Raw genomic sequence first — 72,089 nt, forward strand, 5'->3', positions numbered from 1 at the left:
CCAAAATATAAGAAAGAATATAATATTAATAATATTATTATTTTCTAAAAAAAACAAGGTGTTACAAAGTCTAACATTTTGGGGTTCTGAGAAAAATTCAAGATATAGTTGATCAAAGTGTTTCCAAGCTTTCCCAACTGAAGGATGACATGACACACCTTCTTCCCTACAATTTTCATAGTGCCACCTCATGTGTTTTGTTGATCTCACAGAAGCATATAGTCTTTGTAGTATAGGGATCAACGACAAGTAATGCAATCTCTTGTGAGGAACATATTTAGAGTTCTTCTTACATGAATGAGGTTCTTTATATTGAGGCTTTTGGCAAAATTTTCATTCTATCAAGGTACTGTCGCATTTGTAATACAACATACAACCATCAATGCAACAATCTACTTTTATACTTGATAAACTGAGTCCTGCTACAAGTTTCTTCGTTTCCTTAAAATTAGAAGGAATGACATTCTTTGGGTGACTCAACTCTTTCATAAACTTCATTACATCATTGAAACAAGCCTGAGACATGTGTTTAGATTTTAAACTCGACATTGTAAGAGCAACAGACAACTCTAATGTACTTTTACATCTTGGCCACAATGGTTTTTTTGCTGAATTCAACATTTCGTAAAATTTGGAAGCTTCCACGCATGTTTGGAGGCTCCTCTTCATTTTGTTGCTCATGATTAAGGCATGCAACATCAAAAACCATATTGCGATGTCTATTATAACATCTTCATGAACCCATTGTTGACTAATATAAGGAACTAAATGCATATCAACATCAATGTCTGTATGAGGTATTCTCTCTCCATGGGATGTCCAATACCAATATTTAGGGGTAAATCCTTTTTCAAGAATGTGAACATTTACTTCATCTGGGGTTAAAAATGCCTCATTTTTACATAGCTTACACAGACACCTTATTTTTCCTTTACTTGAATAGTTTTCTTGTCGACAAGCAAAAGTTATAAACTCCTCAAGGCCATTTAAAAATTAGATTGTATATCCCCTTTAACTAGGAAGAAGCCTATTATACATCCATAATGATTGTTTATACATTTTCAGCTCGACTACAAATTGACATGAATCAAACAACAAAATCTCAATTTAAATTGACACAAGACAAAAAATAATCCCAAACTATCCCACGTGGGCTATTTAAGAAATACAAATAATTAATATTGATCTAATTAAAAGCAACTAAACATACATTAAAAGTAATTAAATTAAAATAAAAATGTCTAAAAAACTTTCGGCCATAAATATCTCTTAAAAATGTTATCACTTAATAGACTAAAGAATTTTAGAGAATAGTTAAATTGAAGGTAAAAATTATAAACTAAAGAATAGATAGATATAGTTTTTAACAAATCAATGCATAACCAAAAATAGGACACCATTGTGATTTTACACATCACCTTAAAGCTTCTATACTATTTAGTAACTATTAAACCAGTCAAATACATCCCTTAGCACTAAGTTCAGCAACTCCTGAAGCTATAATATTTTAAATTACAAATTTTAGTTGTATAATATCTTTAAACTCCTGAAGATATCATTTTTTAAACTGCTTAATTTAGAAATAGCTTTTGGCTGAAAAACTTCTTTTGAATGCAAATAAAGTTAATCAAAACATGCTATGAGACTGAATATCAGAAATCCAGTTCCAACATAACAAAAGCATGTATACTCCAAGGATTAATACATTCAAGACAATTTTTCCCCACTAGAAAGAGAAGAAAAAAAAAACAGAAAAAGATATCAGAAATCCAGTTCCTGCAAATAGTTATATTCATGTTTAATGTGGAATATCATTTTTCATTGTTTTAAAAAGATTCAACAATCTGATAAAAGTAATAGATTTTTTTTTTTTCTTAATGTATTTATTTGTTGGTGAGTTTTTTTATTGATTAACAGTCTTTGGATTATATGATTGAACACTGATATTTTTTATGGTTTACGTATCTGTTAGAATGGAATTGTAAGAAGACCTCCTTATAACTATTATAAAATATATCCTCTAGCGCATTGAGATATAATTAATTTTCTCCTTTATGAAAAGTATAATTGAAACTACGATTGATATATAATTTTTATTAAGATTATAATTTTCATATTATTTATCAATAATTTTGTATCTTTCTGTGCAACGCTATAAAGATAGGTATCACTAGTACAAAAATAGGATTTTACGTCACCCCATTTACGTCAGAACTCTCAAAATACGACGTTATAAATACGCGGTGGCATTATCGTAAATAAAGCTAACTAATTTACGTCGGACAAGAGGGGGTCTGACGTAAATTATACAATCTACGTCGGACACAATTACGCTCCGACGTAGATTGCATAATTTACATCGGACCCCCCTTGTCCGACGTAAATAATCCACGAGACCGCGCGCCCCTTAAAATCCTGTCACTAGCTGAACATTTTGGAAATTTCAAAAACTTCTTCTCCCGCGCGTTGAAATCTAAAGGATACTTCTTCCTACTCCTTCCTTTCCAGATTGCAAGTTCAGAAACATTTTGGAGATTTCAAAAACTTCTTCTCCCGCGCGTTGAAACCTAAAGGATACTTCTTCCTACTCCTTCCTTTCCAGATTGCAAGTTCAGGAAATTTGCAATCCTACTTCTTCCTTCCTTATAATTTTTCTGACATTTCAGTCTCCATTCATACGGCAAATGGGTGAGGAAGCAAAACAGGTGATATAACCTTTCTGTTGACATTGTGATTTCCTAGTGAAACTTTTTTTCTTGCTGATATGTGTGTTCCTTTTCTTGCTGAAGCCAAGCCTGAGGAGAACAGAGAAGAGAAGCCGGAGGAAAAACCAGCAGAGGAAAAGCCAGAAGAAAAGCCAAGTCCGGGTTGCAGAACGGGCCATTCTGAACGGGCCGTTCTCCAAGCAGAACGGGTCGTTCTGCTTGCAATTGTTTTTCCTTTTTTTTTTAAATTTTTTTACAATTTTTTATGTCGGACTTGTTATGTGCGATGTAAATTTACGTTGATTTTTTACCACTGACATAAATTTACGTCTCTCACTTCTACGTCGGGAGATTTTCCGATATAAAATACCTAAAATAAGCAACGTAGAATGTATATTCTGTACTAGTGTATATTAATCTTGAAAAATATAGTAATTAATAATTATAAATATATATATTGATAGGGACGAATTACCTAATATTGTTTGCAAAGATATTCATGTAAAAGATGTCTAATCAATCTACAATTTGAACACAACAAAAAAAAAACATATTTATGATATATAATATTTTTTTAATTAAGCAATATATAATATTGTTTTATTCACTTGATTTAAATATATTATTATGAGATAAATGGTTGAATTACTTATCTTTTCGATAATAAAATATATTAAATTAATTTTTTTTATAAATTATTAATATGATATCTATTTAATATTTATTAATAAATAATATATTTTCCCTGCATTGCACGGGTGTAAAATCTAGTACTCATACATACATGAACAAATTATGAATAATTCCAAATTTGTATCTAACCTAAAGAAAGTAAACAAACGAGAACTTTCCACTCAAAATAACAAGCCAAAACAACATATACCTGAGAAAAGGAGGGAGGTATCATAATAATCAGTGCATCAATGCACAACTTCAGCTTGCATATAAAATTAATTACAGAGCACACACAATTTTTAAGTCATCAATCTTTAAAACAATATATCTATATATATATATATATATATATATATATATATATATATATATATATATATATATATATATATATATATATATATATATATATATATTATGTTTTTCATCCGTTCTACAGTTTCTCACGCGTTCAACAATCCCACGAGCGGGTTGCTAGTTACACATAAAGGTAATTTGGTTGAACACATGCATGCAGAATCACATATATAAACATCAAAAAGAATACAACTTGTTTGTTTTTTCCATATTCACTTAAGTACATATATAAACATCGAAAATGAATGCTCAAACTAAACATTCCCCTACATGTAAGATTTTTTTTTTATATACATAATCTGGAATGTAACCCCGATGATGTCCTATGCATTAATGACATAGTGTTCTTAATAAAATTCCATTTCTAGAAGAGTTTCTCAAAGTCCTTACTCTCTCGCACATGCTCACCAGTGAGATAAGTATAGAACTCGAATTGCGGAAGGCAAGGTACTTACTACTTGTTTAGTGGCCACAAAACCAAACTGGGATATCAAGAGTAACAAACCTCAATTATTCAAACTTTAGATCACTAATTAATTCACAATGTTTTCAAACATAATCCATTTTAAACCCTAAACAATGCATGTAAATGTCACAAATTTAAAGAACATGATCACATTATCTCTTTAATTAGCTTTTACCTACCTTCAGTTTTACACCTGAATATAACATCAGTATTGTCCTCCCAAAAAAGTAGAAAGGTAGAAACCTCATCCAATTCCATCAGAAATGACAAACTGTACTAATTCCATCAGAAATCAGGAAAATATGAGGCTCTTTCAACAAGAAACATAAAAATGACTCCTAAATTTAAAATTTGAGCAAATTATATATCGGTCCATGAATGTATGCTGAAAAATTACTCATGAAAAATCAGGTCAAAGTCAGAGTTTAACTATGGGAAGTTGAAAACTAAATTGCATACCTCATTGTGTAACTTTCACACTTATTAACATGATACAAAGCATTTTTTTCACTAGTTATGTCTAATATGCATTTATAAATATACATTAATTTAGACTGACATAATAAAAAAGAAGGAATAAAATATCTTTGTTGCGGAACACTTTGATTCTTTCATCATTTAGTCTCTTTGTTTTAATACATCGCAGAATTACTATAACAACCTAAGCTTGAAATCTCTAACTTCCTAAGAAATTTTCCTGATTAACCATTATGTTGGGATAAATTTCTTAAGCCAAATAGAAATTTTTCATTAATCAAAATTAAGAACCGTTGTCTCAGATTACAGAGTTAATGTTAATAACACGTACCTGTATCCATTGACGTTGATCAAAAGGTTGCAGCGGAATAGTCTTTTGGTGCAATGATCTTCCTCAGCCAAATCACTAGTTTCCTTGATGGGACTTGATGTTACTCTTTTGATGGGTTTTGATGGGGAGACATAGAGATGTGTGTGTCTGATTTGACATATTGGGGACCATGACCATCTTTATGATTTTAAACCTATTAAGGTTCCCATTAACCCCTAACGAGCCAAATCTGGTTTCCACTTATATGGGCCCATATCAGTTTTTCCTGTTGGCAGTCTAAAGGCTCACTAAAATTAGATCACTTTTATTGAGCCCAACTAAATGTAAATAACTAATATAAATACTACAAATAATATATGTAGCCCACAAAAATTATTAGAAATAAAATTTCTAACAATCTCCCACTTGGGCTTCATATTCATTTAAGTATTTATATCACAAAATCTTTAGGCGCGCAACCGTATGTTATTTACTTTTAGACTCCCCTTAAACAATCTGGTCCATCTCATACAACAACAGGGAACCACTACAGCTTTCATCACTATCTAATGTGACTAAACCATAATGATCACCACAATTGTATGCACTCAATGACAGATCAAATATGGATAAGTGGCCTGGAAATTACATGCAACGTGATCTTAGTCATGTCTATTTCCAACTGGTCCAAACTTTATTCTTTATAGAGATCCATTCAAAACGTAACATATATATATTGCACAAAAACAAGCTCAGAATAAAATTATGAACATCAACTTTATTTCTGTAGAAAATCCAAATAATACAAATATCTGGAAAAATTAAAAAATAAAGAAGACATAAAAGATAAATGAGACTCCCACTAAACTAGGGTACTATAAGGGATTACACCTATATGAGCAGTGTGCTCATGAAAGACTTTAGGCACCAAACCCTTAGTAAGTGGATCAGCTAGCATAAAATTAGTCCCTATATGTTCTATAGAAATTTGCTTATTTTAAACTATTTCCTTAAAAACCAGAAACTTTATATCAATGAATTTTGACTTGGTTGTACTCCTATTGTTATTGGAATAAAGAATTGCAGAGTTATTATCACAATAGATTTTCAATGGCCTTTCAATGCCATTAACCACACGTAAATTAGTGATAAAATTTCGCAGCCATATCCCATGGTTGGATGCCTCAAAACAAGCAATGAACTTCGCAGCCATGGTTGATGAAGCTATAATACTCTATTTAACGGACTTCCAAGAGATAGCTCCTCCAACCAACATAAAGATGTATCCAAATGTGGAGCGTTTACTGTCTTGACATCCGGCAAAATTAGAGTCTGAGTATCCAATGATCTCTAAACTGTCAGACTTCTGATAACTGAGCATATATCCTTTTGTTCTCTTCAAATAGCGCATTACACGCTTTACTGCCTTCCAATGCTGCATCCCAGGATTACTTAAGTATCTGCCCAAAACTCCCACTATAAACGCAATATCAGGACGAATACAAACTTGAGCATACATTAGACTTCCCACAGCTGAAGCATAGGAAATCTTTTGCATCTCATTTCTTTCAAGGTCATTATTAGGGCATTATTTGAGGCTAAATTTGTCTCCCTTAGCTATAGGGGTATCTCCTGATTTACTATCTTTCATGCTGAATCTATCTAAAACTTTATCGATATAGTTCTCTTGTGATAAACTTATGATACCATGAGAACGATCTCTTAGTATCTTAATACCTAATACAAAAGAGGTTTCACCAAGATCTTTCATTTCAAAATTCTTTGTTTAAAATCTCTTAGTTTCGTGCAATAAGCCTATATCGCTGCTAGCAAGCAGTATATCATCGACATATAATACCAAGAATATATATTTACTCCCACTAAACTTATGATAAACATAATCATCAACTATATTTGCCTCAAAACCATATGAGGTAATAACTTGATGGAACTTGTGATACCATTGACGGGAAGCTTGTTTGAAATCATAGACATATTTCTTTAGTTTGCATACCATGAACTTTGAGTCACCAGACACAAAATTTTCTAGTTGCATCATATAAATCGTTTCTTCAATGTCACCATTTAGAAACGCAGTTTTAACATCCATCTGATGGAGCTCTAAATCATAATGAGCTACGAGTGCCATTATTATTCTAAAAGAATCCTTTGAAGAAACCGGAGAAAAGGTTTCTTTGTAATCAATACCTTCCTTTTGAGTGAAACCTTTAGCAACTAAACGAGCCTTATATCTCTCGATATTACCTTTTGAATCCCTCTTGGTTTTAAATATCCATTTACAACCAATAGGTTTCACACCTTCAGGTAATTCAACGAGATCCCAAACATCGTTATCTTGCATAGATTTCATCTCATCCTTCATGGCATCAATCCACTTTTGAGAGCTGGAACTTTGCATAGCTTGACAGAAGTTGATTAGATCATCCTCTGTTAAACCAATGCCATCCTCATGTTCTTGAAGAAACACAATGTAATCATCTGGAATTGCACTTTTCCTTTCTCTAATGGATCTCTTTAATGACACTTCTTGAGATTGCTGAGCTTGCTCTATCTATAGGTATTTGAGGGAGAACCTCAATATTGTCTTGTGTAGGGACAATGTCAGGAATAAATCCATGATTGTCACCTATTACTGGGGTAGGTACTGGAATAGTAATAGGTACGAGGACTTGATCACTGTCAATGACAGGTTCTTCCTCAAAGACAACATTTCTTATGTTCTCTTCCTTCCCAAACTCAACATCCTCAAGGAATCTCGCATTCCTCGTCTCAAAGAATGATCTAGTAGTGGGATTGTAAAATTTATAGCCCCGAGAGCATTCAGGATAACCAACAAAATAACAGCTAACAGTCCTTGACTCCAGTTTGCTTTCATGCGGCCTATAAGGACGCGCTTCAGCTGGACAACCCCAAATGTGTAAATGTTTTAGACTTGGCCTTTTACTGTCCATAACTCATAAGGAGTTTTGTTAACTTCTTTACTTGGTACCCTATTTAGGATGTATACTGCAGTCTTAAGCGCTTCTCCCCACAATGACTCTGGTAAGGAAGAATGACTAATCATACTTCTCATCATATCCTTAAGAGTCATGTTTCTACGTTCTCCAACACCGTTCATGCTTGGTTTCCCAGGCATAGTATACTGAGGAACAATGCCACATTCCCTTTGGAAAAGCGCAAAAGGCCCTGGACGTTGTTCACCTGATCCATCATATCTACCGTAATATTCACCACCACGGTCAAATTTGACGACCTTAATTTTCTTTCCAAGTTGAAGCTCAACTTCAGCTTTAAAAGATTTGAAAACATCTAGGGATTAAGACTTCTCATGAATTAAAAATAGGTAGCCGTACCTTGAATAATCATCTATGAACGTAATGAAATATTGTTGCCCATTCCAAGATGCCGTAGGGAATGGTCCACAAATATTTGTGTGAATTAATTCCAAAACGTCCTTAGCCCTTTCGACACCTAATTTTCTAGAATTTGTTTGTTTACCCTTAATACATTCAACGCAAACCTCAAAGTCTGACAAGTCAAAGGGTTCAAGAATCTCATTTGACACAAGCCTCTGAATTCTCTATTTAGAGATATGGCCTAAACGCTTATGCCATAAGGTGGTTGAGTTCTCATTTATTTTACGCTTCGTACCACGAGAATCAATGTGAAAATTTTCTTTATTGGAACTAACTACATCTAGTAAGTATAAATTATCAATTAAAGAACCAGAACCAACAACATTTGAATTTTGATAGAGGCTAAATTTATTATTTCCAAATGAACAAGAAAAACCAAATTTGTCCAAACTAGAAATAGAAATTAAATTCTGCCTAAAAAATATGGTACAACAAAAGTCTCAAATAAATCCAAATGAAATCCAGTTTTTAACTGTAATCTAAATGTTCCAATAGCCTCCACTGTGACCTTGTTGCCATCACCCACATATATAAATCTTTCATTATCACTTGGTGGTCGGCTCCAAAGGCAACCCTGCATGGATACACTAATGTGAGTAGTAGCACCAGAATCTACCCACCAAGTATCACGTGGTACAAAAGCTAAATTAACTTCAGAACAAACAAAAGAGAGAAAATTACCTTTCTTTACACGCCAAGAGGCGTACTTGGGACACTCTTTCTTCATGTGCCCAGGCTTCTTGCAGAAGAAGCAAGTAGGTGTGTTCTCATCCTTTTTTACTTTCTTTTGCTGAGAAGTCATTTCTACAACATCTTTATTATTCTTTCTCTTCCTATTCTGAGAGCTTGACGCTAAATGAGCACTTTCAGTCTTTTCTCTTTGCTTCCTTTCCTCTTATTGTACACAGTGAGAAATCAATTCATTCAAGGTCCATTTATCTTTCTGAGTATTATAACTCACCTTGAAATATCCAAAGTGTGTAGGAAGGGAAATCAAAACTAGATGCACGAGCAAGTCATCAAACAGCTTTAACTTTAGTGCTTTTAGTTTTGACGCAAGATTAGACATTTCCATAATGTACTCCCTTATGTTTCCTTTACCTTTGTATCTCATAGAGATAAGTTTAGCAAGCAAACTGCTTGCATCAACTTTCTCATTACTGGTGAAATACTGCTCAACAGCATCAAGGAATGTCGCAACCCAAAAATTTCCGATCTTGCGACGTATGGTTTAGACATCCTTTTAAAAGTCTCCTTAATTAAGGAATGCCCGGACATCAGACTAATCCTTAATTAATGGTTTTTGAAAATAGGTTCATGGAGTCGCCACCAATATTTTACTCAAAACATTGGAAAAAGAAAAGGTTTTTTAAAGATCCAACTATGGCCTTGATAACCAGAATTGGGTTCGGGGTCGGTTACGTGTAGGGAAGGTATTAAGCACCCCTACAACGCCCTCAATTATTGGTACCCTATGATGAAGTTAACATTATAAGAATTAATAAATTAAATATTGAATCCCCTCTATTAATATTTATTTACATGCTTAAAATATAAATCATGCTTAAAATATAAATTAAGCGATTAACCCTAAAATATCTACATTATGACGTTTATTATAACAAAAAAAGAGATAAAGATAAGAAATAAAAGGAAGAGAAGAAGATTAGCTGAAATACCTCTTGAACAAGCTTTATTGAATCTTCAAATATGGAAAAGGTGCTTTGTGGCGACCTTTCACACTACAGTATGCCTCACAAATCTCAAGAAATACAATAGGAGGGAGAGAGAATATAGAGATGCGACACAAATCTCAAAAAATATAATAGAAGGGAGAGAGATAGAGAATTTTCGTGCTCAAAGGAGTCTTATTCGAAATTTCTCTGGCCGCCCTGAGAACTATGCCCGAGGCTTCAATTTATAGACATCAGATGTGGGCCGGAACGGCCCGTTCTGGATTCGGAACGGCCCGTTCCGGATCCGAACGTTATGTTCAAATTAAGCACCCTGGAACGGCCCGTTCTGAAAATGGAACGACCCATTCCGGTATTGGAACGGCCCGTTCCGATATTGGAACACCCCATTCCGGTATTGGAATGGCCCGTTCCGGTATTGCATTTTTAGGTGTTTTAGCCACGTTGGAACGGCCCGTTCTGATATTGGAACGGCCCGTTCCGATTCTGGAATAGCCCGTTCCGGGCTACTAAAACAACCTTATTTGACCTTTAGGCCTTCTGATATCCTATCTTGTTGTTTGCTTGCTTCGGGAGCTCCTTTCCTTCATGATGTAGGTCCATTTTCTTGTTTGTGTGCCCCCCGGATGAAATTGGGTGTCTACAGCTGCCCCTCTTTACTTGTCCTTTGGAATAGTAATGTGTTGCTTTTCCAAAGACAAGGAAAGACGTAGACATTTCGTCCAGGTCTTCTCTTTGTCTCTTTGTATGATGCTTCTACGTTGCTTCCCTTGGATAGGTGTATTTGCTCGTATTGTCGCCCTTTAGAGCAGTTGAGTGTTGGTTGCATACTCTATTGGGTAACAAGGCTAACGAATTGTACACCTGATCTTCAGTCTTCGAGTAGATGCTCCATTGTTCTTCTTGTGATGGTGTGTCCCTTTATTTGTAGCTTGTTTAAGAGGGATTATTTTCATAGCCTCTCCAGACCATAGTATTTTCATAGCCTCTTCAGGCCGTAGTATTCTCGTAGCCTCTTCAGGCCGTAGTATTTTCGTAGCCTTTTCAGGCCATAGTATTTTCGTAGCCTCTGCAGGCCGTAGTATTTTCGTAGCCTCTGCAGGCCGTAGAATTTTCATAGCCTCTCTAGGCCGTAGTATTTTCATAGCCTCTACAGGCCGTAGTATTTTCATAGCCTCTCCAGGCCGTAGTATTTTCATAGCCTCTGCAGGCCGTAGTATTTTCATAGCCTCTGCAGGCCGTAGTATTTTCATAGCCTCTCCAGGCCGTAGTATTTTCATAGCCTCTGCAGGCCGTAGTATTTTCATAGCCTCTCCAGGCCGTAGTATTTTCATAGCCTCTCCAGGCCGTAGTATTTTCATAGCCTCTCTAGGCCGTCTGCTGGTGCTGATGATGTGATTGCCCCTTGACGAGGATTGTTGGTAAGTGGTGCCCTTGTGTTGGTGGGCAAAGGAGTAGATGGTTGACAGAGATTTTGATGTTGCCCCTGCCATGTGAGTATTGTGATGCCTCTCCAGGCGCTTGTTGCGGAGCCCTTTTGATTCATGGATGATTAATTGTTGATTGTTGATGGATGGTTGTGGATGCCCCATGGTGAGTATGGATGCATGGATGCACATGAAAATGCAAGACAAGAATGGATTGGATTTGTTTATTATATTTATTATTTATTTATTTTTTTTATAAAATGAAGTTATACCCTTTTGTGCACGCTTGTTCCCTATGCATGCTATGCAATGATGCCTCTATGCTAATGCTTAAATGCAGATTGATTTTACTTTCAAGAAATTAATCTATGCGCATTGATCAATGACATGGATTGTTAGCCTTTTAGCCGTGTCGGATTTAGCGCTGCTTTTTGAACCTGAGGTTTGTGTAGTTCGACCTTCTCGCTTGTACCGAATATGATATATTAGCCCTTAGATCAGGTGTACCTAGACTCTGTTCTAGGACACCTCCATCTTCTCTTTGTGAGTGTTCACTGTGCATACTCCGTGTATCTCTCAAATTTAATGCCATATAGGTTAAGAGGAAAGAGAGGAAGAAGATATATACATATATTTATTTATTTTTTTTATTTTTTATTTTTTTTGCAGAAGTTTTGTTAGAAAGGATTTTGCAAAAATGGTTTTTAGAAGAATGGCTGGCCGAGGTAGGCTAGTGGTTTAGGCTGATGAACAAGCACGTTCAAAGTGAGGAAATCATTTTCTACAATAGCTCATTATTTCCTTCAAAGTTAAGCAATGACTTAGGATTGCATATTTGATTAAATGATCTTCCCGAGCCGCCTTTCAGTTTTCAGCTCGGGATGCTGCTTTGTCCTAACTTTTGCCTAGGTTACTTGAGGTGTGTTCCCTAGCGGACATTTTCTTTTTGATCCTCACTTTTGCCTAGGCTACCCTTTTCTTTGTGGGTCTCCTAGCGGACCTTGCCCTAATTTTTGCGCTGCCCCTCAGTGAGTTTCTTGTGGGGTTTTTGTCTTTGCAGCATTTGTGATCATCTTTCATTCCTTCATTAAAGGGCGATGCCCCTTGCACTGATCTCATTTGGACTTTTATTCACAAGTCATGCCAAGTTTGATTGATCTTTATGTGTTCCTTATCGGGTATTAACCCATTGTTTTTAATGACATCCCTATTTCAAATGTGCTTGCTCATTTAAGGTTTGTTGATGAGGCTTAGAGTAGATAAAAGGGAGAAGAGAAATGAAATAGAAAAGTGTATGGCATTAAAATAGAATTTTCAATTTACACGTGCCCATTTAATGTAGCTCGAGGGCCCGGGCATGCCCCGAATTCGTGATTCATACACAAAGAAGTAGAGGGAGGTTGCCCCTTAGAGAGGCCTAGGTTATCTGACTGTAAGGCTAGTCCTACACTTACTTGGATGTGGCAATTCAAAAGTTCTCTTGTAGAGGAAGGCTCTTTGGCTTCTTCTCTCATGAAAGTGTTGTCAACCCATATCCTGAGCCTTTCCTAAGAAGTAGGAATATGTAGAAGCGATGATAGAGCTTTCTATGGAGTCTTGCTTTTCAAGAGGAACATCCAAGCTGTCTCTCGATTTTCAGCTTGAACAAACATTACTCTTTTTTTTTTTTTTACTAGAATGCCCTTTGCGGGTTTTCATTCTAGCAGCTTCTTAATAAGCAATGCTTCTCTCTTATTGAAATCATCTTTCAAGAAAGCTCTATTCACTTTGCCTTGGTGTTTGAGGGATTCGCTCTCCTCGGGTTCTCTTTATTAACTTGCAACTCGTTAGGAGTGTGGATCCATCCATTCCTAGTCATTTTTCCATTCCACTTGGATTTCGCGGTTGCACGACACGACTTTATCCTCTTAGGGCAAGAATTGACGTCTTAAAGAATGTGGAGTTCTTTACCCTCAACTCTTTATGCATGGCTTGCTTCCATTACTTCCGATTAACGCACATAGGTTAATTTCCCTTTTTATTCTTATTTATTCTTTTACAAGGAGGAATATGTTCTAAATGAATGCAATGCAGAATGAAGAGAAAGTTAAGAATAATAAGTGTCAGTCTCATCGATTTGTTTATTTGTGAGTGCACAAATAGATTTCGACAGTATTAAGCGAGAATCTATATTAGATTCTAAAAAGACTTACTTCAACAAACATATCAAAGCAAGGGCCCAACCAAAATATTTTTTTTTTTTAAATTTCTTTGGACTTTTCTTTATGGCGCAGATACTATCGTATATTAGAGCATTCACTTTCCTTAACTTTCTATACATACGACAACCTAATCCTCCTTAGCTAATAAAATAAAATGAATGAAATTAATGAGCTAATCTAGAATGCATGTCATTTTTTTTTGCCTAATCTTTATCATGTTTCTATTATCTAAAAGAGAATTATGCATGGTAAAGATGAGACTACCTATATTGATTTTTATTGATTTTTTTACAAAAAGGAAACTATCTATATGATGTTAATGGAATGCTGACCTAAGAATGTACAAAGGGGTATAAAATTTTATTATTATTTTTTTTATCATCTTTATTGTTTGCTTATTATAAAATTTCAATCCATCTTATTAGAATAAAATAATACAAACAAATGCACATACATATGCTCAATCAACGTACACCCACGAATGATCATGATCAAATCCTTGGTCTGTGGTCCCTGTCAAGAAAAGTGTGTTGTATTGGACAGTTCTAATCTCACTAGTCTTTAAGGCTCCCAAGGTGCCCCCATTATAGGGACCCAGTATCTCTGTCGCTGTCACCTGGCAAACTCTAAGGTCTGTCACAGTATTTCGGGCTAGAGTAACCGGTTATCACCTTGAGTGTGATTTCCGACAAGGCTCGCAGGCTCCAAGGCCAAACTTGGGCCGGTCGTACATCAACCACTCCCTATGTTTAATACCCTCATGCCCCCGGGTGTAGGGGGAACTGTTGTGTGCAAAGGTTTGTGTACAATTTTATTTCAAACAAGTGTGCAATTTAAATAAGCAAACAAACAGACATTAAAGCCAAAAAAATAAAACAAATAAAGTAAAGGGGAAAAATATTTAAATTATTATTTTTATTTTATTAACTTCATCAATTAAATGGGTCTGACCCTCTTTAAACTTCCCCAGCGGAGTCGCCATCTGTCGCAACCCAAAAATTTCCGATCTTGCGACGTATGGTTTAGACATCCTTTTAAAAGTCTCCTTAATTAAGGAATGCCCGGACACCAGACTAATCCTTAATTAATGGTTTTTGAAAATAGGTTCATGGAGTCGCCACCAATATTTTACTCAAAACATTAGAAAAAGAAAAGGTTTTTTAAAGATCCAACTATGGCCTTGATAACCAGAATTGCGTTCGGGGGTCGGTTACGTGTAGGGAAGGTATTAAGCACCCCTACAACGCCCTCAATTGGTACCCTATGATGAAGTTAACATTATAAGAATTAATAAATTAAATATTGAATCCCCTTTATTAATATTTATTTACATGCTTAAAATATAAATCATGCTTAAAATATAAATTAAGCGATTAACCCTAAAATATCTACATTATGACGTTTATTATAACAAAAAAAGAGATAAAGATAAGAAATAAAAGGAAGAGAAGAAGATTAGCTGAAATACCTCTTGAACAAGCTTTATTGAATCTTCAAATATGGAAAATGTGCTTTGTGGCGACCTTTCACACTACAGTATGCCTCACAAATCTCAAGAAATACAATAGGAGGGAGAGAGAATATAGAGATGCGACACAAATCTCAAAAAATATAATAGAAGGGAGAGAGATAGAGAATTTTCATGCTCAAATGAGTCTTATTCAAAATTTCTCTAGCCGCCCTGAGAACTATGCCCGAGGCTTCAATTTATAGGCATCAGATGTGGGCCGGAACGGCCCGTTCTGGATTCAGAACGGCCCGTTCCGGATCCGAACGTTATGTTCAAATTAAGCACCCTAGAACGGCCCGTTCTGAAAACGGAACGGCCCGTTCCGGTATTGGAACGGCCCATTCCGGTATTGGAACGACCCGTTCCAATATTGGAACGCCCCGTTCCGGTATTGGAACGGCCCGTTCCGGTATTGCATTTTTAGGTGTTTTAGCCACGTTGGAACGACCCGTTCTGATATTGGAACGGCCCGTTCCGATTCTGGAATAGCCCGTTCCGGGCTACTAAAACAACCTTATTTGACCTTTGGGCCTTCTGATATCCTGTCTTGTTGTTTGCCTGCTTCGGGAGCTCCTTTCCTTCATGATGTAGGTCCATTTTCTTGTTTGTGTGCCCCCCGGACGAAATTGGGTGTCTACAAGGAAACCTTTAGCATTTTGGCTCTCAGAAATAGAACCCCGAAAAACTTCTGGAACAGATTGCTTCATGATCATCAAACACATTCGGTTTGAGCGTTCCCACTTTTCAACCTTATCCTCATCCGGGTTTTCCAAATTTGGAGTGGGTTTCTCAGCCAGAAGTGCAAGATCAAGATCCATGCAACCAAGAATTATCTCAACTGCTTCCTTTCAAGCCTTAAAGTTTGTCCCATTAAGCATGGGTATACAATTAATTTGAGCAGATAAGTTAACAGCACTAGCAACAACAACTGTAATAGAACATATAATTTTTTTCTAATTTAATTACATGCTCACAAAATAAAATAAATAAAACATGCATATTATTTACATAATAAACCCATTACAAGATACCGAGCACAACATTAATTCTTTGTCTTTGGACATACAAATTAACTTGTTAGTGGTACTCTCAATGCAACGATCAAATATTGACAATTAATTATGTCAAATAATAGTCTTTCTTTGGACCGACTATTATTTACATGATTGTAACTTTATAATTGTCACATATTTATCATCACAGGCATGTTATTATTTGGCCAAATTGTGTCTTCCTTTGGGATGAGCACAAATCGCATAAATAATCTCATACTAACATCTATTGTAATTTTTAATCAAATTAATTTCTATAATAGAGATTGCTTTGGCAATATATTACATCAATTTATTTAATTAAAATTTACCAGACAAATTAATTAATAAATAGAGTCTATAATCTACCAAAATGACAATATTTCTTATAGATTAATATGACCATTTATCGCTGAAATGTAAACATAATAATAATAATCATCAATTTGTGAAACGTACCAATCGTGAATTCAAGAATAAACGTTTCTCAAACATAATAAAGGTGAATATATATAGCTCTTGGATACGATTCAACGTAAATGGTCATAAAGCATAAACGGCCATAACAAATCATCGAAAAATATTTATATTGCATATCCAAAAAAAAAATTCAGCAATATATAAAAAAAAAAAAACGTTTCTATACTTTTATATATATATATATATATATATAGAAACGACACACCGTCTGTAAATTATTAATAATGAATGAATAAATAAAACAAACGGTGAAAGTAATGAAAGAATTGACTCAGGCTTCCTTTCAATTTCTTCAATGTAAAAAAAAAGAAAATAAAAAATAAAGATTGAAGAAACATGAAATAAAATAAAATCATATCGGAGTTTCATCGCACGCAAAATTGTTACATATTTAAATACATAACATTCACAGAAAATTATACAATTTCACAAAAAATTCTCTTTAATAAAAATTCAATTTTTAATCAATCTCTTTATCCATACAATCAATTAAACCTAATTGAAGCAAAAAAAAAATGACCAATGCATTCAAATACACGTATTGTCAATGAAGAAAGAAAAAGGATTGTAATAATACGCTTTAGAACCCCATAACCTAATGACAACGACGGCTTTGATACCACTTGTTGGGATAAATTTCTTAAGCCAAATAAAAATTTTCCATTAATCAAAATTAAGAACCGTTGTCTTAGATTACAGAGTTAATGTTAATAACACGTACCTGTATCCATTGACGTTGATCAAAAGGTTGCAGCGGAATAGTCTTTTGGTGCAATGATCTTCCTCAGCCAAATCACTGGATTCCTTGATGGGACTTGATGTTATTCTTCTGATAGGGAGACATAGAGACCTGTGTTTCTGATTTGGCATATTGGGGAGCATAACCATCTTTATGATTTTAAACCTATTAGGGTTCCCATTAACCCCTAACGAGCCAAATTTGGTTTCCACTTATATGGGCCCATATCAGTTTTTCCTGTTGGCAGTCTAAAGGCTCACTAAAAATTAGATTACTTTTATTGAGCTCAACTAAATGTAAATAACTAATATAAATACTACAAATAATATATGTAGCCCACAATAATTATTAGAAATAAAATTTCTAACACATTAATCATAAAATGATTTGGAAAAAAGAAAAAGAAAAAAGAAAGTGAGAAACTACACGAGAGAAATATTACTCATTAACCATAGAATCAATCTCCTTTGGATTATCAACTACATGCTCATTCAAAACATTCTTTGACTTGAAAATTAGTAAAGTAAAAATTCAACTACACTACACATGAGTAAAACAAACCAAAATCCTAGTAAAAGGAAACATATAAACCCTAGTAGAGAGAAGAATTAGGAAAACTAGAGACAAAACAAAAGAAGAGTTTGTCTTCTTATTTAACCTATGAAGATATATAGAATTCGAAATAAGGTAAATAACAAATTACAATGAAGAAGCACCAAAGAGTAAATAAATCACCACAAAATCAAAAGAAAATCAATACGGTTACAGTGAGCTTGTGTTTTTTTGGCTAGATTTACTTGAGCAAGCCACTCATGATGAAGAATCCAACTCAAGTGTGACGGAGGAACGATCTAAGAGGTGACGGAGGATGTGACACCCTCTACCCCACATACATAATTATACAATAAATAGATATAAATAAAAACCTTCATAAATAAAATCCAAGTCTCTAACCACATAAGGGTAAAGAGCTCACATTCATAAAACATAAATCATAGTCTAATGTGGAAATTACAAAAGGATAAAATTAAGGTCTTCTAATCAATTTAACAAAAGTAGCATTCTAAGTTAATCCTAACTACGTCCCGATGTGACATATCCTATCAGAGCACGCCCAACTGAAGCCTAAGCTTTATCACCAACATTCTCATGTTGATGGTCATCTACAACACAGTAGAAGACACACATAGAACAAATAGGGGAGTGAGAAACATCTCACTCAGGTTAAGGTGTAAAAATAACGGTCAGGCATCACACACACAAATCATAACAAAGCACAACACAAAATACACGTTAGTCAAGCATAACTCAAGTCATACATACATTGGTAGTACATACCTAGTCACTCATTATGCAATGATGCCATGGACTCAACTCATAAATGCATGCATGTGGCGCCAGTCACATATCACATGGTGCATTGCTGCTAACAATACATGAAGAGTAGTATAGGAGTACATGTCGGGTCACACCCTCTGCGAACTCTCACTAGAAGGACATACTACTAGGGTCTAGTCGGGATAGCTAAGCCACGCAAGATACATCCCATGCACACAACGGGCGAGACTGGGACTTACAAACTAAGCTATCCCTAATGACTAATCCCCAAGCTTTTACACAAGAAGGCCTTCCCGGCAGTGTATTCCATATCCACTACAACAAAAAAATTTATTAACAACAATTATTTAATGGAATAATTTAATTACCGCTATTTAATTATATAATAAAATTATTAATGGATAATATATAATAGCCACTAAAAATGTATTTATATTACACTAAATTTTACTATTAGTGACAATTATTTATTGGAAAAAAACTAGTCCCACATCGATTAGAGATAAGATAATTAAATAGTATATAAGTGAGTAATAACTATCACCTTATAAGTTGATTTTATAGGGTTGAGTTAGACTCCTAATTCACTATAATAAATTGGTATCAAATCATTCATTATTACCAAGTTTAATAGTGCTATAAAAAAATTAGAGAGTAACTTTCACCTTATAAATATCACATCTCTTAAGAGACAAGACAATTAAAAAAATAAATTAAAAAATATATAAATAGAAGAAAACCCTCATCTTACAAATTTCACATCGACTAGAGATAAAAAAAAGTATATAAGTTATGAATTTAGAAAAGAAAATTATAGGAATAAATTATTTAAAGTTTTACTAGCAAAAGATAAAAGTCACTAAATGGATGGAAAGGAGACAATTGAAAAAATAACTTTTAATAGCCTTTAAAATGGCTACTAGAATTGTCACTAAAAAATAAGTTTTCCCGACAATTTAGTAGGTCTTTACCAGCATTTTATATAAATGCTAGTAATAGTATTAGCGACACTGGATACACTAGTCATTATTTAAATACTGGTAAAAAAAATAATGACCATTTATAAGGCCGCTAAAGAATAAATTAATTGCCACAAAAAACTTAATTTTAGTGTAGTGATCGTACCCTTAAAACATTTATGCACATGATGCATGTCACACATTCACACTTCATTTACTCATCATTTCACTTGTCATAGTTTCTCATATATCATGTCTCATTATCACATATAATCATTTCTCGTGTCTCATTCACTTTTCACATTGTCTCATCATATTCACATAATCTCATACAAGAAACTTGTCATAGACATATACATCAAAATAGCACATAAACCATACCAAGAAATTATCCAACATCATACACATTCAATTCGTAATTCATAACATATGAAGCATGACGGTCATAAATCCAACTTCATGAGTTCATGCACTTTTTTACAACTAGCCAGTTAATATAATATTTCAATCGGTCAAAACACTCCAAATTTTATCCAAAACATGAATCCATCATCAATTTTACATATAATGCCTCAAAATTCATTCGAAGATCATATTCCTAATTTCACTTCATAGGGTTTCCCACGGAAACCCATAGAGCTCTCTAATTCATATCAAAACTTATCTATTTTCGAAATCAAACACATATTCACACCCAACAAACATCAAGGAACACAATAGAAAACTCAGAAGTCAAAACAGAAAATATTAGAAATTTGTCTGTTTCTCATAGGGTTCTCTCAAGAACCCATAGAGCACTCTAATTCATATCAAAACTTATCTAATTTTGAAATCAAACACATATTTACACTCAACATCACACAAGAAATGCAACAGAACATTCAGAGAACAAAACATAAAACTTTCATATTTTACATGTTCGTAGAAGCATGCATCAGGCAAGGGATTGGGGCCAATCCTGCTACCCAACAATTATTCCAACACCCCCGAGTGAGGTTTCTCACTCTCCCCTTACTTGGATAAGCAGAAGATGAAGCTAGAGAAGAATCTGGTTGATCTCCTTCTCTTGGTTCTCCTTGGTGTTCCAAGAGTGTGTCAAGGAGCAATGCTAGATGTTGAGTCAAATGAAGCAATTCCCAACAAGGTTTTGAATGAGACAAATATAATACATGTTGTTATTTCTAACAAGTGTGTTAGTGTTTCAAAAAAAACATAAGTACAGGCAAAATGAAAAACAGAGCATGTGCAACTTCTCACACCAAAACTAAGACAGGGTAAAAGCTACAAGGCATTAGATGAAGATATGAAACGAAGCCAATCCGAGCACAAGAAAGAAAATAATGAAGCCTTAGATGATACAAGACCACAGACGATGGATATACACAAGACAAAAGAATGTTCTAGAAGGAACTAAAGTATTCCATCTTCACAAATTGACCAGACGGAGACTTAAATTCCAGACGCAGACAAAGAATATTGAAAAACATCTGAAGTCCACTAAGTCACAATGAGGAATATTACTTATCATCCACACTCTCAGAAGAACGCATGAAGTCATCAAAAACATGAGGAGAGAGAAGAAAAATGGACTAGCGCATATCCACAAGTCAAAGCTACGTGTGTTAGAGCAAGTACACCTATTTTTCAGTAAAAGATAACGCCATTGCAGCTACAATGCCAGGAAAGGTACAAATATACCTAGGTTATGATTAAAGTCAAACACAAAAGTAAACCAACGATACAAAAGACTTCACGTAGCACAAAATCGGCAAGCAAACATTTAATGCAATATCAAATGCATTAAATATAAGATCCACGAGGTCTTGACAAACTAAACAAGAACATCAGACGATGGTTAGTCAAGCAACAAGACTAGGTCTGATCAAAAGCCAGAAGAACATTCAACAAATACTAAACGAGGCCTACTATAAGTCGAAGTCTTGAAGTATCAAATGGAAGGACAAAACAAATATCGAACAAGACTAAATCAAGACCATAGACGAAAAGCCCAATGGTCAATCAGACGAATATTAGTCGAAGCAAAGCCATATGATAGATGAAAAATGACACAAGCTCCAGATGATGACAAATCAAATATCAGACGAAGGCTGGTCAAAGAGCAGAAGAAAAGTCAACAACGCATCAGACGAAGGACAACACAAACTGAAAGATATTCCAGACAAAAATAGAGTCTGTCCATCCATAATGTTGACCAAACCAAAGGAGAGTCAAAGCATTAATGTCAAATGCTCAGACGAAGGTCAAGACTTGAGATGCATATGGAATATTAGACACAGACGAAGACTGCCATGAAAGCCTATGATGAATCAAGTCTCAAAGGACAAATCAGGCATCGTCTACGATCATATAAAAGCTCTCAATATGGTTGCGCAAGTAAAAGATGAAAAGAAGAAGGAGAAAATCAAGCGTAGAAGCAAAAGCATGCATGTGTCAGAAAAAGTACATTACTTTTTCAAATAAGGACAACACTTCTATAGCTACGCGACCGGAAAATGACAAAAAGGTTCATGGGTCTCTGCTAAACTCAGACACTGCTGTTAACAAAACAAGGAAGACTTCACGCAAGGTCTATAAACATGAAGCAACATTTAATGCAAGATCTTAAGCATTAAATGAGAAGATCGAACCAGTCATGAATGACTATATTATGCTTCAAAGGACACTTGCAACAAGCATATTTTACAAGACTATATATATATCACTACATCAAACCTTGAAAGGTTGGCTTTTGTAGAAATAAGCAAAGAGTGATACCAAGCCCACGAAGCAAAGAAACAAGAGCTAGAGCTTATAGAGTCAAACCTACAATGATGTATTTATCTCTGTAGACTAAGGAGTTCTAAGTGTAACTTAGAAACATGAACCTTAGTGAGTGTAGAAATTATTATATCCTCTCTGTGAGAGTAAACCACACACTCAATCCGTGTAAAACTAAGGTTTCATACCTTAGTGAGTGTACAAACATATGTATCCTCTCTATGAGAGTAAACCAAACACTCAAACCAAATCATGTAGTCATTATTTGTAAAGGCCTGAAGAGGCTAGGGAAAGAATACTTGTAAAGCCTGGAGAGGCTTGTCAAAGAATACTCACTATGAGCCTAAAGAGGCTGATCAAAGAATACTAGTGCTAGTGGTGAAGCTAGCGGGCCAAGAGTTGGTCGACAATACTCATTGAGAGCAAGAAGTGGCTGAACAAAAATATTATCGCTAATGGTAAAGTTAACGGGCCAGGAGTTGGCCGACAATACTCATTGAGAGCCAGAAATGGCTGAACAAAGAATACTAGCGCTAATGGTGAAGTTAGTGGGCCAGGAGTTGGTCGATAATACTCATTGAGAGCCAGAAGTGGATGAACAAAGAATATTAGCGTCGACGAGTGAAGTTGACAAACTAGGAGTGGTTGAGAATACTTGGGACCAGGAATGGTCATGACCTGGGTGGTCTACAATACTCACTGCAAGGATGATTAAAGAATACTAGGACCAATGAGTGAAGTTGGCCGACTAGGAGTGGTGGGTGGTCTATGATACTCACTACAAGCCTGAAGAGGCTGAACAAATAATACTTGTACTTCATTGAAAATCTAGTGGAACCCTTCATTTGAAGGAGACTGGACGTAGCTCAATTTGAGTGAACCAGTATAAAAATACTTGCAATATTTTTCAATGTTTCAGTCGCACTCTTATTTAGTCGATTTACTATACTAAAAACTTCGTCCAATGCTTATCGTCCATTACAACTATCTTCAGACGAAAACCACACTTGTTTAATGAACTACCTCAAAGAACGATTTTCGTTTAAGAATCATTTTTCCTATGCAGAAGATAAACTCTCAGAAACAAAGATTTTTATTGAACCAATTCTGCACAGTTTCAGTTAAGCATTCAAAGTAATATTTTTATTGGACGAAATTGTGAAAATGATTTTAAAATTCCTTTGTTTACACACACACATATCAACCCCCTTTCTATGTATTTTTTCGCTTACTTGACTAGAGTATGCTATTTATAGATGTCAGAAGTGGCTAGAACGACCTGTTTTAGATCCGGAACGGCCCGTTCTGGATCCTTTCATCATGTGTTAAATTCGCATCTAGAACGACCCGTTCTTAAACCAGAACGGCCCGTTCTGGAGTTGAATTTTAACTCATAACGACCATGTTTGGAACGATCCATTCTTAAACCAAAACGACTCGTTCCCAATTGGGGTTATAAGCCTTTTGGGTGGTTTGGAACGCCTCGTTCCAGTTTGGGAACAGTCCGTTCCCAACTAAGATTTATAGGCCTTTTTAGTAATTTAGAATGACTTGTTCTAGTTTGGGAACGACCCGTTCTAGGCTACTAAATCATTCTTATTGGACTTTGAGTCATCATATAATTTCTGAAAATTGGAGTGTTACATAGGAATGATCTAAGAGGTAATAACACAAGAGTTCATCAAGACTAATACTATGCAGTGGGTTTGTTGTGTTTCTCTACGCGATGGGTGCAGTGCGTTTCATATTGTACAAAAGGTGGGTTTAAGTTTCATACTGTACACAACACACATGTGCGATGGGTTTCTTGTGGGTGCGGGTACTTAGTTAAATTTTAATTTTTTAGTTTTAAATTAATAAAAAAAACTATAAATGAATAAATTAAATTTAATATATTTTCCTACTAAGAAATTTAACATTTCCTACAAATTTATATTCTAAACAAAATTTAAAGGAAATTCCTGCAATTTTTTCTAGAAACTTTTATTGGCAAAAAATATTCTTAAAATTAATAATTTTTGTAGTAAATTTTGTAAGAATTTTCTGCGAACTCAAAGTCACAAAAATATTTGTAACAATTTCTCATAACTTCCTTTTTGGTAGAAATTTTGTAACAATTTCATGCGAATATTTTTTTTGCATAAAATTTTGTAGGAAAATATCATATTTTTAGTAATGTGTGATAAATTAAATAGATTGGGAAATAAAGAATACAAGAAAAGCCTTACAAGTTAAATAGTAATACACTTACTATTTAAAATAGTTTTATAGAGTTATTCAATCATGATTTACTATAAATATTAAGTGTATTGATTTTTATAATAAATATTTAAAATAATATATATAAATTATAATTTTTAATCGGTTGATTGGGTAAAAAAAGTTACACTTTTTCCTATGTATTAAACTCTATTATATAATGTGACTTTGGCTAAGAAAGGTGGTTTTGAATATTATCTCAAAAGTTTGGAATTATTCGACCATCATGAATGCAAATTTGTCTACACAGCAAATTCAAAGGTTAAACAAAATAGTCACATCTGCTTAGCTTTTGTTCTAAGCACATAGATTTAAGATAAAGCTATTTTCTTTTCTATATTTATTTTTATTCTATACTCTCTCCGGCTATTAACATGTGAATTGTGAAAGAGAAAAAAGTAGCTAATGTGGAGTCCATTCACATTCGGTGGACTGAAAAATCACCAACCATGCAAATGCGAATGTAAGAAATTGTGGATATGAAAAATAACCCGTCAATGTCAATGTACAAACATTAAATGAAAGGTTGAAATTTTGTCAACCACCACCTACATTTTTACGGTGCAGCAAATTGCTTTAACGGGGCAACTCCTCCATAAAAAGAGGAAGTGAAATGATGGAAGCGGAACAAGAAACGAAAGAAATTTTCACATTCATATATAAACATTCAAAGAGAAAGAGGGAGAGAGAAATAGAGAGATCTTCTTATAGAGTTTGGTTGAGGGAAAAATTGTGAGATAATTTGGGAGAGTTATTCATGAATTAAAGATATAATATTTTGTATTTATTATTGTTACAGTGAAAGATTAAATGTTTTATGACTTATAAGATTTTTCTTTATTTAAATTGAGAAAAAATTTTGTGTTAAAAATATTTGGTGACATTATTATACCTTTTTCATTGTCTATTTTGAGTTCATCAAAGACGGAAATCAAGTTAGTATTTTTCAACATATGTATAAAGCTCTTAGAACTCTCGAGGTACTAAGGTATTGTATTTATAAGAAAATTTTCAATATATTTTGTAATTGTAGCATTGTCTCATCTTCTACATCAAAAAATAATTATTCTTCTTGTTGAAAATAAAATGTGAGAGTGGAAATGCATGTTTTAGAAAGTTTTGGCTAGGGAAAGACTTGATACTTAAGTGTATCTATTGACCTACTTCTCTTTTTTGAGAACTTCCCTATTGTACTATGTAACATCCTAGTTTTCATACTTTTTATAGAGGGTAATTTAGTAATTTTTAAAGATTTATTAAGGTGATTTAGTAGCCCAGAACGGGCCGTTCTCAAATTGAAAAGGGTCGTTCTAAACTACTAATAAAAAGACCTAATTTTGGTAGCTCAAAATGGGCCATTTTCAAATTGGAACGGGCCATTCCAAACTACCAAAATGACCTATAACCCTAGTTGAGAACGGACCGTTCCAAAGTTGGGAACGAGTCGTTCCAAATATGGACGTTGTGAGTTAAAACTCATCTCCGAAACGAGCCGTTCTGGTTTGAGAACGGGTCATTCCAGATGTGAATTTTCTACCTGATGAAAGGATCTAGAACGGATTATTCCGGATCTGAAACAGACCGTTCTAGCCACTCCTGAAATCTATAAATAGAGCACTCTGGCATTATTTCTAGACACACTCTTTGGAGACCAAGGAGAACCAAGAGAAGGAGATCAACCAGATTCTGCTCTAACTTCATCTTCTGCTTATCCAGGTAAGGGGGAGTGAGAAACCTCGCTCGGGGTGTGGGAATAATTGTTGGGTAGTAAGATTGACCCCCAATCCCTTGTCTGATGCATGCTTCTAGGAACAGGCAAAATATGATTATTTTCTGTTTTTCTTTCTAAATGTCTCATTATGTTCCTTGTGTGATGTTGAGTGTAAAGATGTATTTAATTTCAAAAATAGATAAGTTTTGATATGAATTAGAGTGCTCTGTGGGTTCTTGAGAGAACCCTATGAGAAACAGGTAAAATGTAAATATTTTCTGTTTTGCTTTCTAATTCTTCTGTTGTATTCCTTGTTGTATAAGATGTATGAATATGTGATTAATTTTGAAAACAGACAAGTTTTGATATGAATTAGAGTTCTCTGTGGATTCTTGTGGGAAACCCTATGAGGTAAAATTAGGAATATGATCTTTGGATGATTTTGAGGAAATATATGTAAAATTGATGATGGCTTCATGTTTTGGATAATTACTTGGTATGATTTATGTACTATTTTGACGTATATAACTACGAGAAGTTTCTTGTATGAGACTATGTGAATATGATGTGAGAATGTGAAAGGTAAACATATGATCTATGAGATGATATTGTGAAATGATGCGACATGAGATGTGATGAGACGTGATAAGTGAAGTGTTGAGTCAATGAAATCATGAATGTCACTACTAGAAAAATTAATATTTGTGACGAATTTTGTGACGGAAAAAATAGCATCGCTAATAGTGACGCATTTTGTGAGGGAATTTTAAGTTTTGTGACGGACAAGAATTTATTGACTTTTGTGACGGAATATATTCCGTCTCTAAAAATCCGTCACAAATTTCGTCACTGAATAAAAAAAAATATTTGTGACGGATTTTGTGACGGAAAAATTTTCGTCTCTAAAAATCCGTCACAAATTTCATCACTAAATAAAAAAAAATGTTTGTGACGGATTTCGTGACGGAATGAACTTCGTCTCTAAAAAATCCGTCACAAATTTCGTCACTAAAATGAAAAAATTTAGTGAGGGATTGTTCCCTCTCAAAATTCCGTCACAAATAGGTTAAAATATTTTGTGAAAAAATTTGTGACAAATTGTTCCCTCTCAAAATATTAAATTTTATTTATGAAACTTTTATATTTAAGAATTATGCATAATTAAAGAAAATATGTTAAATTTTTTTAAAAAAATAATAAAATTAAAAATATTTTATTTCATTAAAGGACTGAAAAAATTATGAAATTCATTTAATTAAATAAAAAATTATCAATTTTGAACATAAGAAACTAAGACATTCATTAAAAATATTTAAAAAAAACTTGTGAAATTAAAAAAAAAAGAATATTAATTTAATTTTGGCTTAATTACATTTTTGATCCCTCAAGTATTGTAATTGTGCAATTTTGATCCCTAAGATTTTAATTGGATAATTTTAGTCCCTAAATAATTGTAATTGTGCAATTTTAGTCCTTTAATTTTTAATTGAACAATTTTAGTCCCTCAAAAATCATAATTGTGCAATTTGAATCTCTCCCATTAAAAATTTAATAATTTTAAAATTTTAATATATATATATATATATATATAATAATTTAAAATTATACAATTATTTGCTTATTTAAGTTAACATATACTATAATTTTTATTAATGTAACAAATGATATATATTTATTATTACTAAATAAATAAAATTTATATATTATTAATAATTTAATATTGCTAATAAATTAATATCAATAATATTTTTAGTATATTTATAGATAAATTGATAATTTGATAAATATAACTAAGTATATATTAATATACTTTTACAAAAATATAAATATAGTAGATAAGATATGTATATTTATATTTTTGTAAAATTATATTAATATATAATAAGTTATATTTATCAAATTATTAGTTTATGTATAAATATACTAATAATATTATTGATATTAATTTATGAATAATATTATAAAAATATAATATATATATATATATATATATATATATATATTATGTATTTATTAATAATAAATATATATCATTTGTGTGACACCCTCTACCCCACATACCATAACACAAATAACAAAAATTGAATAACATAATCTTTTTCATAATTGAAATACCAAACATGTTTAATTCAAATCAAAATTCATGTATTTGTGGAATTAAATAGATATTCATACATCTCACACAACAAGGAATACAACAAAATAATCAAAAAGCAAAATATAAACTTGCATAGTTTATTTGTTTCTCTCAGGATTTTCTTAAAAACCCACAAAGTACTATAATCCATACAATAAACATCTTACTCATATAATTGTCTCTTACAATTGCATTCCCTTATGGTGTGTTTGGATGAGTAATTTTACAAATTCAAGGAATTTGAAATTCTTGGTATTTGAATTACTTTGATTTCAATTTCTATCATTGTTAAAATATTTTGTTTGGATAATTAAGTCAATTCAAATATCTCAAATTTTAAATTATTAGGTTAGATATGATAATTTGATTCCATCATGATAAAATTAATTTTAAAAATATATTTATATGTTGAGATTTTTAAAATAAATTTTATAAAAATAAATATTAGCTAATTTTTTAAATATTTAAGAATTTTAAAAATTAATTTAAGATAATATTTAATAATTTTAAAAATATTTTTGAATATCTAATAATTAAAAGAATGAAAAGAAAAGATAAAATATATAGGTGAAATAAGAAAAACAAATATGAGAAATTTCAAATTCTGCTATTTTTGGGAGAATTTGAAATTATACTATTTTAAGGAATTTCACAAATGTTTGGATTTCAAATTCTTTGTAAATTCCTCATCCAAACAAAGCATTTCACCTCAAGAAATTTGAAATTCTTCAAATAAATAAATTACCTTATATAAATTTATCATCCAAACACACCATTAGATTTTTCATAGGAATCATAGAGATACTAAAATTATACATTTATATTTAAATATAAGAAAAACAACAAAAGAAGCATGTATATTTATATTTATATTTTCCAGAACGGAGCGTTCTGCGGCCAGAACGGCCCATTCTGCAACCAGAACGGACCGTTCCGAAACCAGAACGCCCGTTCTGGGATCACATTTTAAATAAAATTAGGTATATACATACTAAATCAATTATTCATCTTTCGATATAATACTTGATTTCTTTTGGTTATGATATTTTAATATATTTTATTTAAAATATCAATTAACATATTTTTTTATTTTTTTATTTAATTTATTGTAAAATAATTAAAATATTAAATTTAGCATCATTAAAAAAATAACCATTATAAAATTTATTTTTTTTAGTTTAATTATTTATTATAATACTTTTAGTTACCGTATTAACCAAAAAATTATTTTTAATTAAAATATATTTTTGAATTTTAGTTAATTGATTATCATTCACTCACTTTATTAAAAAGTGATAAAATTTAATTAATTTTTAATTAATTTAATAAAATAAAAACTTTAAAATAAATATCTAAAATCTTTAACAATTTCTTAAATACAAATATTTAATTAATTAATTTTAATATAATAAATTTAATATCAAAATATTTACCTAGATTTGAGTTATGATTTTTATAATCTTTTGATTTAATATTGGATTTTATTTATTATAAAACATAATAAATAAAATCTTAAATCTGTAGCAATTTCTTTGATACAAATCTGTAATTAATTTTAATATATAATAAATTTAATATCAGAAAATTTATTATAATTTTAATTATGATTTATATAATATTTTGATTTAATAATAAATTTCTTTTGATTATAATATTTTAATGTATTTTATTTGACATATCAGTTAACATATTTTATTATATTTTTATTTTAATTTATTATAAAATAATTAGAATATTTATTTGACATATCAGTTAACATATTTCCCTTAAAATTACAAAATCATTTCAACAAAACTATATTACAAAATCATTTCAACAAATTTATAACAATATAAAACTACTCCACAAACCCGTGTTTTATAGCATTTACTTTAGATGAGGCTTTCTCCTTGTTGGTTTTAGTTGGAGAGTTGAGTGATTTCCAAATTTTTTTGCATCCATTGTGTTTGTATGAGGGTTTTGATGGATGTTGCGGCCAATGCGAGGGGTTATCTGATAGAGGTTATGGTTATGGTTTTTCATGATTGGAAGTGCAAGGTTTTTCTGAACTTCAGTCATGTTGTTGTAATTGTAGTAATTTTGTGTATGAAAAAGCTTATTAGTGCAGTTGTGACTATTAGGGTGGAAAGAAAATTGATTTCAAGATGGTTTGATTGGCTAGGAACTAAAATTTGTAGTCCTTTTTCTTATAAACTGATTGATGAGCCGTAATTTAGTGCTTCAATTCATATCATTAAGGCATTGATTACTTCTCACATTTAGGGTTAATTTCGTGGTTTTATCATGTTTTCTAATTGTCATTTGAATTATGGGCCTAATTGCAAAACTAATCAAATTTCTGTTTCTGGACAGTTTGACCTTCGCTCGGTTTTTTGGCCATATCTGGAGCTACAGGACTCCGAATTGAGCAATCTTGGTGGCGTTGGAAAGCTAAGAGAAAAAGATACAAATGTCTAACTAATGTGCATCTCCTAATTCGAAGCCTAAGATGGTCAAAATGGAGCCCGAAAATGACCCACGGAATCTGGAAACGTTTTGGGCCTTGTTTTGCAATGTTCAAATCAGTTTGGGCCCAATTTGACCCAAGCCTTCTAGAAGGGCAAAAGGGTAATTTCAGAAACCCTAAAAGAGGGCAGAAGGGAGCCCTCTTCACACATTCTCTGTCTCTTCACATTTTCCCCCTTAAACTACCCGCGCCTCCCTCTTCCACCTCCGTCTTCGCCGTCGCCACGTCCCGCGCTCAAGTGCGTCTCGACTCCACGGCGCTCGATAAACTCTCCTCGTCCAACACCACTCCAACCACTTCCTTCAACCACCGCATCACTGTCCCCGATTTCCTAACCCTACACATATCCCTTTTTTTCTCCTATTTTTCTCACACCCCTTTTCTTTCTTCATTCAACCGAGGGAACATGGTTGCCGCCGCTGATCTTCTCATGCCAGAAATTGGTGCTGGAAAGTTGCACGTGCTCGCCGTTGATGACAGCCACGTCGATCGCAAGGTCATTGAACGCTTGCTAAAAATCTCATCTTGCAAAGGTATGTAACTAAAGGTGGAAAATTTTGGTGTTTTCTCTTGCACTTGGATCGGGTTTTGATGGTTTTTGGAAATGGGTTTTGATAGTTTTTGGAAATGGGTTTTTGGTTTTGGCAGTGATGATGGTGGAGAGTAGGAGCATGGCTCTGTAGTATTTGGGGTTGGATGGGGATAAGAGCTCCATTGATTTTGATGTAAGCAAATTTGGCTTTTGGGTTGTTTAATAATTTGGGGTTTTTACTTGGCACTTGGAAGTGATGCTTATGTTGTTGTATGATTTCTGTGGTGACAGGGTGTGAAGGTTAATTTGATTATGACAAACTATTCTATGCCGGGGATGATTGGATATGAATTACTCAAGAAGATAAAGGTGAGAAATCAGATTTTTTATTTTTTATTTTAAATTTAATTTGTTGTGGTAGATGAATGGAAGAGAGAATGGAGAATTGTTAGTGTTTTGCTGATTTAATAGTAGTGGGTTTTCCCCCTTTTCTTCTTGATTTTTAATTTTTTTCCTTCTGTTAATCTCTGCAGGAGTCATCTGTATTTAGAGAGATTCCAGTGGTGGTTATGTCTTCTGAGAATATCTTTACCCGAATTGATAGGTAAGATCTTGATTAGAATTGTTAGTGTTTTACTATTTGGTTCTTGTGTGGTTTTAGGAAGCTGGATGCCTTTGATTTTCTGGCTGAACTCGGTGAGAACAATTATATCCCTTTTATTTTATATTTCTCTAACAATTTTAGTCGTTTTCTCTCGTTTTCTCTAACAGAATTTCATTATAGGTGTTGAAGATCTTTCTACGGCAGTATTAGTCCAAATCTGCATTATTTTATAAAAGGTTTATAGAAAATGGTGCAAGGAAAACTTTATTAATAGCCGGTCTCTTAGACATGCTTGTGACATTCACAGGTAATTTTATTATTTTTAAGTTAAATATAAAAATATTATTTATAATGTACTCTAGTCCAGACATTTATGCTTTCTCATTTCTAAAATACTATTTGCAGGCAGATTCAGGGTCATGTTCAACAAATGGGTCTGAATCCTTCATCTTGTGGAGATGATATGCTTCAATTTCGCAGATGCCTTGCTGCTTCCTTTTTCCTCAATGCAGCTGTAAAGCAACCAGAGGGGACATACAGGTATCTAATTCAACTTAGAAATTCTTGTGCTGATCCGTCTCTGTAGCTTGCTTTCTTTTCCCTCTGTTATAAGCTCAAGTTCCATTGTTAGTTTTGAATTTCTTTATTGGTATTTTGACTCACTAATTGGAATCCTTACCTGCATATATAATTTTATCATATAATGCTTTGCTATAAAAAGAGACTTTTATTTCTTAGTAACTTGACAGGGCTTTGGCAAATCACAACACATGTTTAGCTTCTTGTGACATGATCTCTCTCTCTCTGTCTCTCCAAGTTGGCAAGCAAAAGGGTTACTCATAGAAGGAAAAGAAATTCAAAATATTTCAGTCAGGAAAACACACTAAAGGTAATATCACATTTTAATTTTTATCATCGTATTATATATAATAAAAAAAAGACAAATAAAAAAAGAATTGACATTGTTATTATAGCTATACTTCTATACTGATAATAAAAAAAAATTACCACTTGATGTTCATAATTTTTTTTAACTATTTTCTTTTTAATGACTAATACAAAAATTTACTAGTGCTACATTGGGAGTTTCACATGTTCACAAATTTGCTTGATAATTCATTCGTTGTTGGTTTGTTGCTCTTATTATTCAGTACATATATAGTATTCTTTTCTGAATTTCTTCCAATTGTGGAATGCAGATTCAGATAGTGAGTCAGATAATGCTAAAGCATTAGTGTCTTTGAATCCTATAAAGGTAATCATGATACATTTGGTATCTGATGTGATGTTAAGAGAATGCAATTTTGTATTGCCTTGACTTCAGTTTGCCTATTAAAAACTGTTTCAGGAAAAAGTAGGATCTGGCTTGTCTCTAGATCAAAAGTAGGGGAATCTTGATAATTCAGAAACTGGAATTGGTGAGTACCTAAGTTGCTGGAGTTTTGTTATTGTGTTTTTGTATTATTTATTCCATATATAGTTTTGAACCCACCCAGACATGTAGTTTCGGTTGCAATAATTTATATATATTGTTCCTAGAATTTATTAAGTTTTACTTTTAGGTGTAATGTGTTGATGAAGTTATACTGTGCATTCATGTTCATAAGTAACATAGGAGGGAGTCAATATTGAACAAAGATATATTGCTGAGAAGGTTTCTGATTTACTGAAGGTATTTATAACCTTTTTATCATTCAATTTTTATAATTATTACTGTTAGAGTTTTACTATATGAGAACATATGAATATAATATGTTGGACAATAGTAATGAGTTATTATATACAGTTGATTAATTGTACAAATTAAATACGCAAGATCTTGAATCAATAATTGTTCCATTAACATACTAAAAACGCATTTTTCAATGATTGTTTGCATCTGATAGGATTATATAGCACACTTAGTTACTTGTTATTAAATTTTAGAAGACAAATGTTATTGTTTAGTCTAGAATAATAGGCTCTGGTAATCGATTACAAGACTTGGTAATCGATTACAACGGTTTAGTTTCAAGTTGTAAAGTTTAAATTAAAATTTGGAATTTTCATCTTCTGGTAATCGATTACAAGAAATGGGTAATCGATTACCAGAGAACCTTTTAATAAGTAAATTTCGAACATATGATTTTCATTGTCTAGTAATCGATTACATGTATAGGTAATCGATTACCAGACTCTTAAAAACAAATGGTTTCCTCAAATTTAGTCATCAACAGTTAGTGAGGGATTCATCCCAGTTAGTGACGGATAAAATCCGTCGCAAATTGTGACGGCATTCTGGCGTCGCAAATTGTGACGGATTCTACTTAATTAAAGTCATCACAGTTTGTGATGGATTTAATCCCTCACAAATTGCGAGGGATTTAATCTCTCGCAAATTGTGACGGATTCTACTTAATTAAAGTCATCACAGTTTGTGACGGATTTAATCCCTCACAAATTGCGAGGGATTTAATCCCTCACAAATTGCGAGGGATTTTTATTAATTTCTAAACATTTATTATTAGAAATTAGTGACGGAAATTATATTGTTTGTGATGCCTTAATTCCGTCACTAATTGTGACGAAGAAAATAATCCGTCACTAAATATTTTGTGACGCCAAATTTTGTGACGGAATCATTTCCGTCACAAATTCCGTCACTAATTGATTTGTGACGGATTTTATCAAAATTAGTGACGGATTTGTTCCCTCTCTAATTTTAATTTTTCTAGTAGTGTGTGTGACATGCACCAGTGATGTAACAAGCTAACAAGGTGTACCTTAGGGTCACCCACGACGTAACATGCTAATAAGGTGTACCTTAGGGTCACCCACAACGTAACATGATGATATGACGAGATGATATGATGAGAAATATGATCATGAGATACGTGACTGGCGCCAGATGCATGCATCTATGAGTCAAGTCCATGACATCTTTGTATGATGAATGACTGTGTATGTATTATTTGTAAAAATTGAATTTGCATCTGATTAATGAGTAGTTATGACTTTGATTGTATGATTTGTGTGTGTGTTACCAAACTGTTATTTCTACACTTGGAACCGAGTGAGATGTTTCTCACTCCCTTGTTGTTCTTTGTATGTGTTTAAAATTGTGTTGCAGGTGATCATTAGCATGATGATGTTAGTGATGAGGCTTAGGCTTCAGTTGGGCATGCTCTGATAGGATATGTCACGTCAGGGCATAGCTAGGCGTAGTTAGGATTTCATTATTATATTTTGGAAGAACTCGTGTTTTATTTTTTTCCGCATTTGATCATGTTTTAAAGTTGATGAATGTGAATTCTCTACTCTCATGTTATTGGAATTGTTGTTTTAATTCTAAAGATTTTTAACTCAATAAGACATTCTTTTTATCATTATTATATATATATATTGGGGTAGAGGGTGTCACATACTATTCAAAAACTATAGTAATTGTTCCAAAATATGGTCATTCTTAGTTCACGATTTATCCCATGTAACTCAAGATAGAGGGATTTGTCACTTATGATAAAGACATGTTCAAGCTAATTTTTGAAAATTACTCATATTGGAAGTTGATGATGGAAGACCATTTATATTGCAAGGATTTACATGAACCAATCACCCAACAAGATAAACTAGAGGGGAAGACTAATAGAGATTAAGAGCTCCACAATTAGAAAGTGATAACTATGATTTGAAAATATATTGATTGAAGCTTGTTCAAGAACATAACAATTTATAACAATGTGTATGAGTTATGGACATAGCTTGAATCCTTGATTGAAAAGAAGACGTCCATAAATAAGGCTCACATTATTAGAAGATTAGTGAAGTTTGAGTACATGAAATGTTAAAGCTTGATCAAGCATTTGAATACCTTCAAAGGTATTGTGAACCAACTAACTAAAATAAAAATGAAGATAGATGATGAATTGTAGAGTCTTCTACTCCTTAGTTCTCTAATTGAGAGTTGGGACAATCTAGTTATCACTCTCTACAATTCTGCTCCAAAAGGAAAGCCTAGCATGGATTCAATCACAAATAATTTGCTAAATGAAGAGGCAAGACAATGAGAAAAAGGCTTGAACAACCATTTCAAAAGCTAATGAAATTTAAAATAGAGGAATGAGTAAGAGTTGCAAAAAAAGAGATTGCGGAAAATTACAAGGCGAATCCAAATCTTGCACTTGACTAAGTTGTTATTATTGTGGTAAAGTAGGTCATAAGAAGTCTAAGTGTAGATTCTTGAAGAAAGACCAATAGGCTAGAATAATCCACCCTAACCAGATTGACCCAAAAAAGAAGAAGGAAGATGGGACAACCACTGTAGTGGCCTCAAAATGATGAGAAATTATTTCTTATTGGAGAAGAAAATTATTTAAATGTTGCATCTGATTATTGCATTTGGATAATTGACTCAAGGGCATCTTTTCATGTAACTCCTCGTGAAGAATTTTTCTCATCATACTAAAAAAAATAGACTTTGGTACGATGAAGATGGGAAATCATATCACAAACAAGGATGTTGGCACTAGTGAAGTAACTCTAATGACAAACTCATTTTAAGCATGCAGGTTAGATAAAGTTGGAATGATAAACCAATTTGGTGTTGGTAGATGGAAATTTAATCGAGAAAGTATGATCATTGCTTGTGAAAAGAAGGAAGGCTCATTATACTTTATGCAAGAAAAGATATACAAAAAGGAGACAAATTTCACTGAAGACACATACAAGGAATTGTGACACAAATGATTGGACCACATGAGTGAGAAGGGTTTGGAGATCCTCGCAAAAGATCATCTCCAAAACATTAAAGGGCAACCAATAGAATCTTGTTGGAATGTCTAGCACACAAACAACATAGAGTATCTTTTAAGAGACCTAGTGATTCAAGAAAAAGAAAGCACATTCTAGATCTTATTCACTCTGATGTTTGCTCAACATTGGAAAAGTCCATTGGAAGTGACCAATGCTTTATTACCTTCATAAATGATCACTTAAAAAAGTGTGTGTATCCATTAAAGACAAAAAATCAAGTTCTTCAAGCTTTTAAGGAGTTTCATTATTCTATAGAATGAGCATCCAGAAGAAAGTTGAAATGTGTGAGAACTAATAATGATGGAGAATACACAGACCAATTTGAGCCATATTGCAAAACTCGTGAGAAAAGACATGAAAAAGTACCTCCCGAAACTCCTAAGATGAATAGTGTAGCTGAAAGGATGAATAAAACAATTGTAGAGAAAGTTAGAAGAATGTTTCCCTAAGAAAAACTTCTCTAATCATTTTGGGGTAAGGTTATGAAAATTGTCGTTGATCTAATAAATTTGCTCCTTCAAGTCCTTGAGATGGAAAGCTTTTTTAACAACCCACCATGGTCTCTACACTTTACGCAATAAATGTGACTAGCAACAAACACATAAATGTAACTACCTAGGATTAACATATGTAAAAGTTTAAGAATAAAAGAAAACATATAACAAGCATATACACACACATACAATAATCTGATATTAAAGTATGAAAAAATCCTAGTTTCTAGTTAATAAACACAACTAATAACCAACTAAACCATGGTAGCTCCAAAAGTTCAACACCACCATCACCAGTATGGCCTCAACACGAATTCCACTTGTAGTTTATCATTGCCCTTCTCTCATACCAAGTATGATCATTGTAGTCCCACCATAATGAAACATGCAAAGGTAAACTAATATTTGAAAGAATAATCATAATACAAGTATAAAAGTAAATCCATTTATACTACCAACATCATCATGTAAACCACACAACACAACACCTCATGGCTCACAACTTAGCAACACAAAAATAACACCTCAACATGGCATTCCAACACCTTAAAAAGGTAAACAACTTGATCAAATCACAACAATTTTCACTTACACCAAAACCAAACCATTCAACAAATCCACATAGCATATGAACAATGCCATAATAATCACATTATATGCATAACTAAGAGATCTCTTATAAATCAAATAAGTAGTCTAAGTAATTTGACCCTACCAAACCAACAACACGATCTTTTTACACCTGTTAGATGAATAGTCAAATTGGATAAAAATCCACAACAACATGATTTCTCATATTTTACCAATTAAACTAGGAAACTCTAGTACTTCTATAAGGGTAGAATAACTTGGGTGTCAGCCTACCACAAAGTTAGCATGTATAACTAAGCCTCTTATGGGATTATCCTACCGAGTAACCTCTAAATACTACGTCCTTTCTAGTACTTAGTTAGGGATTTTGGTCCCCAACCTTGTACCTTACTCAGTTTGGTCACTTTATACGCGTTTGACTCGACCTAGCCCCCACACAGATCAATAGTGGTCACTTTATAATCAATATAGCTCAACTTGATCCTATACTGTAGTCACTTATAGATATTATGCCTTGACTTTATTCACATACCGTATCAACTAAGGTCCTAGAGGAGACTCAACTATACACTTCAATAATCAATTACTCAAGAAGGGTTTTCAACAACTGGGCTCATAGAGTACCACAACAATATCCTCATAATGAGATATTCAACTTTCTAAAACATCCTCTCCTCTAGTCTTGAGTTGATCAACACAACACATCATAATATCTTAAGCATTCTCAATACAATCACCTCAACATTGTAACAATATAATCATCAATGTACATTATCTCAGATCAATGTATAAAGAACTAGCCACATGTAACAACATATAACATGTAATAAATCCAAATAACCTATACATGCTCAACAATTAGGTAAGAAACAACACATATTCATTAAGTAATCCATGCCTGTGCCTAACATAGATAAGGCAAGGAGTTCTTATTGTTCTTATGCCTGGTGTATCCACGCTTAACCTCATTTCAAGAAAAGAGCCTCTATTTGACACATGATTGGTGTCACTAAATTGATACCCAACGTTGTCTAGGTAGAAAGATCATGTCTTGATTACGCCTGATGCCACTCAACTAGGGCTCGACGACATAAAGTCAAAGAGTTCCAAGGCTCTCACATGCAACAACATTTAACCCATATTCGACGTGACCAAGTTAGAGAGCTTTCTTTGAACTCTCGTCCGATGCTACCAACCTTACGTCCAATGTCAGTGAGGTAGAAAGCTTATAACTCATGTCATGTTCGACACCTTAAAGTTATGACCAATGTGATGAGGAATGCTACACTTGGCAAAACCCTGATTTTCACTCTCCAAACATGAAAATCAGAAAATCCAAGCATGTAGCACAACAATACATATCCATCCTTCATATACAAATCATTTGTCATCAAAATAACATCATGCAACAACAATTTGACTAGAATCAGAATTTCACTTCACATGCTTCAAAATACCAAAAACCATACACTAGTTCCATTCCAAGATTCAACCATGAAATCACAAATTTAATACAATCAAACACCAATCAAAAAAGAATCAAGTTTAGTTTTCCTTACCTCAAAATCCACTAATATTAGAGGAAGAAAAGGAAGAAGAAACCAAGTTTCCGGGAACTCTACACTAACACTATAGAATTCTTATTCATAGCTCAATTGACTTGAATCAACAACACAATTTCTCAAAATCTCTGAGGAAGGATCATTAAATCTAAGGAAGGTTTAAGGAGGAAGAGGTTCTCTCAATCTTTATAGTTCTTCTCTCTAAACTATCTCTCTAGGATTTCTTAAGAATGAACTTATGAAACTCATAACTTAAGGAAAACCTTATATGCCTTCTCCTATAGGTCAAATTGAATCTCTGGCCAGAGAAATTGCTTAGGAATTCCTAAATTCCAGAGTTTCTCAACAATTAAAATACAAAATCACCAAAACATACAATTAAACAAAATCAATAATAATTAATAAAAATGCACAGTGTTATAACTTCTAGATGAAGTATGGTCTAGACAAAAAGTCTTTTTTGGTCACTTGAGATTTTTTGACAATAAGACATTTTTTTTATATTTCAAAATAGATGAAAGAGAAAATTTTGATGCTAAAGCAAAAGAATTCCTATAAATTGGCTCAGCAAGAGAGAACATGGCTTCAAATTATGGGATCCTACAAATAAGAATATTGTTCGAAAGAATCACACATATGGCATGATGAAATTACCAGAAGGAAGAAAAACATTAAACAATAAGTAGGTGTTCAAACTCAAGATGAAAGAGAATAACCTAAACCCTAGGTGCAAAGCTCGAATTGTCACGAGGGGGTGAAATTAAGAAAAAAAATAGATTTTGAAGAAATATTCTCACTAGTGGTGAAGATGATATTCATTAGAGCAATTCTTGGTCTAGTTGCCAAATTAAATTTGGAAATAAAATAACTTGATATCAAAACAACATATTCTTGCACAGAGATTTAGAACAAATTTAGATGGAGCAACTAAGAGGTTTTGCAAAATTAAGGAAAGAACACTTAATGTGTCACTTGAAGAAAAGTCTATATGGTTTAAAACAGGTTCCAAGACAATGGTACAAGAAGTTTAATCTGTTCATGACCATACACAGTTTCAAGAAGACCTCTACAAACCATTGTGTGTTTGTGAAAAAATATGAGAATGGTGAATTCATCATACTTCTATTGTATGTTGATAATATGTTGATTGTTGGGAAAGAAAGGACAAAGATAGTTTGTATCAAGAAGGCATTGAGAAAATCTTTTTCCATGAAATATTTGGATGCAATAAAGAAGACTTTTAGAATAAAGATCATTAGAGATCAATCTAGAAAGATGTTGTGGATGTCACAAGAAGACTATATCAAGAAAACCAATCACTGAACGGTTGAACATGCATAATGCTAAACCAATGCATGTACCATTACTTGTTTATCTTAAACTCAATAAGAGACAATGTCCAAGAATGAAGAAGAAAAAGAAGAAATGAGCAAGGTGCCCTATTGATGGAAATCTAATCCCCAAGGATCTCTTTGGAAGAGGTAAAACCAAGAAGGATGAAGGATGATACAAGGAGGCTCGCACTTGAAGACCATTGGGCCTTTAACTAGGTCCATGGTTAGGAGGCTAGAGGAGACTTCTATAGAGGAGGTGCTTCTTAGACCTTTGCTCTTTATGAGCATTGAGTATGATTCCTCTTATTAGTCTCTTAGTCTCCATTGTATATACATTGTATGATACTTGTACATAGTAGTTGCTTGTATAGGTGTATTTTGCCTTTGTATTTGTGAGACACTTTCTTTCTTTTATTATAGGTTATCCTTTGGGAATTTAGGGTATGTTACTTAGAGACTTTTTCTCCATTTGACCTTGTATTAAGGGTCATTCATTTTCATATTTTTCAGTAGTAGAAGTGGGGTGATAAATAGCAAGGTGTGAAGGTGCAACTAATAAGTAATTGGGCCAGAATTGGGCCTAGGCCAAATTTTACATATTAGGCTTGTTTTGCTCCATATTTTCTAAGAAATTGGTTTTGCTAGGTTTCACCATCATTTGGTGAACCTAACTAAACCAACTCCAAGTTTTTGGATTGGATTAAATATGGAAAAACAAGCGTTGGCCGCCTAGCCTAATCCTTTGGTCAAATTACTTGGCTTGTCTTGCACACTTGGGAAGCTTGTGCTACAAGCTTCTAACATAGCTTGATTCCCAAGCTTCTAGTTAGAAGCTTTCTCCATAAGTCTCCTAAACCAACTAGGCCAGTCAAGCTAAGCTAACCATGGTTCTCTTGAACCATAGTTAACATAGCTTGCACCATAAGTTTCCCCACTCTATATAAACCTTTTTCTTACCTTTGTAATCACTTTTGATGATATATGAGGATGAATTCCGAAATTGTTCAGCCAATTTCTCTCTTCTAAAAGTCTTAACCTCTTTGATATTCATCCAATCCTCTTATCCTCTTCATACAAGAGTGTGGTGAGGATTGAAATGGCTTATCTCTCTTCCATGGAGTGGCGCCTCTTGAAGAGTGTTCTTCACCAAATCTTGGTGAAATCCAAATCTTCTCCTCCATTGGAAAACTTGGAAAAGCTTGAGAAGAATCAAGGAGCCAAAGATCTAGGGAGAAGCCTGAAGAGGAATCAACATCAATACGATTCCACTCCAAGTTTTCCATCACCCATTCTTCTACAATGTGTAGCCTTATGTATGCAATAATTTGTACAAAACAAAACATTTCTTATGTTGTGGGAGTTGTGAGCAGATTTCTGTCAAAGTTAAGAAAGGAGCATTGGAATGTCGTGAAATTAATGAATATTAAGATATCTAAAACAAATTAGTTAAAATTGTTTATATTTTTGGAAAAAGGAAATTTAATGTTTCTTCGGTACTTAGATGAATATTTGACAAAAGATGTGCATTTGAGAAACACTACATCAAGATATTTGGTTACTTTTGCATGGGGATTATAACATGACAATAATGATTACAAAAGTGCATTGCTTTAAGCACCACAAAAGCAAAGTTCGTTGCAATTACAGAGGGTTGTAAGGAGATATTGTGGATGAAGAAGTTCTTACAAGAGTTGATGGAAACCTACTTCCTAATAATCCCTTTAGAAGAAATAAGTCCAGAAAGGATGAAAGTTGATAAAGTCAGTTTGAAGAATTATAGGGTACTTACCCTTATTTTGTAGGTATCCTTCCTTTGGAGGCTTACCTTACCTTAAAAGATATATTCCTATTATTGTTATACATTTTTATTAGTAGTGATGGTATTAGGATATTTTTAGCCTTGCATTGGGTCAAATAATGTAGGTAATCTTGTCCTTGTAGTACTTGAAGATGTAATTAATAGATTAGGGGAGATGTAATTGGCTAAGTCTTGTTAGACTTATTTGGGCTTAGATGACCCAAACTTCTTTTGGCTTATTTAATTTGGATGTCCACATGGCTTTGATAATGACATCTCAACAACTTAGCAAAACTAATCATTAGTTTAGTAGTTATAATGATTAAGTTAGGTAATTGGGGTTAACTTAAGCTAAATAGGTTATTATTAAACTAGGATTAGCATAACTTGCTCTATAAGCTTCTAGACAATTAACTAGACTTCTAGACATTTAACTAGAGTTAATTAGTTTAAGTACAAGATAACTAATCGTGATTAATCTAACTTGCACCATAAGCCAACTAAATTCTATATATTATAGCTTTGACTCATTTTGTAGGAACTTCGAGAATATATATATATATATATATATATATATATATATATATATATATATATATATATATATGATTTGGACGAAAATTATTCTCCTAATTCTCTCTCTCAAAATCTCAAAACTTGTTTCTCCTTTTGATATTTGTTTTCCTTTTATCCTTTCTTGATTATTGTGAGAAATTGAAGAGACTTATCACTTTTTAAGAGTGTGGCGTCACCTAAGGAAATTTCTACCTTCTTTTGTGTGTTAGATATGACTTCTAACATTAATGGAAGTCATTGAAAAAGTTTGAAGGAGTCCAAGAAGTGAAAGATCCATCTAAAAAGTTTGAAGAAGAAATTATATCAATCTAATCTCTTTTAAGATTTCCATCAAGAGTTACGACAAAATAAAAAAAAAAAGTTATATTTTTTTTATTATGGTAATCAAAAGATAATTCATTTCAACAAGACTTCAACTTTTCACGCAAGGACATCAACATGAGATATCACTAGATACATAATGTGTTGGGTAAACTATTGAAAGTTGAAAAAATACACACCGAAGACAATGATGTAGATATGGTGACAAAAGCTTTAACAAAAGAAAAGGTTGAAATTTTGTAAAGAAATTGCAGACTTCACATAGATCTCAAATAGAACCAAAGATATTTCTTTATGGATGAAGGGTAAGAAATGTAGGGTCTATTCAAATTTAGTGGGTTGGAAACGTGAATGTAAGAAATTGTTCATGAAAAACAATTATCACACAATGTCAATGCAAAATCATTAAATGAAGAGTTGAAACTTTGCCAACCACCACCTACATACATTTTACAATGCAGCAAATTGCACCAAGGACGACGGAACAATGTTGGAGGGTGGCCTGATTTCTTTTTATTTGATACATGATTTTTTTTTACATACTTTTAATATATGATACATGATTTTTTTTACATATATGATATTTAATTTGGAATTAGGGCATTGTTTTTATAAAAAAAAACTATAATTATTTTTATTTAGACCATAGTTATAGATATATGATGATATTTAGTGTTATTTATATCTTATCTATTTTTTTAATAAATATTCTGTTTTATTTTTATAAAAATAATTAATATTTTTAAAAATAGTTTATGTAATATTATTCTAAAGATTTTTTACATTATCATCTAATAAAAAATTGTTATGTAAGGTAAATTTATTGACTTTTAGAAAAATTGCTTAAAATTCATGTCTATCTTAATTTGTATTGCTTGACAGTGAAAAATCTTTTACACATTTAGTGCACATAATAAATTAAACACTATTATTTTATCATTTTAGAAAATATTTTATTTTTTCTAGTCTTTATTGAAGGAATAACTAGATAAAATATTTGAGCATCATTAATTTCAATTTTTGATATTATTTTATCTTATATATTTTTTATTATTTTAGAAGTTATAAATCATTGTATTTTTAATCAAATAACTTCATCAATATTTTCCTTTATATTGATTTGATTCTAATTGATTTGTAAATTCAATGTTATTAATTAGTTAAATTATATTAGAAGTGTCTTCCAATTTTTACTACAATAAAATTGTTAAATTGTGATTGAAACAAGCTTATGAACATTATGCAAGAGATTGATTATTCAAGTTTTGAGATAATCAACCAATATTCTCTTTTTTGGTCTTCCTATCATTATTTTACACATATTTTTCTTATTTTTATTCTCTCGTCTTGGTTTTCGTCGTTATTATTTGTGAAATTTCAATGTGTTTCTAATCTCTGGTGCAACAATTTTTTTTTGTAGTTATAAATATGCTAGTCAATACTACAGTTTGCAATACGTTTGCTAGTATATATTGAATAATATTGTTGAAAAATGAGTTCAAATTTAATTATAGATAATGTTCATACTTAATACTATATACGAGAAATATTACATTTTGATAAATTATAATAAAAATAAATTTTTGTAACACATAATTGTAACTTTTAAGAAAATTTGATGTATATTAGACAAATTTTATTTGGGCCCCTTTACCTATAATTCTTGCTCCCTCCTTAGATCGTACCAAAGGAGCAACTCATCATCTATAAATAGAGGGAGTGAAAATATGGAAGCACAACAAGAAACAAAAGAAATCCTCATCTTCATTGAGAAAGAGAATGAAAGAAAAAACGAAAAATTAGATAAAGTTTCTTAGAAAATTTCTTTGAGAGAAAAATAAAGAGCTAATTTATGAGTGTTATTTACAAATTGAAGATCTAATATTGGTGTATTGTATTCTCATTATCGTTATAATAAAGATTAATTAAGTGATTTACGGGTGTTGTGATTTTTCTTTACACATATGGAGAAAGTTTTTCATGCTAAAATTATTCAATGTTATTATTTTACTTTTCTGCTAAGTGCCTATTTTGAATTCAGAGAAGAGGAAAATTATGTTGAAATAATATCAAAATTAACTTTCCAACCTGAGTTGCAACTTGTGTGTTACTCTTGTGAGTTGTCAAACCACCACGAATATGTGCTTACCCTGTTGCCAGTGCAGAATCTTAAAGCCTATCAAAGAAGCAAGTTCATGAATATCAATAACCTCTCAGATAACAAGATACTAATTCCTGATTGTTATGATCACTTCACCACCGATGCCTATAAAAAATTATTAATTTTGCAGCATGCTTTGTTCATCTGACTACTACTTTAATTTATCATTCTTATAAGTGGAGGATAGTGGAAGAAATTTAGGAGAGCACTGAACAATAGCCAATAGAAGATGTTAGAATTGCCAAGAGCGAGATTGGTAAATTTACTCGTTGCTACCACAAAGTCAACACCAATGATTATTATATCATTATACAATGAGCATGGCTCCAAAGTTTGGAAGGGATTGAAAGATATATATATATATATATATATATATATATATATATATGAAAGTTATAAAAGCCGTAGTGCATGACATAGAAGCCTTAAAATTGAAACAACTCCTTTCGATAATGGCACTGAAATCAGCAATCTCAGCCAGATTCTTATGCTTAGTCTTGTTACCACTAGCAAATGGTTTTGATGCAGGCAAAGTTGCAATCTACTGGGGCCAGAATGACAGAGAGGGAACACTGGTGGAGGCTTGTGCCACAGGGAAATATGATTATGTGATCATAGCCTTTTTGCCAACCTTTGTGAATGGCCAAACCCCAACAATTAATCTTGCTGGTCATTGTGACCCTTCATATGGTAATGGTTGCACTGGCTTAAGCTCTGACATTGAGTCATGTCAAGCCATAGGCATCAAGGTATTGCTGTCCTTGGGTGAAGGTAGAGAAAGCAACTCAATTGCATCCACTGAGGATGCAAGTGAAGTAGCCTCATACCTTTGGAACAACTTCTTGGGGGGAAATTCATCAACTCGCCCTCTTGGCCCTGCTGTTCTTGATGGCATTGACTTTGACATTGGAAGTGGATCAAACAAACACTGGCGTGATCTTGCCATGTTCCTTAAAGGGTATGGCATGGCCAACCAAAGCCAGAATGTGTGCATAACTGTAGCACCTCAGTGCCCTTTTCCTGACCCTTGGATAGGAACTGCTCTCACACAAGGCCTTTTTGACTTTGTTTGGTTCCCAATTATACAATAACCCTCCTTGCCAATATAAACTTTTGGTGAAATTAGTAACCTTGAATATGCATGTAAAGTGTAAACAATAGACCACAAGTATCCCTGCCAACAAGATACTCTTGTGGTTAGTTACCTATCCTGTTAGAAGTTAATAGTTTTATAAATAAGAGATCATTGTGCACAGTTTTACTTCTTTTAATCAATCAATATGTTACCTTCTGAGTATATTCTTTATTTGGCCTATGCTTTTAATGTTTATATCCCTCTCATCCTCTAATTACCAACAGTGGCTTCATATTCCTGATGCTGATCTTACCTCCAAAGTGCTTCCAGCCATTAAGGTGTTAAGTTGTGGTCAATGTATTAAGAGTGGTTACAGTTCCTCTATTAAGAGCTATGTTTAAAATCCAATAATTCTTGTTACTCACTTTTTTTCTTTTCGTCCCTAGAGTATCTACCGTCGATAGCAGTGACTAATCTCCTTGTTAGGTTCTCCAAGATTTAACGCGGCGAAAATATGAATGTCAGCGAAATGAAAATATTCTTGTTACTCACTTATGAATTATATATGAATTGACGTATGAAATATGAATGTCAGCGAAAATATTCTTATATTTGGTTGTCTGGTACTTCTAACTTTTCCCAACCATCTGATTCCAAGAAGCTTTCTTGTTTCTTACCGAAAATTTATACTTTTTTTTTAATGTGATTTGTGATTTTAGTACTTAAATAAAGTCGTTTGTATTAGGGATGTTTAAAATCGAAGCAACCTAAATGAAAATTTTCAAACAGATCTAAAAAATCGAAAACCAATATGAAACTGCAATTTTTTTCAATGTTTCGGCTCGGTTTTTAAATTTTCAAAATCGCGTACAGTTTGGTTTGAACATATTTACTATATAACATACAAGATGTTTTATAAAATTATAAATTACTAAAAAATATTTTTTTAAAAATATATGTTATAATATTATAGAGTATTTTATAAAATTGTAAGTTATTAAACTAATTTTAGAATAAAAAATTGTATATTATTTACGACGTTTGAAAATAAATTTTTTTAAGTGGCAAACTATATATATGAGAAAAAATATTTAATATGATAATTAAAATTTTATTAAAGAAATATTTTTATTAAAGTAATAAGATAAGAATTGTGTTTAGTATTTGTATAATTTTAGTTTCATTTTTAACATACAGTCTTAAACAACTAATATAATATAACATATTTTTAATTAATTTTAAAATAATAAATTTTAAATTGTAATTCTTTCAAAGCAAACCAAATCAAATTGCATTCAATTTTTTTTTTTTATTTGAATGACTTTTAAGATAGAAAATTGAATCAATCTACACCGCAGATATCCCTTTATATTAATAACATGATTATAAAATATAATAGAACACTTAAAACCAAATAAAAAAATCAACATGATTTATTTTGTATTTTCACTAAAGGCTAAAATTAGTTGGATTCTACATGATCAAACTTCATGGGAATTAATGCATAATGAAACAAAATAAAAAATAAAAATAAGTAAATAAATTTCTTGTAGAAAAGTCCGGATTTTATACTAAAAAAATTCAAACTTATTTGGAAAACATCTTTCTAATTATCGAAGAAGTGAAACTAAAGGATTTATCGAAAAAGAAAAAAATTTGTACTTGTTAGAAGATTGTGATTGGATCCACACATTTGATAAAATTAAAGAAAAATCTTCTTATTTGAGAATAATAATAAAAAAGGGAAACTAATTGATTGTGTGAAATTAAACTTGGTTTTTGACAAGGTCTTAGGTTTAAGTGTTGCAGAAAAAAAAATTGTAGTTTAGAATGATAATTTCAATAAAGATGGTCAGTCATCTCTTTTAATAGAAGCTAGTTATCAACAAAGTTAATATATAATTCGTATCAATATTATGATTACTTAAAAAACAAAAAAAATTATGAAAATATCTCTAAATTATTTTTTTTAAAACAACTAGTATTTTAACACTACTTACTTATTATATATAATTAAAATTTGATAAATTATATATATATATATATGTAAATAAATATTATATTTGAATATATAAATTATATTTTATATTTATGATAAATATCTTGTATTCTAACAAAAAAATTCATTTATTGATAATTCTTTTAAATTATTAATATTTAATACATAAATAATTATGATAATTAAAAGTCAAATTAGATAAGAAGTAAAAAAAACCCTGTAAACTTTCTAAAACTCCTAAAAATACTATCGTGTATGATAGGTGTTCGTGTTCAATATATAGGATTTAATTATTTTGGATATCGTCTTCAAAACTTAATAGATTTTGGATTAGTAATTGATTGATGAGTAGTATGAAATTGTTTCATCAAAAAATAAAAATAAAACAAAAAAGTGCAAATGAATCAAGTATCTCCTTAATAAGTGATGGGGGTTATTTTTATGGTATTTGTCTGAGAGGATATTTTATGAGTTATTTTATAATTTTATTACAAACATACTCCACAATGATGAGATATTGTCCGCTTTGGGACTTAGCCCTCACGGTTTTGCTTTTGGTCATCACCCAAAAGGCCTCTCAATCATTGAAGTATGTTTGTATTATATAAGTTGTTATTTCTTGTGTTATTTTATCGATGTGGGACTTGTTTGTATCCCAACAATAAGTTTGGTTTTTAATCTTAAATTTTAAATTTGTTTATAAATAAAAATGAAGTCATGTTAAATTAAAAGAGTGATAACCAATAAAGATTAATGTAATTGGTATGGAGTAAGCTCATATCGTAATTTGATTCTTATTATTTATGTGAGAACTTTGTTGATGTGTATAACTTATTTGACAATTATTATAAAAGTAAATAAACTTATTTTATATGATTTGCTTTGTGGTTGGATAATAGTGTCTATAAACTATTTTCTATTTAATTTATTGTTTGCCTATAGAACACACTTACGAGGGAGTCTCAAAGCTAATTAGGAATTTAGAATGCTTAGTTAACTTTAGTGTGTGTAACATGAGATGATAGTTGAGGTATCACTTTAATCATGTATGAGTCCTCTACAAAAATTGAAATTATTTCTACCTTTTACAGAGAGAGGTATGTACGGGGTTGTTTTTGTTGAAAGATACAAATAAAATCTCATGTTGTTAAGATAAAGGGAAAAATATGGGTTTATAAAGTACATATATACTCTATTGGTATAAGATCTTTTGAGAAATAACTAAAAACAAAATTATATATGAGAATTTAGGTTCAAAATAGATAATATCATAACAATGTGGATAGTGCCTGAGATATCTCCCTTGATGCACCCTAACAAGTGGTGCTATCTGTAGAAATGTGTGAAATCTTGGTATATAGAGAAGAAGTGGGGACATGGCGTCGATGGAGAACCGACTCAAGTTGAGCAAGTATATGACAGATTGGTAACTTCTGGATCCATATATGGAGGTGGAGGTCTATCTAGTAACATGGAAGTTAGGAGTGTGTTACATTGATGTGATTAATAATGGAAAAGCAGCGAAAAGGGGGCCACCATTGAATATTTATGGTTTATTCATTGAAAGGGAGGTTGACTATGATCCTTAGTTGAAATAGAGGATAGTTTGAAGGCAATGATCCTTTATTTGAGGAAATAATTGTCAAAAAGTACAAATAAAGTCCCACATTATCAAGACAAAGGAGAAACTATAAAAATTTAAACCCAAAATTAATAATATTATACTAATATAAACATATGTGTCGAGTACCCTCTTGGTAAACCCTAAGAGTTTTCATGTGTGTGAAAACAATGATGCTTACTGCTTACTACACCTTACACATGTGCGTATGTGCGTACGTAAAGGATCTGGAACCAGTATCTTGGGCTCACGAGTCTTTAATTTGTGGCCTTTATTGGCCTTGGTGAAGTATGTGTTTGGTCGGTCCATGATTGACATTATACCTTTGATTATGCTAGTCCTGTCCTGATTTGCTTTATTTTTGCACATTAATTCCTTCAAGCGGGAAACTTAAAAGGTGAATGGAATCACTTTTAATGCTAGCTAGAATCTATCTAGACGATCCGCAATCCATCAAGTACAAAGCCTCAACATGTTTGGTTGTGCTTTGAGACTTAATTAATTTTTTATGTCAATTTGAAAGCAATGAGTTGTAACTTCCGCGTGTATCATCAATTTGACATTAAAAAATTGAAAGACTTGTGTAATGGACGCATGAGCTAACACGCTCTAAAAAGGTTTAAGAACTTATGTGTTTGTTCATTTTTATCTTTGTATCAGATTTAATAGATTGAGTATTATATCGATATTTATTTTTGTGTTTGGTCAAATTAAATATTTTAATTTGAGCATTATTTATAGGTAAGATTTTATTTTCATTCCTACTTGAAAAGTATAAAACTCAAAGAGTTCTTAAAAATGTAAAAATGTTACTCACATTAATCCAAAATTCAAAAAAATTAAACATGTAACTTAAATAATAATATTAATATATATTTAGGAAATAAAGTGATAATAAATGATTACTTTTAGAAACTTAAATGAAATAATTATAACTTTTAATGACTTATACATAATGTTCTTATTCTGAAGAACTAAAGTATCAATGTCATGCACTTTTAGGGATCCAAATAGTTTTTTACTCTATATTTAATAATTTTCGTGTTTAAGTTTATTTTTGAATGTTGTAAAGTTCAATAAGTAGTAATGTAGTATATACATAACCTAACTTTATTTTATAAAATAAGATTTGTTTTTCTTACTTTTTGTATTCTCATATGACTATTTAGAAAGAAGTTTAACTAAGGAAGGTCATTTATTATTTTCTGGGTAATATTTTAGTTTTAACTTTTAAGGTAAAGGCCAAAAGTTTATGTTCGGAAGCTATATATGCATTGACAAAGTTAATCAGCAATAATCGAGAAAGAAGAGAAAAATAGCTCTACGTAGAGCATTGAACGCCTTGAACTTTCATTACCGAAAGAAAATGAAATATATACAATGAAAGAATAACAAACTAATTGAAATCAGTTACAAGAGCTAACTAAAATTAACGAAGTATTACAAACTTTAGTTAAGATGCATATAAATATCATTGTTCATGATTTTAAAAATTGCAAAGGAAGTAATAAATGTAATAAAGGTATGCGATATTGGAACAGTGGTTTGTCATTTATTGGAGTCAAGTTGCAAAATATCCGGATTTGGTTTGGGAACAGATATAATGTGACTACTGACTAGTACTTTGGCTAAGAGAGGAGGGATTTGAATATTAACTCTAATGTTTGGAATTATTCGACCAAATCTGATTGCAAAATTATCTACACAGCCAATATAAAAGTTGAATAACATAGTCACATCTGGTTAGCTTTTATTCTATGGACAAAGATTTTAAGGAAAAACTATTTTCCTTGAGTTTTGAGATGTGAAGGGAAAAAAAATTAGCTAATAGTATCACAATTAAATTTCCAACATGAGTTGCTACTTGTATGTTAATCTGGTTAGTTGTTAAACCAACACGAATATGTGCTAGCCCTGTTGCCAGTGCAGAATCTTAAAACTAACAGCTATCAAAGAAACAAGTTCATGAATATCAATAAGCTCTCAGATAACGAGTAACAAACCTGAATGCTATGATCACTTCACCACTGATGTCTCAAAATTAAACAAAAAATATAATAGTCTTCCCGCATGGTTTATAGATTTGACTGTTATTTAATTTGTCATTCTTGGAAGTTGAGGATAGTGGAAGAAATTTAGGAGAGCACTGAACAATAGCAAATAGAAGATGTTAGAATTGCCAATATATTGGTAAATTTGCACCTTGCTTCCGTCAATGACTATTATATTAAACATAACTGACAAGGCACGCTCTAATGAGCAAAACTCCAAAGAAAATTTTGAAGGGATTGAAACATTATGAACTCTATAAAAGCCGTTCTCCCCCAGCAGTGCTAGGCATAGAAGCAGCCTAAATCCTTAACTATCTTGTAACATTTCCTTAGATATTGCTCTCTTCACAATGGCATTGAAATCAGCAATCTCAGTCACATTCTTGTGCCTTGCCTTGTTAGCACTAGCAAATGGTTCTAATGCTGGCAAAATTGCAATCTACTGGGGCCAGAATGGCAATGAGGGCACACTGGCCGAGGCTTGTGCCACAGGGAACTATGATTATGTGATCATAGCCTTTTTGCCAACCTTTGGAGATGGTCAAACTCCAATGATCAATCTTGCTGGTCACTGTGATCCATACAGTAATGGATGCACTGGCTTAAGCTCAGACATCAAATCTTGTCAAGCCAAAGGCATCAAGGTATTGCTCTCTTTAGGAGGAGGTGCTGGAAGCTACTCAATTGCATCCACTCAGGATGCAAGCCAAGTAGCCACTTATCTTTGGAACAACTTCTTGGGAGGACAATCTTCAACTCGCCCTCTTGGCCCTGCTGTTCTTGATGGCATTGATTTTGACATTGAAGGTGGATCAAACCAACACTAGGGTGATCTTGCCAGGTTCCTCAAAGGGTATGGCCAGAAAGTGTACATAACTGCAGCACCTCAGTGCACATTTCCTGATGCTTGGATTGGAAATGCTCTCACAACAGGCCTTTTTGACTATGTTTGGGTCCAATTCTACAACAACCCTCCTTGCCAATACACTTCTGGTGAAATTAGTAACCTTGAAGATGCATGGAAACAGTGGATATCAGGTATCCCTGCCAACAAGATATTCTTGGGGTTACCAGCTTCACCACAGGCTGCAGGAAGTGGCTTCATTCCTGCTTCTGATCTTACTTCCCAAGTGCTTCCAGCCATCAAGGGCTCTGCTAAATATGGAGGTGTTATGTTGTGGTCTAGGTATTATGATGCCCAAAGTGGTTACAGTTCTTCAATTAAGAGCTATGTTTGAAATCCAATAATGACTGCTACTCGCATATGAATTATATAAGTATGGATGTGAATAAATATTGATATCAGAATGAAACTTTGTCCGTATAATGTTGTCTTGATGAGATATATAAACAGATTTTCTTATATTTTTACTGTCATGTACTTTTAACCTTGCCCTACTATCAGATGCAAAAAAGCGTTCCTGTATCTTACCATGAAGTTTAACTAGCAATTGAGCATTAACAACAATCGATATAATTAAACAATGAGACCCTTCTACTCTAACACGTTTCAACATAATTATGATATATAAAATAAAATAATTAGTATAATTAAATCTTAACTCATGTTAAAAGGATTCACATCTCGCAACTTTCCTAAATAAAACTCACGTGTATAATAAAATTTATAGCTTTTGAAATAAAAACATAATCGGGCACTATAACGACCTTTACAAGTTCTCAAAGAAAAATCATAACAAAACTACAATAAAATATGTTCATAAACTAAACCCAACTAACTAATCTCAACTCCGATGTCGCGAACTATCGAAACAACCCATCAAAGGAATAAAAGCCTAAGTTTTGTCTTTCACAGTGTCAACATGCTCAACATGACTATGCTCATCTATATGACAATAAGCCAAAACAAAGAAAATAGAATACAAAAGACGAGTGACAACATATGTCTCACAATTTAAAGCTTGCCTGTTTGAAAGAAAATAAAAAGGTGTATATGATACTTGCCTGTTTAAAGCTTAAGAAGAAGAATGAGCTGAGTGAGATTCCCTTAGTGAGAAATTTCCTTGAGGTCTTCCCTGTAGATATGTCTAGCTTACTATCTGAGAGATAGACAAGTACAACACCCATTTCCATCACCTTATAGGATGTCTCCTAAGGAATTAGTTGTGCTTGAGAAACAAATAAAGAAGCTTCAGAAAAATAGTTTATTAGATTGGGTGTATCACCTTGGGGAGGGCCTATGTTGATAGTGAAGAAAAAGGATGAGAGTATAAGACTATGTGTAGACTATTGTTAGTTCAACAAAGGTAACCATTAAGAATGGATATCTTTTACCTAAGATGACTTTATAGACCAGTTGGTTGGAGCTTATGTGTTTAGCAAGATAGACTTGAGATCAAGATATCATCAAATCCGGGTGAGGTTAGGGGATATTCCAAAGACTGCTTTTAGCACTCGTTGTGGGTACTATGAGTATTTGGTTATGCCTTTTGGTGTAACTAAGGCACCCACACTTTTTATGGATTACATAGATAGGATTTTCCATCCCTACCTTGATAGGGTTGTAGTGGTCTTCATTGATGATATCCTTATATGTTCTAAGAGTAGGGAAGAGCATGTCAAGCACCTTAGAATAATGTTGCAAACCCTCAAGGACAAACAATTGTATGCTAAGATATCCAAGTGTGAATTCTAGTTAGATAAAGTTAGCTTCTTAGGATATGTGATTTATGATGAAGGTATAATTGTAGATCCTTCTAAGATACAAGTCGTACTTGAGTAGAGAACACTTAAGTTGGTGTTTGAGATTAAGAGCTTTCTAGGATTAACTAATTATTATAGGCAGTTCATAGAGAATTTCTCTAGCTTAGCTTTTCCCTTGACTAAGTTAACTAGAAAGAACAACCTTTTATTTGGGACACTAGGTGTGAGGAAAGCTTTTAAGAGCTTAAGAAAAGATTAACCAATGCACCTATCCTAGTTTTATTTGAACTTAGTGAGACCTTTGCAGTGTATTGTAACGCTTCTAAGATGGAGTTAGGAAGAGTACTTATGCAGAAGGGAGAGGTGGTAGCTTATGCATCTAGGCAATTGAAGGACCATAAGAAGAATTATCCTACCTATGATTTAGTTAGTTTTTGTAGTGTTTGTGTTGAAATTCTGGAGGCATTACCTGTATGGTTCAAGGTTTGAAGTGTTTAGTGACCATAAGAGCCTTAGGTACCTTTCTGACCAGAAGGAACTTAACATGGGATAAAGGAAGTGGTTAGAGTTCCTTAAGGAATATGATTTTGAACTTAGTTATCATCCCAGTAAAGCCAATGTAGCGGTTGATGCCTTAAGTAGGAAATCTCTACAAGTATCCGTTATATTGATTAGGAAGCTTGATTTGTTGGAGGAGTTCAGAAACCTTATCTTAGTATGCGAGTTGACTCCTAAGAGAATTAGATTGGGAACCTTGAGAGTAACCAATAGCTTGATAGGTGAGATTAGAGAGAGCCAGAAGGTAGATCATTTTCTATTAAGTCAAGTAAAGAAGTTGAATCAAAGGAATGATAGTGAGTTTAAAGTAGGTGTAGATAGGGTGTTGAGACTTAAGGATAGACTATATGTACCTTGTGTTTTGGAACTTAAGAAGATGATCTTAGAAGAATGAAATAGAAGCAGCCTTAGTATTCATTCAAGAGCCACTAAAATGTACCAAGACCTTAAGAGAATGTTTTGGTGGCCTAGGATGAAGAGCGAGGTAAAAGAGTTTGTGTACGTCTGTCTAGTTTGTCAAAAGTCTAAGGTAGAACATCAGAAGCCATCAGGAAAGTTGCAACCCTTAGATGTACCAATGTACAAGTGGAATAGTATCTCCATGGATTTTGTGGTTGGGTTACCTAGAATCGCAAAGAACCTAGAGTTTATTTGGGTAATAGTTGATAAATTAACGAAGTCTACCCATTTTATCCCTATTAACATTAGGTACCCTTTGGAGAGATTGACCATACTGTACATAGGGGAAATTGTGAGGTTTCAAAGGGTTCCATCTAGCATAATTTATGATAGAGACCCTAGATTTGCATTCAAGTTTTGAGAGAGTTTGCTTAGAACTTTTTGTACTAAACTTAGGTTGATTTCAGCCTATCACCGTCAAATAGATGGTCAAACTAAGAGAACCATTCAATTTTTAAAAGATTTATTGAAAACATGTGTCCTTGAGCATAGGGGTAGTTGGAATAACTTTCTACATTTGATAGAGTTCACATATAACAATAGTTACCACTCTACTATTGGGATTACACCCTACGAAGCTCTCTAAAGTAGGAGATGTATGACACCTTTATGTTGGGTAGAATTGGGGCAGAGTTCCATGTTCTAACCTAAGGTACTTCAACAAACCACTGAGAAATTAAGGTTAATCCAAGATAGAATGAGAACAGCCTAGAATAGGTAGTGTTAGAAAAGATGGTCTAACTAAGAGGGCGGTGAATTGGTTGCTTAAAAGTTTCTTACACAACTATCTTAGTTTTGAAAATTTTTTCTAAATCTTTTCAAAGAAGTATATTGATCTATAGTTGTATATAGGATGTCAAGTTCATATTCAACACAAGTCTAAATTCACTCAATTCTATATGCAATGTTTATATCTCACAACACATAACAACAAGCATAGAACTAAAATTGCAAGAATGTAAAGTCAAATGTAGGGAGAAAGAAAAATGCATAGCCAATTTATATTGGTTTAGCCACATCCACTTGTGACTTCACTAGTGGAAAAAACATTTTTAAAATCGGTCATTTTTAACTTTTAAAATCGGTTCTCTGACCGATTTTAAAAGAGCCGATTTTAAAAAGTGGGACTTTTAACATCGGTCAGTGACCGATGTTAAAAGTCTAACTTTTAAAATCGGTCACGCTTGACCGATGTTAAAAGTTAGACTTTTAACATCGGTTATGGCATGATCGATGTTAAAAGTCTAACTTTTAACATCGGTTATGGCGTGACCGATGTTAAAAGTGGTTAATTTTTTTAAAATATTTGACTTGTTTTAGGAGGATCCCTGAACAAAACCTGCAAATGCAGAATTATAGCTCAACATAAAGAGGTTTGTTTCTCCACCGTTTCATTTCTCTGTTTTGGCAAATACATGAAATAGAAGAGACTTTCTTTTAACTTCTAGGGAAAGCCTTTTCTACTTTTGTTTTTCAATGAGTATACAATCCTATATTATAATCATATAGAATTTCATTCAAGACAGGTCTTTCTTCTTTAGTGGAGTTAGTTTGGAACAAATAACATTGAAGTTACGGACACTTCCTGGAACAAATCAGAAAAAATGATCTCTTAACTTCCCTTCTCATAGACAACTTTCCAAAAAAAATTAAAGATGAAAAGTTAAGGCTCATTTGGTTTTCAATGCAAGTATGGAACAAGCCAGAGTCTGACACACAAACATATATATACTACTAGCAAATGTTACTAGGAAAAGTTATATTTAGACAACGTATTCTGCAGATTCATCAGAGTGAAACTCACACGGCTACCAAATCCAACATAAATAGGTTTCTCTCCCTCTTCAAGCCAATCTACTAGGGATTTTGGTGGTTCATACTTTGAAGCAAGGTCAAGGAAACAAAATCCAACGAGGGCAGTACGTATCAAACCTACTTATAGTTATAACAATTGCATACAACTATAGTGGTATATCAGTATTGGAATTTGAGGACAATAATGTGAGAGCACACTTTAAATAAATATCTAACCTTTTGGCTTAGGGAATAAGTGAGGGCTCCATATATAACCATGGGGAACATCACAGGGGTGCGTGTAAGATCCACTTAGATAAGTAATAGGCTTTAGCTTCAGCCTCTTCTTCCTAAACTCATTTATCAAGTCTCGAATTCCAAGCCAGATTAAAGCATCAACTATTTGATATGACAGCTGAAAGACTCGAAATACAAAACAAAACAATAACTTAGACATGCCATGGGAAATTAATAGATTGGCCAACATCAGATTAACAGACAGACTATAGAAATCACTCTGTAGCCAATTGTTGCTTAACACGGGAAAGAGGATGTGGGAACTCACTAGTAGGCCTGAAAATATAGTAAAATATCCTCACACCAAATTAGTATAAAAATATCCTCCAAGTTATCTACTTATTTGTTCTTTATGCACAAAGGAGAATTATCCTAATTCCTAAATGGGAACAGGTTGTTCTGGAATACGAAAAATGCCTACAACTGTATTCTGGAACGGCCTCAGAACGGCTCGTTCTACTTGTAGAACGGGCTTTTTTGTTCGCAGAACGACCCGTTCTACAAGCAGCACGAGCCGTTCTACTTTTAGAACAGCCCGTTCTACAAGTAGAACAACCCGTTCTACTTGTAGAACAGCCCGTTCTGCTTGTAGAATGGGCCGTTCCAGGTTCAAAATTCGCCTGGCAACAACGAAATAAGAGACATGAGAAAAGAATGTTATCTTGATATTATATTCTTCCAAGAAAATGAGAAGCTGAAGAATTTAGATGAGAGCCCGAGAGAGTAAAGGAAAAAATATATGAGCCGATTAGAGAATGGAGGGAAAGGGAGAATGGGACCGTAGATTTTAGGTAAGTTCTGACATTTTTAACATCGGCTATCTATGAGCCGATTTTGTATGTAGTTTTTAAAATCGGTTCTTAGATAGCCGATCTACTTTTTAAAATCGGCTATTGAAGAGCCGATTTTAAAAATTACATACAAAATCGGCTCTTAAATAGCCGATTTTAAAAGTAGCATCAAAGACTTTTAAAATCGGTCATAAGGGAGCCGATTTAAAAAGTAATGTCATTATTTACAAAATTGTCACCGCGTCACTTTTAAAATCGGCTATCTTATGACCGATTTTAAAACCCCGATTTTAAAAGTGATTTTTGTACTAGTGCTTACATCTAGTCCCAAATCAACCCGATTGAGATTTTTCCCTAATATTTAATATCAGAAGTTTTACAACCACAATACTACATGCAATACACTTCTACACTATTAGAGAAACCACTTCTTGTACCCCAAGAAGCACTTACTTGTAGCACCTCACTGCAAGATTTTCTTTTCTTAAGAAATCTACTTAAGAAAAACAAAATACAGAAGTTAAGGAACGAATTCACCTACTGTACAAAATAAATCAGAGTTGGTGAATCAACAAAAATATCTTATCCTTTCACTCTATGAATATGATGATCAATTTAATTCTTGAAATCTTTCTTAAGGTTACCACCAAGGTTAAAAATCTTTTTCTTGTAAAGAAAAATGTTTCTCAGAGAATGTTTTCAAAAAAGATATCACAAAGATTCAAATCTTTATGTTATGAATATGAAAAATGATATATATAAGTTTTTTGACCGAAATAATCGATTATTTACATGGATAATTGATTATTTTGTTCTTAGCAGATCTAAAAATCAACCAAGAATAGTTTAATCGATTATTTTGAGCAACAATCAATTATTCCAACAAACCAGTTTCTAAAACCATTGATTATTTTGATGAATAATCAATTATTACAACAATTGCTCCTTAGGTTACTGAAAAACAGAGCAAATAATCGATTATTACTTAAAATAATATATTATTTTAAATGAAAACTTAATATCTTGATTTTTTTATTTCATTTCTCTTTACAAATCAATTTTAAAACATATTTTCTTCATCAATCATCATCTAGATAGAGATAAAAGGCTAAGTTACTTACCAAACACACAAGTAACAAAGCTTTAAACACACAAACAACATAGAACTTGCACTAACTTCTTTCAAGAGGCTCAAAACACAAAACAAAATACAAGTTGCACTCATATCTTTCAAGAGGCTTATTTGTAATCATCAAAACCAACTAAGACCATGTCTTCATCTTGAGCTTGATCAGCAAACTCCTCCTTTTTTATGATGACAAATCTTCCTTTTACTTGTTTTGATTCATCCTTTTTGAACCAAATTGTACTCTTGTATTTTACTCTTGTTGTTTCAATACTTTGTAATTACAACCTGCAAAACACAACTATACCTTTCTCCCCTTTTCAACATCATCAAAAACAACTTTATACCAAGTTTCCAAAACTCAAAAAAAATCTCATACATTGTAGATTATACAACCATTTATATCATACACTCAATATATAATCAATATATAAGCACCATACAAGTAATGTAAACTATGAAAATTTTAGACGTAAAATAAGTATTCATTGATAAACACCATACCATAACATATCAATAATTGTTCAAAACATTAAAACATTAACAATCATTACAATAAACCAAATTGAACCAAAATTAAAATTGTGTATAACATCAAGAAATTAAAACCATTACGAACCAAATTGTTCAAAAATTAAAAGATTACAAGCCCATAGACTAGAAAACTAACATGAAACAAAACTAGCCTAAGAACAAACCAACAAAGCAAAACAAAAGATCCTAAAACTTAGGTCTTCAATTTGAGTCACCCTCTATGCCCAAGTGATGTTAGATCTTATTGATCTCATCTTGAAGATCATCAAATCTATCAAACATTCTAGATAATATGGACTCGTGCTTCTTGTTGGCCTCCATAATTGCATCCATCTTGTTAATCAAAATCTGCTCAATTGAAGAGAATGATTTGAGTTTCGGTTCCATTTCCTATTCCTCAACACCAACCTCATCACCAACTACTCCATCCTTGTCAGCCATAGGTTTAGGAGTCTGGGGCACATCACCTTTGAAGATCCATCCATTTTCTTGATTCTTCATCCCTATGTGATGAAGAAATGCTCTTCCAATCTTACTAGATGAAAAAAGAACAATCTTTTTTCTTTCTTGTGAGATCCACTCCACTATACTCAAAAACTCTTGATAACAACAAAGCATAAGGATAGGGACCCTCCTCCTTTCTCTTTGTTTTCCAGATACAATCATTAACAACAGATACCCAATCTATATGTACCTTATTCTTAATTGCAAACATAAGCAGTAAGTCATTCCTAGACATTTGAGCATGGTTATGCAACCTAGGCTTAATCATCCATGTAATAATAAAAGAAATAAGCCTATCATTCTTTTTTATGCCACCAACCAAAAACTTACTATTATTTGTAGTCTCAGAGTTCCTTTGACAATCCTTGAATGTTGTCATGTCACTAAAGTCACCAAAATTTGCACTTTGAGATCTCTCTAGGCATGTAACCCTTAGACCAACAACTTCAAGAAGAGTAGGTCTGTCCAACCTCATAAGCACTCCTTTTATCACAACACTTGTTACTCCCCCTGTGGATCTCAAATAGAAGAAGACTCTCACCAAATCCATATAGTAGGGATCTTTAAGTTCTAGAAACCTTTTCAACCCTTGAAACTCCAAAAGTGGTGGAAATGTGAAGCCCTCATTAGTGAACCACACTAGATTCAAAGTATTTGGTGGGATGATTCTCTCCCAACATACCACTCAAAGTACTCCTTTTGAACTTTCTCCTCCGAGAACCATCAGTTGGCCAAAGATTGCCTCTCTTAAGGTAGAGGTCTCTTGCTCTCCCTAACTTCAAGCTTTCTAGGTCTCTTAAATGAAGAAGAAACCATGGAAGTGTTTAGAAAGTAAGAGATGAATATTTTAAAGGTTTGTAGAAGGTTAAGGTTTGAGAATATGAGAGGAATCCTTCAAGAATGCATATATATTATGAGAGGTGTGAAGTTTAGGGGTTTTAGGTGTTAGAAAATGTTTCAGAAGTAAAGAGTCAGGGTTTTCCACAAAAGGTTCATAACTTTTGGCATTTGGCATGGTTAACTATCATTCAAATTTCGTAAAATATGAACAAACTCGAAATAATTGAATATTTTCATGCACAAATAATCAATTATTTTTGTTAGAAAAAGTATTTGATGTTAAGTTAGACGAAGCAATTCCCAGTAAAGTTTTGAATGAGACAAATATAATGCATATTGTTATTTCTAACAAGGGTGATAGTGTTTCAGATAAAAGACATAAGTACATACAAGCTAGCTGAAGAACAAAGAATATACATGTATTGACGAACCAAGAGACCTGAGCTAAGCATCGGATAAAGGCTGATCAAAAGAAGGAAATACATTAGACGAAGACACCCACAAACACATACACAAAGGAAATAAAGAACAGAGCAACCAAGATGAAGAGATCAAACGATCAAACGAAATCAAGCCCAGCACAAGAAGGAAAATAATGAAGCCCTAGATGATATAAGACCATGGATGATGAACAAAACTAAGTCAAAGCATCCTAGATGGAGTCAAGAGCTTGCACAGCTGACCATACGAAGACTCAAATACACAGACAAAAACCAAGAATGTTGCGTCAGAAGTCACAACAAGAAGAACTACCTAGCATCCACACTCTTAGAAGAACACATGAAGTCATCAAAATAAAAGAAAAAAGAAAAGAAAAATGGACTAGCGCTTATCCACAAATCAAAGTCGCATGTGTCAGAGCAAGTACACCTACTAGTCAGCAAAGGACAATGCCTCTGTAGCTATAATACCAGGAAAGTACAGAGATATCTAGGTCATGATTAATGCCAGACATAAGCAAACAAATGGTACAAAAGACTTTGTAAAACGCAGATTCAGCAAGCAAATATTTAATGCAAGATCAAATGCATTAAATGCAAGAATCCGCGAAAACTATGCAAACTAAACAAGAGAATCAAATGATGGCTAGTCAAGCATCAAAATTAGATCTGATCATGGACAGAAAAACATTAAACAAACACTAGATGAAGCCTACTACAAGTAAGAGACATTGGAGGATCAAAAGAAAAGCCAAAACAAGACCAAACATAGAACAAGAAAAGTTGTGTCGAACATCAAATGAAACCAGATGGTCAACTCTGTTAAAAGAATAGTTAAGGCAAGGCACATCATGAAAACCATACAATTCAAGCTAATTGAATAGACAAAGTACAATATGTGCACCAGATGACTATGAGTCCAATATCAGTTGGATGTGTGTCAAGAACAACCTCCAATGTAACATGAAGAAATGGACCAAGCATGAGACAAAGATAAGAAGAAAGTCAACAACGCATAAGACGAAGGATAACACAGACTGAAAGACACTCTAGACGGAAACATTGTCTGATATTCACATTGTTGACCAGATCGAAAGAAAAGTCAAAGCATTAAATTCAAACGCTAAGGTGAAGATTAAGATTGAGATGCACAGGACCAATAGACGAAGACGAAGACTGCCACGCAAGCAATTAAAGAATCAAGTCTCAAGAGACAAACCAAGGCATTTTTTACGACCACACAAAATCTCTCAACGTAAACACGTGATCAAAAATAAGAAAAGAAGAAGAAGAAAAGCACGCAAAAGCAAAAGCATGCATGTGTCAAAAAAAGTACATCACTTTTTCAATTAAAGAACAACACTCTACAGCTATGTGACCAGAAAAGGACAAAAAGGTTCCTAGTTCTCTACTAAATTCAGACACTGCTGCTAACAATACAAAGAAGACTTCACGCAAGGTCTATCATAAGAAGCAAAATTTAATGCAAGAACTCAAGCATTAAATGAGTAGATTAAACTAGTCATAAACGACTATATCTGCTTCAACGGACACTTGCAACGGGAAGATTCTACAAGACAATATATATATATATATATCACTATCTCAAACCTTGGAAGGTTGGCTTCCATGTTTGCATTCTTAACCAAGTGATATCAAGCCCATGAAACAACGAAACCAGAGATAGAGCGTATAGAGTCGAATGTACCAATAGTGTATTCATCTTTGTAAACTAAGGAGTTCCAAACATGTGTATCTTAGGAACAAAACCTTAGTGAGTGTATCAATTTATGTATCCTCTTTGTGAGAGAAGACCAAACACTCAATCATTGTAAAGACTAAGGTTACATACCTTAGTGATGTTAAGTCAGATGAAGTGCATTCGTAATTCCCATTGAGGTTTTGAATATGACAAATATAATACATATTGTTATTCCTAACATGTGCATTAGTGTTTTAGATGGATAACAATAAGTTCTGGCAAAAATGAAGGACAAGGCAAGATCAAGCATAATTAATTAAACAAGACATCAAACGATAGCAAAGCTAGTATCAAGACTAAGATTGATCCAGGCCTAAATCAAATACAAGATAAGATGAATCTATCAGCTAAAGCCTGAGGAATCAGTCATAAGACCAAAACAGGCATCATATGTGACTAAGTCAAGAACGGGATGAAAGTTGGCTACACATCAACATGGATTTGCAAAATCATCAGATGAAGCCTAACGAACAAGCAGACGAAGTCATCACTCTCAAGACCAGACGAAGAATCAAAAAGTAAAATGTGCATCCAGACGTAGTCAGAAAATAATGAAGCGCGTCTAAAATCCACTAATCACATTTAGTGAAATCATACAAGAAACATAAAAGGACATCAAACTTGAATATAGAAAGAAGAAAAATAGGCAAGCGTGTATTCACAAGTCAAAGTTGTGTGCGTCATAAAAATGACACCTACTTTTCAGAAAAAAACAACACCTCAGCAGCTAAACTGGTGAGAAAAGTACAAATATGCCTAGATCATGATTGAAGTTAGACATTGAAATAATCAACTACACATAAGGACTTCACGTATACAAGCAAACATTTAATGCAAGATCATATGCATTAAATGAAAAAATTTACATAGCCATGAACAAGCCTCCGTCTGCAACGACATGAAGCTCCGCTCAAACGAAAAAAATTGAATTTAAACAACGGGCAGATTTATCAACAGGCTATAAGTATCAAGGTAAAAAAGATGAAGAAGTAGAGAACTGAGAAGTAGAGAAAACGTGCAATAAGAAAAAGAAAGCGAAAAAGCATAAGCTCCATTCCTTCTCAAAGCATTTATTGTATATTTGTGTAAAAACTAAGATATCTTATCTTAGTGAGTGTTGCTAACATTTTATCCTCTCTACGAGAGTAAACAAAAAACTCAGACACTTATTCTTGTAAAACTAACGTTACGCACCTTAGTGAGTGTAGAAACTACCCTATTCTCTCTGTGAGAGTTGCAAACACACTCAACACCTTCATTCGCTGTAAAGCCTGAAGAGGCTGGTTGAAAGAATACTTATGAACCAGAAGTGGTTTGAGAATACTAGTGCTAGTGAGTGAAGCTAGCGGGCCAAAAGTGGTCAAGAATACTTGAAAAACCAGAAGTGGTTAAGAATACTAGTGTCAACAAGTGAGGTCGACGAGCCAGAAGTGGTTGAGAATACTTGTAATCCTTTGTGATTAGTGGAACCCTTCAGTTGAAGAAGACTGGACGTAGCTCAGATTGAGTGAACCAGTATAAAAATATGTGCATACCTTTTTCTATTTTTCAAATACTACTTGTTTAAAAAAAACCTCGTCTTTCATCTACTTTCATTTCAACAAACTGTTAGACGAAAACACACTTGTCCACTATTTTGAAGAAACTATTTTCTTTGGATAATAAATCCATTCAGACGGAAAACATATTTACTCAACTTGTTTCTTGAAGCAGATGATCAGTTCTATTAGACGCAAAAAGCTTTCTAGTCAGACAAGCCTACACAAGTTTTCAACAGTACTTAAATATTCTTTTTATTAAAATAAAAGGAGTATCTTTACAAAAAGATTTTGAAAAATCTTCCTTCGAACACACACACACATCGAACCCCACATTCTGTGTGTATTTATGCTAACTTCAAGTGAGCGTAGAAACCTATGTATCCTCTCTATGAGAGTAGTCCAAACACTCAAACCAAATATATTTAGTCATCACATGTAAAGCCTGAAAAGGCTAGGGAAAGAATACTTGTAAAGACTAGAGAGGCTTGTCAAAGAATACTCACTAAGAGCCAAAAGTGGCTAATCAAAGAATACTAACGCTAGTGAGTGAAGCTGGCAGACCAGGAGTTAGTCAACAATATTCACTGAGAGTGGCTGAACAAAGAATACTAGCATCAACAAGTGAAGTTGACGAACCAGGAGTGGTTGAGAATACTCAGGCAACCAGAAGTGGTTTAAGAATACTAGCGTCTGTGAGTGAAGCAGACGAGCCAGAAGTGGTTGATAATACTTGGAACCAAGAGTGGTTGAGAATACTCGAGCAACCAGAAGTAGTTTAAGAATACTAGCGTCTGTGAGTGAAGCAGACGAGCTAGAAGTGGTTGATAATACTTGGGACCAGAAGTGGTCATGACTTGGGTGGTCTATAATACTCACTACAAGCCTGAAGAGGCTGAACAAATAATACTTGTACTTAATTGATTATCTAGTAGAACTCTTCAATTGAAGGAAACTGGACGTAGCTCAGTTTGAGTGAACCAGTATAAAATGTGCTCTATGGTTTAATGTTTCAAATGCACTTTATTTGGTCGATCTAATTCACTAAAAACTTCGTCCAATGATTATTGTCTATTAAAGCTATCCTTAGACGAAAACTATATTTGCTCAATTGATTATTCTACAAAGACAATTTTTGTTTAAGTAGTAATTTTCTCTTTGTAGACGATGAAACTCCCAGACGCAAAATGATTTTGATAAACCAATCTTGGGCTGTTTCAATTCAAGCATTCATCAATAATACCTTTAGTGGACGAAAGAGAGCCTTATTGCGAAAATGTATTTAAACTCCTTTATTCACATACACCCACATATTCAACCCCCCATTCTATGTGTTTATCATCTAACTTCATTTAAAAACTAGATCTACACTAAATAATCAATTATTTGTTGAAATTATTGATTATTCCAAAGGGTAGGATCTCAGTTTACCCAAAATAATTGATTATTGGCTGAAATAATCGATTATTTCAATAAGCATATTTCTCTTGTCACTTAAAATAATTGATTATTATTTGGAAAAAAAAATAATTATTATAGTAACATAAATTCTCACAAGCCCAGATAATCTATTATTTGATCAAATAATTGATTATTCCAGACTCTCATATATTCATATACATGAAATAATTGATTAAAACTTTAATCGATTATTCCAATAAGGAATAGTCAATTTCAAAAATCTTAACACTTCAACATACAATTTAACACATTCATACTCACATCAATCATTTAACCTTTTTGAACATGATCTCTGAGAAAATGATGTCTTATTGATGGAAACAGTTGGAGAAGATTGTTGTTCTTCCAAGTTCTCCATGCTTAGGACCGTGAACTCTTGAGGTAGAACTCCTTTGAGGTGGCGGAATCACCTTGGAGGATTCTCCAATGGTGGAGAAGCAATGGAATTGGCTCGGTTACTTCCTAGCTTGTGAAGGAAGCTTGAGGAACCAAGGCAAAGGTTGAAAACCTTTGGTGAGAACCTTAGAGAGAAAGTTCTCTTCGGTTTTAGGAGAGACTTTTGGGAGAGAAATTTGAAGTTTTATTTCTCAAATGTTCAAAAGTGAATACAAGTGAAGAGAAAACAAATATATAAGGAGAGGTAGCTTCTAGTGTAAGCTAACCTTAACCATGGTTCACTAGGAACCACGGTAAGGTGTAGCTAACCATCCATGGTTTCTAAAACTTGTAGGAGAAGCTAACCTTGACCATGGTTCACTTAAGAACCATGGTAAGGTCAGCCTAACCTATCAAGGTTTAGAAGCTTGGAAGGCAAGCTTCAAAGCTTGTAGGAGAAGCTATAAATTTTGGCCAAGAACAAAAGGAATGAGCTAGGCGGCCAAGGCTCAAAAATGCTCCATGATTTATTTCAAAAATATTTGATTTGGTTTAGTTAGGTTCATCATATGATGATGAGACCTAGCTAAATCAAATCTATGAAAAATTAGGAGCAAAATGAGTCTAATATGCAAAATTTTGCCTAGGCCAAGTTCTGGCCCAATTACTAGTCACACCCTCAAGCATTGCTAAATGCCACCCCTTTTTCCTACTGAAAAAATATAAAATGAATGTATCAATAAAGGAGGTTAAATGAAGTTAAACTCTCCAAGTAACCCACCCTAAAAACAATATACAATCACTAATAAAAGCAAGTAAAGTGCCTCACAAATACAAAGGCAAAAATAAGCCTATACAAAGAAACTACTATATGTACAAACATATGAAAAGGTCTTTAAGATCATCCCATTCCTCTTGGTTCTTTTAAGATATCACCTCTTGGATTCCTTGGCCTTGGCCGTAGTCTATCACTTATCTCTATATATTTAGTTTTAGAATGTAAGATAGGATTCATAGTTAGATTTATAGCACTAGTATTATCAGACCTTAGAGAATGTTGTTTAGTTTTATATCATAGTCCATTAGTTGTTGTTTCATCCATAGAAGTTGAGCACAACAACTTCCAACAGCTATGTATTTAGCCTCAACTATACTTAAAGTAACACAGATGATGGAGGAGGCCCATGGGCTAAGGGCCCAACTACTAGGGCTATGGCAAGGATGATGCATGAAGAGTGGGCCCAAGCCCAAGGAAGGCCCACCACTTTGTTTTGTTGGGCTTTGTCTCAAGCCCATTAGATTAGGGTTAGTGTAGGATTGGGCCTTAGTGCCTTGTATTTTCATTGGGCCTTGTATTTCCGGCCTTGTAGTTTAGGAATTACATTTAGAGGTCATTAGAATTTAGGGTTAATTAAGGTTGCATGTGAATTATCATTAGCATGTAATTAACTTGGCATTTGAGAGACATTTCGGCCATGTGCACACATGCAAATGGTGTGACTTAAATGCAACTCAAATGAGAAGCTAAATTACATGCCAAATGATGAAGCACATGGAGGTTCCGGGTTTGGCTCCTAAAATTTGAATTTTGAATTCAAATTTTAGGCGCCTAAGGTTAAGTAACCATACCATGGTTTTACTTAACCTTAGGCTAACCCAAGGAACCATTTAACCTAATTTTACCCTATATATTCCTTATGGCCGAGCATTGTATTCACTTTTGGATTAATTGAATGAGTTTTCAATACTTGAAACCTCTCCCTCCGAAAGTCACTTTGGCTACCTTCTCTACCCTCCTTGAGTGCTTCTCTTTGTAGAGCTAGGTTGCCTTACTTCTTTGGAATTTAGCTTGTGAGCAAGCTACGGCCACCTTGAGTCTTCTTGGAGATTCCATCCTTGACGCTCCTTCCAAGGATCCGTGGAGACTTGAAGTTTCTTCCTATGTGCATCCAAGTGGAAGCACATCAAGTGGTATCAGAGCATCTGGTTTCTACAAGAGATAAGTTCTAGTTCTTATCTTTTGTTGTGGTGATCCGTGGATTGTTTTTCTTCATCTTGTGTCTATGTTGTTTTGAGTTTTGTCACATGAGAGTTGCTTCCTTCCTAGATCTATTTTTTAGCCTTAAAAATTGATGGATCTAGTTTCTTATGCTTGAATGATTCATTATGCTTTTGTGCTAATATGCTTCCATGAATCGTGCTCTCTTCTTGTGCTTTTAGGAATTTTCTGCCTAAGAACGTTTTGCTTTCTTTGAGTCACATTTGAAATTTTATTCGGTCAATTGTATGCTTGAGTCTTTTATTTTGAAATCCATGTCTAGTAGGATTGTGTAGTTCTTTCATGTTCATCATTCCTAGCTATGCTTGTTGAACCGATTTGATTTTCATTTGAATTGCATCTTTAAAAGTATTTTTTCTGGATTTGACCGAGATCCATAGCTTTAGGTATATGCTCATAATTTTTGTTTACATTTGAGTTCCTAAACTACTACTAGTTCATTAGTAGTTTTCTTAGAAATATTGTAGGTTTCCAAAATTTCAAAATGTCTTCAAAATTTTCTTCCATCCGTAAATGTTTGATCTTCATTGTTTAAAAGTGTGCTGAAAATTGTGTTTGTATTCAAATTTGAATTTGAATTGTGGAGCCTAAAACCGTGAGCATGTGCCATTCAAATCTACAAGCATGAAAAGCATGTCACATTTGTCTTAAATTTGAACCTAATTTGGCTTGTCATTTGGAATTTTTTGTGAATCTGGTTTTGGTGTTTCATCAAGGTGACCGAGAGTTACATGATACATATATGTTGGACAGCAAAAGGCAACTCCTAATTGATTAAAAAAAATTAGAAGAAAGATCAAAAGAAATTCAAAACAAAAGTGATTAAAAAAAATGCTAAACCTAATTTGAAAAGTAAAAGCCAATCAAGGAGTTTGAATTTTCCAATTATTGCCCCTCGGTTTGTACTTAATTTTGAATCATCAAATTTTCAGCTATTCTATTCTTGAGTGTTTTTGGTTTTGAGCATCCATTCTAGAACCAATCTAGGTTAAATTCTTTCTTGTTCTAGTCATCTACATATTTGTGTCATCTAAACTTGTCATTTCTTAATCTACTCTTGTCTTTCCCTACTTCTTCCATATTTTCTGGTTGTTCTTATAATTGTTCAAATCAAAGTGTGGCCTAAGTTTGACCTAGCCTATCTTCCTAGAAGCTAGTTCTACAAGGGTCATCAAAAGAAGCCTAAGGAAAGGAGGAGGAAGGAAGCTAGAGGTGGCTTTCGGATTTGGTTACTTAAACACAAACACTAAACACTCTTGGCTGGAAATTTGTGATGGCTGGACTGGACCAAACCGTGAAGATTGGTGGAGATTCAAATTGAATTGTATTTGTAATTTTTTAAAAAAAAAAAATATATATATATATATATATATATATATATAAGTGTTAGTGACGGATTTTAGTGACTAATTTTCCTTACTAGTTTGAAAAATTGTTTTCAAATTTAGTCACTAATCCATCACTAATTCTTGGTGGCTGTTTTCATACATTACTTTAAGCCACTTGTTCTTTGCTTTTCGGTTTGATTCATACCTTGTATTTGGGCCATTTCAAGGAGTGTCTTGGGAGTGTCTTTGGTACACAACCATCTCTCCTTAAGTTTACCATTTTCGTTAGTACTTGGTGGGAGTGGTCCTTGATTGATCTTTGGTATCTCTCAAGCTATCACCCTAGGACACGTTTAGGTAGTTTAAATTCTTGCTTAATACTTGTCTTTAATTGCTTTTTCACGACTAGTATATCATAGTTCATAAAACATCAAAAATAATTTTCATTGAAAAGAATTTGGTAGAGATTAACTACAAAGGGGATTAGTAATTTTTACTTGAAGAGGCTTGGTTTTTAAGTGGCTCCTAGTAGCTCACCTCCCTCCAAAGTTCAATTTGTATACATAATCCTCCAAGTACTTAGTCTTAACCTTGCATAAAAAAATTGCTTTTCAAACTTCTTTCTTCAAAAAGAACCTTTCACCTATAATGGAAGAATTTTCTACTCCTCATAGTGATACTAATTCAAGTGATAACAAAGATTTTGCTAAGTTGTCACGTGAATTAAGATCACTAAAGATATGGAAAGAGCAAGAATCACAACAAAGACTTAGAGAAAAATTGGAAAGAGAAGCTCAAATTGCTCTTATGGAGGAGGAAATTCGTCTATTAAAGGAAAAAGACAAAAAGAAA

At 33.1% G+C, this 72,089-nt stretch overlaps 2 protein-coding genes and 1 pseudogene across 3 annotated transcripts; all 3 read left to right on the top strand.

Annotated features, from left to right (window-relative positions):
- Positions 1-31,153: 31,153 nt before the first annotated feature.
- On the top strand, positions 31,154-43,436 carry LOC145955809 (two-component response regulator ARR3-like; annotated as a pseudogene). Its single transcript, XR_014432511.1, has 10 exons — positions 31,154-31,730; positions 31,846-31,922; positions 32,021-32,098; positions 32,263-32,333; positions 32,514-32,640; positions 32,739-32,873; positions 33,083-33,222; positions 33,533-33,588; positions 33,682-33,751; positions 33,896-43,436. The product of XR_014432511.1 is annotated as a two-component response regulator ARR3-like (transcript).
- Positions 43,437-46,344: 2,908 nt separating this feature from the next.
- On the top strand, positions 46,345-47,266 carry LOC109813763 (hevamine-A). Its single transcript, XM_020378017.3, is given in 3 exon segments — positions 46,345-47,037; positions 47,039-47,068; positions 47,071-47,266. Coding segments are annotated over 3 exon segments (765 nt in total). The 5' UTR covers positions 46,345-46,347; the 3' UTR covers positions 47,116-47,266.
- Positions 47,267-52,898: 5,632 nt separating this feature from the next.
- Positions 52,899-54,588, top strand: LOC109813773 (acidic endochitinase). The gene is given in 1 exon segment (XM_020378030.3): positions 52,899-54,588. A coding segment is annotated over 1 exon segment (888 nt). The 5' UTR covers positions 52,899-53,057; the 3' UTR covers positions 53,946-54,588.
- Positions 54,589-72,089: the final 17,501 nt, after the last annotated feature.

This window comes from Cajanus cajan, chromosome 3 (genome assembly GCF_000230855.2).
Source record: "Cajanus cajan strain Asha chromosome 3, NIPB_CcT2T_4, whole genome shotgun sequence".
NCBI lineage: Eukaryota > Viridiplantae > Streptophyta > Magnoliopsida > Fabales > Fabaceae > Cajanus > Cajanus cajan.